Consider the following 72,089-nt stretch of genomic DNA (forward strand, 5'->3'; position numbering starts at 1 on the left):
CGTCCACAAACGCCAAAGTTATTAGACATAGAATTTTCAAAAATCCCATAGGGAAAAAATCCTAACTATATATACCTACTGGCGATAGCCAGTAGGTAATATATACATATATATATATATATATATATATTTATATATTTATATATTTATATATATATATATATATTACCTACTGGCGGTCGCCAGTAGGTAGTTATAGTTAGGATTTTTTCAATGTTAAATCTCAAAGTTCTATTTGGAATAACTTTGGCACCGGTTGACGAATCTGCCTGAAAATTTGCTGAAAATGGCCTCGTCGAGCTCCGGTCCTTCCTTGAAAGTTTGGGGGGGATACGTCAAGCGGGGGCCGAGATAAAAGGGGGGTCCCAAAACGCGTTTTCCCCATGTTAATTTCCATAGGGCGGTCGATTTCACTTTTAGCCCGAACGGCTGAATGGATTTCCACCAAACTTGGCAACATTGTAGGGACTGGTAGCCCGATGTGCCTTTGCTATGTCTCAAGATATGTGCTGCAGTGGATTTTGAGTAATTTAGGTTCAAAAAAATATATATATCTATAGGCGCTCTCCGGTGCGCGCACCGGAGTGCGCTCCCGGCGCGACACGCGACTTGCGCGCAGAAAGCTGATTGGCTCTCAGTTGTCTGTAAACATACTAAACAGTCCGGAGCGGCCACCATCTTGTGTCTCGGTAGGATCGAGACACGAGAGGTGGCCAAAACAAAGGGGGAAATGACCATAAGGGGGCAGGGTAGACCCCCCTTGACCCCCTAGGTTTGATGTGGGGGCTATAAAGGGGCCCCGCGGGGCATTTAAAATATTTTTTTTTTTTCGTTTTGCGCGGGGGAAGCGCCCGGTACGCGCACCAGGTAGCGCACCGGGGAGCGTAAAATGAGGGAAAAAGATGACAGTTTATAAAAAAAAAGAAGCCTTTATTTAGAAATTGGAGGTAGTTCTAAAAAGAACTTTTTTTTTCTTCTTTTTGTTGTTTTATATTTTTTTTGTGTTTTTTGAACTTTTCAACTTTTTTTGGCTTTTCAAAACAGTTTTATATTTTTTTTGTATTTTTTTAGGGGGAGAAACAAAAAAAGGGAATTGAAACTGGCTCAACTGGAGCAAAAAAACAAAAAACCCAAAAAATTACTTCTTTTTGGGGCACTTGTGATTATCACCTGCAAGGACGATGAGCTTAACGCTTTTTTCACCATAGGCGATAAGCTTGCCACATGCAGAACAAGTGATTTTAAAATCAGCAAATCTTGGCTGAATGCAAGGCATCATCTCTGATGTTTCTGGTCCCGATGAAGTGGGTTGGGTTCTTTGGGAGGTGGTCCTTGACGACTGGGGGAGGTTACTGGCCAGTTCCCTGAACTCTGCACGAGAGTAGTTGTTTGGGTGCTTTCGGGTCATATGACGAATCATGGTATGGTTACCAAATGAATATTTTTTGTTTGGGTTGCCCCGTGAAAGTTCTTCATTGCAGATTAGGCAAGTTACCTTGGCCGCATTCACTTTTTTTTGCCCTCTGGGATTGAAAAAAACTCCCATACAATGTGTGGCTTGGGTTTGTATGGGGTATTTTCTTCAGGCAGCCATCTTCTCCTCCCCTCCTCCTCTTCCTCTTCCTCCTCCTCCTGTTCTTGACCACCAATATAATTTGGAGCTGGTCCTCTTGGTGGTTGTGGTGATGGTGGTGGGGCAGATGCACCAGCTGCTGCTGCTACTGAAGCCATTATTAAGATCAAAAAGGTACAGAGATGTACAAACAGGTCTTCCTCAGTCAAAGGACAAAGTCAGAATAAGGAAAAAAGGTGGGGTCTTTCATCATTTTGAAAAAAAACTGTCCTGAACCAATGAGAAGTGTTATTTTCAGGTCACAAGACCAGGGGCTTCATCATTATGAAACTAAAACTGTTATGAACCAATGAAAAGTGTTATTTTCAGGTCACATGACCCGACGCGCTTACGCTACGCGCCCCCGGGCGTGCCCGGGGGCACTCCGGGTCGTGTAGCGTAAGCGCGTCGGATGTTTACGTTGCGCGATCGTACTCGCTCGAGTACTTCCGGGTGCGCTTACGCCGTGCGTATCACGCGGACGCGGCTACGCGATACGTCATGATCATGTTTTCGTTCGCGATATTGGCGCTTACGAGACGCTCCCCGGAGCGCGCCCGGGGGCGCTTTATAAAAGTTCGCTTTTCGGGGCGCTCCCCGGGAGGCGCACCGGAAGCGCTCCAAAGCAAAAAATAAAATAAAAAATTGGGAAAAATTGAAGGGAGTGGTAGCCCTATTCTTAAGTGGTTTTTACGAAAATTAACTTTGATAAAATATATATTGTGCTACATTGGGCTATATATATGCCAAAATGTAGCCCAAATTTAGCCCAATGTAGCCCAATGTAGCCCAAAGAAGGCCACCAGAGACCAAAAAATCCAAATGTAGCCCAAATATCAGCTAGATGTAGCCCAACTGTAGCCCAATGACAGAATGTACCAGAGTGTTCTAAAGAACAACTAGAGTGCTAACAGTCTTACATATAAACTGAGACTTATAGTTAGGAATTAGCATTTAAAAAACGTTTGAAATTCACTGAAAAAAACAGAGGTTTCACACCAGTTATAGTTAGGAATTAGCATTTAAAAAACCTATGAAATTCACTGAAAAAATCATAGGTTTCACACCAGTTATAGTTAGGAATTAGCATTTAAAAAACCTATTAAATTCACTGAAAAAAAATAGGTTTCACACTAGTTATAGTTAGCTTGAAATGTTACTGATATAAAACCATTGAAATTCCCACGTTATAGTTAGTCGGAATCACTATAACTTGCACGTGCAATGCACTGCTGATGACATCACATATTACATCACTCATGACATGGTCAGTGACATCACTCATGACATCACTGATGACACCATCCTTGTAACACAGTGACAGACCTCCTTTCACTGTAAAGTAACCTTTGAAACACATATTCAAAAATAGAAACTTACATTAACAAAAAAGTGGATATACCCATACCAGTTACAACAACCAATTCAGTAATTTCACCATCTATATACAAATTCACACATTCACCAACAGTTTTATGTATTCACTCATACATATACTCACTCATCATATGTAGTGATACCCCTATTCATTCTGTTACACACCGACAGTCATCAAAAACTTACTCATACATATACTCACACATGCAAATAAACTAATAAACATCCATTTATTTGCATATACAACTATACACACATTAGCACATTACTTCTAAAGAAACTTACACATACTTACTCTCTTAAACAATCACTTATAGAAACACATACTTATTTAAACAGGAACTCTTTCAATCTCTCACTCTCACATATACTTACTTATATACATCAATTCTCATATATACAAGATTAAAACATATGTAGTTACTCATAAAGACACTAGTGAGAGAGGCATTCACTCTCTAACACACACATATACACACTCATCCACCCATACAATCCTACATAAATGCTGTCTTCAAAACACATACAAACAGTGAGTCAGTCATTAATGCATCTATGTGCTAAGTAACAGCCCCGCCAAACCATACAGACACTCATACTAAAAAAACATCTAATAACCCATATACACACACATGTAGCTACTCACCAACCCATGCAGCCACTTATACATAAAGTAAAACACTGATACATATATTTAAATATTTAAACATTACTCGCTAATATATGTATTCACTAAGATACACTTAATAAGCCAGTTAACCAATCAATTTTTTAAAAAAAAACAAAGAATTAGACACTTATTTAAACATTTATTCTTCCATCAACCTTAACATATACATATATAAAACATATTTATTTTTCAGAAAGGCACATATTCATTGGATGGTGTCATCAGTGATGTCATGAGTGATGTCACTGACCATGTCATGAGTGATGTAATATGTGATGTCATCAGCAGTGCATTGCACGCGCAAGTTATAGTGAGTCCGACTAACTATAACGTGGGAATTTCAATGGTTTTATATCACTAAAATTTCCAGCTAACTATAACTGGTGTGAAACCTATTTTTTTTCAGTGAATTTAATAGGTTTTTTAAATGCTAATTCCTAACTATAACTGGTGTGAAACCTATGGTTTTTTCAGTGAATATATATATATATATATATATATATATATATATATATATATATATATATATATATATATATATATATATATATATATATATATATATATATATATATATATATATATATATATATATATATATATATATATATATATATATATATATATATATATATATTTATTACCTACTGGCGGTCGCCAGTAGGTATATATAGTTAGGATTTTTTTCCTATGGGATTTTTGAAAATTCTATGTCGAATAACTTTGGCGTTTGTGGATGGAATTGGCTGAAATTTTCAGGAAAATTGCACATTTTGTTTCTGAGCAGCCCTTAAAAATGTGGAGGGGTTTTGTCAAGGGGGAGCCGAGAAAAAAGGGGGTTCCAAAACGCGTTTTTAACATTGAGTTTTCCATAGGGCGGTTGGACTCACTTTTAGCTCGAACGGCTGAATGGATTTACACGAAACTTGGCAAAATTGTAGATATGGTGTGCCTGACGTGCCTTTGCTATGTCTCAATATATGTGCTCCAGTGGATTTTGAGAAATTAACATTTTAAAAAACAGATATATCTGTGACAGCACTCCGGTTAGCGCTCCGGTTAGCGTACCTGACGTGTAACGGAACTTCGCGAAGCGAAGCTGATTGGCTTTCCGGTGTCTATAAACATTCTAAACAGTCAAGAGGGGCCGCCATCTTGTGTCTCGGTAGGATCGAGACACAAGAGGTGGGAAAAACAAAGTGGGAAATGAGCATAAGGGGGCAGAGTACATCCTCCCTGACCCCCTAGGTTTGATGAGGGGGCTTTAAAAGGGCCTCGCGGGGTTAAAAAATAATAATTTTTATATCTTTTTTTGCGGGGGGAGCGCTTGGTACGCGCACCGGTAAGCGGTCCGGTAAGCGTAATATTGGGAAAATAGTATGAAAGAATGTTCAAATATTGTATGTTTATTGATTGTTATTTTTGGTTTTTTTTTTATTTATTTTATTTAAGTACCAACATGTAGGTACCAATGCAGAGTCTAAAAATAAAAATACATTGTTTTCTTTGTAGATATCTTGCAGGTTGTTTCAGAAGTTATTGAGGTATATGGAATTCATAGCGTAGTCTGTCAGGAAAGCAGAAACACCATGGAGGCAGGAGATGATAAAGAGATGTTAAATGCACATTGGAGATGATATAATGGAAGAAAGGAAGTAACTATGAGCAAACTTAAAGTTGCACAGTATATTTAAAGTCTGATTTTACATTAAAATCAATTTGCTACTAGTTTAAAAAATACATAAAAAATGAATAATGTCTCAAACTATTTTTGAATTATTATATATAAATTTATTACTCTGATTTATTTTCAAAATTAAAAAGAACTTCTAATAATTCTTGGTCAGATTTTGACTCATTTTCAATTAAGAAATCCACAGCTTCAACACATTGCAGAAGTTCTATGTCCATTGATTCATCAAAGATTTCTGAATCATTGTCTTTGTCTTGGTTGCATTCTGCAATATCCGTGTTATTTTTCTGCTCTCTTTCCATTTTGTATGCTGTAAAATGAATTTTTAAAAAATATATCAGTACAGATAGGGCACTGTTGAGTTTAAGTACAGACATGTAGTTTGGTTTTTTAAACAGTGACTTTTTTGTTGGGCAGTGTATGGTATCAAACTAAAAGTAGAAATATCAAAAAATTTATGAAATAAACTCAAAGTCAATTCTTAATTATACAAGACAAGTCTAACTCCATCCATAACTAAAACAGAGAAGTCTATTTTATTCTATAAGTATTACAGAGGGATAGTATATAACTATCAGAAAATGTTTTCCTAATTAGCTTACAGTACAGAACATACTTCAGTTTTTAAAATAACATCTTATCTTTCAAATAGAACTTCAAGTTATCAGTTGAAATGTACTTGATATGTACTTCAAGAAGTAGTAGTCAAAATGGCTGTGTTTCTCTCTCTTTCTTTATATATATTCAGGTACATAACCAATCAAATGTCATGAAATAATAGAAGATATTGAAAGTAGCATTTTGATTGGTTGTCAATTCTAACACTTCATAAGTGTTTTGGTTAGGTAATTTACCTCAGGATATTTAATCAGGCTTACAGCATAATTTTCACAATGAAATTCCATCAAATTTGGGGAAATGGTAGGGACTGCTATGTAGTAGGGGCTATTCTATATTTGATGAAAGTGTCTATAGTGGTTTTTCTGTAAATTACTTTCCCACCTTTTTTTATCGAGTGCTTACTGGTGCGCTCCCCGGTACGCGAACCGGCAGCGTTACGGGAGTCCTCCATTTTGTGTATTGGTAGAATTGAGACATTAGAGGGAGGACAAACAATGTACGGAATGGGTAGAAGGGGGCACAGTAGACACTTTGTGACCCTCTAGGTTTTCGGAGGGAGGATTAGGATGCTGATACATGCATAAATTAAGAAAAAAAAATTAAAAATTTTGCGAGGGGAGCGCTCGGTACGTGCACCGGTAAGCTAACCGGGGAGCGTACTTTGGTGAAGAAAAAAAAAATACATTTTACATCTTTTGATATTTGATATCGAAAAACCATTGAAATTCACTGAAAAAACCATAGGGCATAGACCATATATAGTTAGGAATTAGCATTTTCAAAACCTTAAAAATTCACAGAAAAAGCCATAGCTTATAGCCCATATATAGTTAGGGATTAGCATTTACAAAACCTTATTTTACTCGCACAAAACCATTGAAATTCACATATATAGTTAGTTGCACTAACTATATATCGTGCACCCGCAATCCACTGCTGATGATGTCAGATATTACATCATTCATGACATGGTCAGTGACATCACTGATGACATCACTGATGACATCTCAAATGACATCACTGATGACATCACTGATGACATTACTGATCCCATCACTGATGATATCATTCAAGTGATAATACGATAAACTTCTTCAGACTCTAATATAACCTTAGATACACTCAGTGTAAACAGACACTCACACACTGTCACTCATCCATGGAGTTACTCACACACCTAGTCAGTCATGCAAAGAATCAATCACACCTCCATTTCCTCAACTATAGAGTTCTACACACCTTACTTATTCAAACATATACTAACACATATTTACTCTTTTATACAATCCCTGATTCAAGTTCACAATGATCCATACAGCCACTCACACATTCACTGGCTCCTATGCACAGTTATTTATATATGTCAACTCTCACATGTTCTGTGTTTTACATATGTACTTACTTTGACATGTAGCACTGAGATATCCATTCACTCACCAATACACTCATGCACACAGTCAACTGCCCATACAGCTGTTTCCACATGCACTTTTGAACCCATACATCTAGTTAATCAACTGCTCACACATCTATGCACAGAGTCATACAACTCCCAGCCACCCACACACACACTCAGTCTCCCATACAAATACTTGGGCAACCAATCAATAACCCATACAGTTACTCATATAGCTACTGATTAACACATGCAGCAGTTTACACAACAACAGACATAATGATGCACAAATTAAGACAGTTTAGTCACTTACCCATGCACTCAGTGAGACACATTTAATCACTCACTCATAAAGTCAGTCATGCAACTACTAAATCCTTCATCCAGACACTTATACATCCACTCATTCTTCAATATGTAAGACATATTTTAACTTTACAGAAACATACAGTCACTGGATGTTGTTATCAGTGCTGTCATCAGTGATGTCATTTGAGATGTCATCAGTGATGTCATCAGTGATGTCATCAGTGATGTCACTGACCATGTCATGAATGATGTAATAGGTGACATCATCAGCAGTGGATTGCGGGTGCGCAATATATAGTTGGTGCAACTAACTATATATGTGAATTTCAATGGTTTTGTGCGAGTAAAATAAGGTTTTGTAAATTCTAATCCCTAACTATATATGGTCTATAAGCTATGTTTTTTTCTGTCAATTTTTAAGGTTTTGTAAATGCTAATTCCTAACTATATATGGTCTATAACTTATGGTTTTTTCAGTGAATATATATATATATATATATACATACACAGAGCTTCACTTAAGATGCCACTGCTTGAATCTTCGACTTAATTGACAAAAATTATTTTCTTAAAGTTTTTCAGGAGCTGGGATTCCTCCAGCTGAGGGAAACACATCAAAGCCATGGATTCCCCACAACTCTTTTCCTTTCTTCTAACAGTGATCACAGGTTAGTGACCTAATATGACAGAAGTCACACACATGTGCATAAGTACACTATGAATACTCATCAAAGCGATTAAATACCAGCTAAATATTCATATTAAATAGATAAGTCAGATAGACATTCCATTCCTATGCATAATGGACACTTTCAAAGCTCCACTTAATCAGTCATGCTACATAGCTGCTCTCTTGTGTAGCCACTTTAAATTGCATACAAAAATTAAATGATTCATTTACTCAATAAAACAGATTTAGTTGAATATAGGGGGTTGAAAAATGGTCAGTGGGAAATACACTGCTTAAAGTTACCGAAAACTATTGGGCTTATTTTCGAGAGGGTTGTGTCACATTTGCACCCTTCAGTATGGTAAATGTGTGATGTAAACCTTTAAATCTCATTTTTGAAACCACACACATCCACTTTGCATGGCTCTGAGTCGCTTCAGGAATCTGGAGTAATGCATCACAGCGCAAATCGCTGCTTACTTTGCCATGGGCTGGCATTCCATGGGTGTTGTGTGAGTGTTCCCATGCAACTTTTATATATTTCGATGCATCCTGGGATAAACAAGAACTTGTAAACCTGTGAATGCACCAAAATCTTATACCTTCCTAAGGGAGGAATAAGAAGATGAAATATCTCTATTTCTTCTTATTTCTATCTCTTTCTGTGTGTGCTGCATTCTGTACCCTTACACCCCTCTACACCAATGGCATTCTGCAGCACACATAGAAGGAATTTGCCTCCCAGGATTGTTTTGACGTGGCTGGATGATGAAAGTTCTCAACGTTCGTTGCTGCACTTGAAGTGCCTTCTTCAGTAGTGCCACAGATATTTTTCCTATAGGGTAATCAAAAGATACAGATCTTTCAAAACATGAAATAATTCAAATAAAATAACACTGAGTTCCACATTTCTAAGGGTAAAACTAGTTACTCAAAAGTTGTCAAAAAAAGTGTCAAGAGGAATACGAGTGACAAAAAGTTAAAAAGCAACCAGTTTAACCAACCACCAATCTGATTCTAATAAAACATGGTGTGAAAAGAAAGTGAAAATCACCTGTGATGTATTTACAAATAATAAGTGTCAGAAATTAGGGTAGATCAGACCCACACAGACCAAAGGTGAAAGCTTGTTTTGAAAGCAGGAGATGTAGATAAAAGTTATTGGGACTCACAATAAGTTGAAGAGATTTAGAGCAGGCACGTTTCAAAGGGAAAGCTGTGCTGATGTCCAAGGTACAGAGCCTGTATATCAAAACTTATCATTATTACTCTAAATCAAGAGAGCAGGCGATAATACATAAACATGTGCGAAAGAAACTCAGCAGTGGCTCTGCTTTAAATAATTGTAGTGCACTATTCACTGATTGCGAAAATAAAATGTTACCAATCTTTAAGTAAGTTGGGGTTATTGATCTTTGAACAAATACCTCTACAATTTAAAGGTTGCCCTAGCTGTGGCATCATTCTAAAAAGAAGCTGCTTTATAAATCTGCTTCATTAAGGGACTGATGTGTTTTATTTGATGTTAAATGACATCAGTGATAATTTACAATTCCATCACCACGGCCATACGTCATCTTCATTGGCTGCGTGTTAGAAGCCGGATTAAATTTAAAGCGCTCTGTATCGCTTACAAAGCCATCCACAACTCAGGACCTGGGTTCCTAAAGAACGCTATTCTCATGTATACCCCAGTAGACCCCTCCGCTCATCCTTTACCTGCCTTCTACCGGTCCCACGGACAAAAAACACTTCTTGGGGAGACAGACGCTTCCTAGTAGCCACCCCTAGACTTTAGAACACCCTTCCTCTCTCCATCAAAACTTGCCCCACGCTTACAGTCTTCAGGAAACAACTGAAAACTTGGCTTTTTAATCAATGATTCCTCTTAAGCGCTTCTTTGCCCCGAATTATAATTCTATGCGCCGAGACACCTCAATGTAGTTGTGTGCAATACAAATCACCTAAACATAAACATACTTCTGATTCATGCTTAGTGATATGTGGAATGCAGGAAATTTCATATGAACAATGCCAGGCTTCTAAATGGTAAACTCAACTGCCTAGGTATCCTTATTGAGTGGTGAGGCAAAGGGAAAATGCACATTTTTACCTGAAAAGTTTCACTGGAATAAATATCAGTAACTGGTGACAGTACACAAATCGTTCAAGACAGCAGTAGCTCAGCAGCCATGTATGGGTGCAGGGAAAGTGAATCAGCCTCAGGAAAAAGTCACAGGGAAAATCTGCTGTGACTGAACAGATCATTTAAAATTAAGAACGTTTGAACTTGCAAAGGGAGGGGTAAGAGTATTACTCATTGAACGTATTTACCTAGATGTATTCGATGAGAGAAAAATAAGGGGGAACTAATAAGCAGAAGGCCGACAGTCCTGTTGAAAATCGCCGTCCACAAAGTGTTTCTAATGCAGCAACCCAGGAATTACCATTGAGTTGGCTACTTATAGAATTCGTCAAAGGGGAGAAAAAACAAAATTATGTTTATAATAACTCTACCCTGGTGAAGGTTAAACTAGAGAATGATCAAAGATTCAGTGAGTCTAAGACAAATCTAAATAGGCAGAGAGGAAGCACTCCACAGATACGTGCTTACCTCCATATACAGAAATGAAACGCGAAAAAGTTCCCCACAAGGTACTGTTCATTGTGCATTTTTTTATGTGGATGTAGATGTATTTGATGCAGAAGATGCAAACGGACTGTTCCTGAACTCACACTGTAAGAATACCAGGGGAGGAATAAATTCACGTGATGGAACCATAAGCTATTACGGTTCCTATAATGATTGAGCTATGCGACTGTAACCAAACTAACTCAAGGATTTCCAAAATAAACAACCCTTTCAGCGTGCTAATGCTGGGGGGCTCTCTTACCTGTTGTTACACGAGTTGCATCACCTGGATATGCATCACCTGGATAGACGCCGTGACAAAGGGTGGCGTGCCTGCCAGGTTGGGATTTTAAGACCCTCCTACCTGGTCATGTGATAGCTTGCGATACTGCAGTCAATAGAAAGAGAAAGCAGACTATGTCTTTCTGTATATTCACGATAGCTAACTGCAGAGCTCAAGGCGAGGGGTCGCTGTGCTCTCTGTGTAGCTATGTGATCTTAGAGTACATGTGTAGCTAATCTAGAGCTGGCATGTGTGCTATGTATAGAAATATATTAAGACTGCAATCAGTAAGCTACATATTTGTGTTCACTACCTCCTAGTACCTGAATGGAGGTGCTGTATTCAAATTGTCACTCTATCTTCATGAATTAAATGGAATCACATTTTCCTAGGTCAAGTCATTGTTTAATCCCTGTTTATAGGTATTAAGGCAGAAAATCCAGTATACATCAAGTTTTTTCCTTATTTCTTTGTTTTTAGAGTCATTTACATTATGGAATTTCTTTAAAATTTGCCATTTGATTTCATTAGGGGAACGTTTCAAGTCATGGTAGAGTTTTACCATGGGTGCGTTCAATTTGGCATTACGAATTGCTGACCGATGTTCACTAAGTCGGGTGGCAACAGCTCTAGAGGTTTCCCCCACAAGGTTACTTGCTGTACCACAGTGGATCAAAATCTCATATATGAGCCTTCTCATTTAGAGATGTATTCATACGCTTGAACTAGTAGTGCGCATAAAGAGTTGTACCAAAAAAGCATTTTGGGTATCTTACAGTGCAATCCATAGGACATATACCCTGGGCTGGCATTTTGAACACAATTTTGATTTACGCAGTGGAGTAATGCAGCCTGATGCACAAATTCATATTTTTCCTTTTATTTTTGTTTTCGCCCAATCATCCTCCCCATCCTCTTTTTAAAGTGTTGGGGTGATCAGGTCTCCTTCCCACTCTGAATGGGGATGAACGAGTTCTTATATGAGATCCACTCTGCATGAATAAGAGTATGAGGCTGCCCCCCCTTTTACATACACTGGATACAGGGTCCACTGTCAGTGTCCACTGGAGCTGTTATAATACAGGTGACATCAGACACTATTGCAATCTAGATTGGGTACATGTCCATGCTCAGTCTATACATGTGAATGCCCTTCTTTTGCATCTATATTACTCTTTTATCCCTTCCAGCTACATTTTTAATATTAAAGTCTGTAGACTGTTGAGAAGTGAATTGCAAAGTGATTTCTCAGCACTGTGCTCGACATCACAGTTCACTCTTGCTCCTTTTGCTGAGTTCCTAATGCCATTCCTGCAAGGGAAGGCTGCTCTTCTTTAACTCAGGACTGAGCCGTTTGCAGCACAATCCAACTTCCTCTAAATGTAGAGCCAAAAACTCACAATGACAGGAATAGCTATAAAAACCTAAAGGACACTGAGACTGATAGCATTGTAGGGCTCTTGCAGTTCAATTGGGGAACATGGACTGGTCCCCTCTTTCTGATGAATTCACCCCACCTAGGGGGACCATTTCTATATCATTATTCTGTATGTTTATCCACAGACATTATGCTCATATGTCCCTCTTTATATGCTCTTCTATAGCCCATGTAAAGCTCTTTGTTGTTTACAACTATGTGGTGGGCACTATATAAAAGTTCTAAAAAACAAGATAAAGTTCTCAAGATTCCCAGTTTCCAATTATCCAATTATCCATGCAACCTCATGTTAGCAGATGCAAACACTGTTCACAATCTTGCCAACTGAGTAATAAAAAGAACACATTTCCTCAATTTGTTCCTTCCCCTGCTCACTTCAGACCCACCAGTTTTTGGAATTCTTCTGCCCCATTTTCCAACTTGAATGATCACTTAGTCTTGCATTTGACCTCTACCCATACCCACCTTCTTCCGTAGGACCCTGACAAAGTGTGACTCTGGCCGCGATCTGCCTTGCATAGGGGAAGGGCTGTTTATCTGCAACCCATGGGTGCAGTGTAGTGGGGGTTAGTTGAATGGGTGAGGAGGGCTTAGAGCATGTAGTCTGCATTGTACGGTCAACTGAACTGCTGGATATTAGTTGTACCCATTACACTGCTGTGTGCGAGAGTACCCCATAAGGACCTGCTTGATAGCTGTGGCACCGCGCAACAGTACCGATTGAGTGAGTGTTTGGGAGCGGCTGTGTAAGGACTCCCTGTTATGTAATATATCGCTAGGAGGTGTTGCTTTGTCGCAAGCGATCTGCCTCATCAATATTCATGAGGCAGGTCGTAATTTTCCACCCATTGGGAATGGCCTGCAAACTTTTATTTTTCAAATGCAGCCCTTTTTCCTTAAAGGAAAACAGGATGAATTTTTAAAAAAACCTTCCTAATAGCAACTCGCAAACACTATTTTGTAAGTCGCTTATGCGCAAAATAGCATTTGTACATACCACCACCTTTTTTTACGGTAGCAAATGGGTCAATTTATGCAGCAAAATAGTGACCTTGCATATTTGAAGTTGCTCTCTAATGTGATCATAAAGAAAAAGGTGGCACTATGATATAATTATAGGCCTAGGATCACAAAATTTGAAACCAGTTTAGGGGTCAAGTACATTACAGTTAGAAGATTCTGCCTGGCTAGGGTACCACCTCAGCAAACCAGTGCCAGTTCCAACAGTGGCACATCTACAAAGATATGGCTCAGTTCTGCTTACTTATTGCACTGACACACTCTGGAATGCCTATCACATATGCAAGCACTCTTGTGCCATGGCCCAATGGTGCCTGCATTGTGGGAAGAATAGTTGTTTTGTAACTAGCGGTCTCTTTGTGAAAAAACCTAACCTCAGGTCCATCTCACTGTTCTATTTGCAGCCAATGTCATCAAAAAGGCAAAAGCACCCTGCTAGCAAACTTCATTGAAGCCAAAAGGTCCTGGACAGCTCCCAAACTGGATTTTGTAGCAACCACAGCCCAGAGACCGCCCTAGCCACCTCCATCAATGACATCTGCACCCTTCTCGACGAGGGCCAAATGGCAGCCCGTATCATCCTGGACCAATCATCTGCCTTTGACACCATCTCCCACTGCACACTAGCCACCAGACTCGACAACTCTGGCATCTGACCAACAGAAACCAGATGTGGAGTATCCCGTGGGCTGAACATTGTCTCCTTTGCTGACGACATCCAGCTCATCCTCTCCCTCACTACGGATCACAACATCACCAGACACAACTTCCAAGAAGGGATGAAAGCAGTTGCCACCTGGGTGAAGAAGAGTTGCCAAAACTCAAACCAGAGAAAACAGAAGTCCTCATCTTTTGCTCCACCCACTCAGCATGCTATTTCACCTGGTGGCCTCTTGCCTTTGGAATCCGCCTCACTCTTCCCCGACAGACCATACACTATGAACCACCAGATCAAAGATGTATGCTCTGCCTGCTTCAACACCCTCCGCATTCTCCAAAAAACTTAGAGATGGATCCCCTCTGAATCCAGAATAACAGTCATGCACACCCTCACCACTAGCAAACTGGACTATGGTAATGCCCTTGATGTTGGAATCAACAATTTCCTTCACAAGCTCCAGACATGCCAAAAGGCAGCATCCAGACTGACGCTAGACAGCCCTTATCACAACCACATCGCCCAACACCTCTGTGATCTCCACTGGCTCCCTATCAAAAGAAGAATAACCTTCGAGCTCCTCATGCACACATACAAGGTCCTCCACAACATTGGGCTAGCATACTTAAACAACTGCCTCTCCTTCCAAGTCTCCAAGATACTCCTCTGATCAGCCGACCTCTGTCTGGCCACCATTTCACACATCTATAAGAGTAGAACGGGTTGAAAGTCCTTCTCCTACCTCACAGTCCTGACCTGAAACAACCTCCCCTCCACCTCCAGAAAAGCCCTACACTGCTTCAGTTCAGGAAAAACCTTAAGACCTGGCTCTTCAGATGACCAAGCACCTAATGGAGCCGCCCCCCCAGCGCCTTGAGACGCATGAGTAGCTGCACTTTACAAGCCCATGATTGATTGATTGAACAGCTGCCAGTCCCAAGATCCATATGGATCCCCTTCATTCCTTGCACTGTTTTGAATCCCATAAAGTATTAGCTTTGTTAGTTGTAAAATATTGCCAAGCTATAGAGCAGTACCTTTTGTATTCTGACATCCTCCCTATCTAACAATATTCAAAAACATGACTGCCTCCTCCTCAATACATCACTAACCTTTGTTCTTCTCTTCTCCCTTTAAGGTACAGTGTTTCCGGGTCACATTTTGGGATTCATTCCTGTTGAAGAAAATAGTTACAAACAGGCTGTTCTGCCGCCCTTTGTAGATGGCTTGAATTCCTTGATGTCTGTTGCTGAAACCTTGCTGTACAGCACCAGCCTGCCACAAGTCATTCAAAATGTTCGCCAACTCCTAGAGACGTCTCACAAAAGTCTGTCAAAGGCAGAGATTGCATCTGTGGCACAAGTGGACTCATTGAGCAAAAATGTGGAAGAGCGTTTAGACAAGATAAACCGTTTGAATGATGAACAGAAAGTACTACAAGATAAGAAACAAGTACTTACAGTGGAAATATCTGGACATCAAGACCAGCAGTCCCTTGACGAAAAACTAAAAATAGCAAAGAATGATCTCAAGCGTGCAACTTCGGATATAGACAGAGCGACACGCGCATGGTACGATGCACGGGACGCAAAGAAGAGGGGCATTGGCATGGTATTTATTCCTCTTGTTGGACCAATAATAGGTATATATTGCTCTTGGCTCAAACTGAATGTCATAAAAGAAACAACACACCTGTATTCATATCACTTACTCACAGACAAAACCCAGATAAACACCTATGGCCAAAATGTCGAAGATTGTATGCAGTGCAGGGCAGAAAAAGATGTAACATGCAACAAAGTATTGGCACAGTAATGCTCTCTCCATGTGTCGGCACACTTTCCATAGCCACAAATCAAGGCAGCTACCCTTGCATCCTAGCATAAGGGTAAGTGAGCTGTGGGCAGGAAAGTTTTGTGCCGAAAGGATTTCCTTAATGCACAAAAACAATGTTTTAATGCAACTTCTTCTGTTTATGAGTCCTCTAGAATGCAGCACACATGCAGAGAGGAAGATAGGAGGAAACATAAAAACAATGCTCTCATTGTGGTAGCCTCTGGGAGGTGTAAACTCATGTGTACAAATCTTGATAGATATACATTTGATTCAGAATCCATGAGTGGATCCACTGGAGTGACCATGCACCATCCATTGAACACTCATTTGATGCATTACTTTTGGTCATATGTCAACACAACTCGTCATTTGCGTTAGTTTATAAATTACATCCTGGATTTTGATCCAGGCTGTGTTTGAATAGCAACACAAACCAATTCAAACTCTGTGCAAATCTGGCCCTGGTTTCTAACACACACATTCACATAGACACGTACATCACTCTGGAACACATATTTACAAAATGTCACCATGCTCACACATTCCTAAATTTGAAGAGGCTCGGCTGGAAAGACAACTCACAAATGCATACATACACACACACACATAAATCACACACAAAAAGTGGCAAATACCAACTCTCTAAAGGTCGTAGACGATAGAAGACAACACAAGCCTTTAAATGGGATTTGCCAAGCTATGCAAACCCACCTTCTGCATGGCTTAGCCTAAATCACATCCTTTCTTTACTCCAAATTGAGAAGGCATTCCATCGATCCAGCTATGATTTTTTACACTGTCCCAAATTAACTGGGATTGCATCAGAATATTACACTTCCCCTAGTGAGGTGTGACTATGAAAAATGTATTTCCTCATTTCAGTTGTGCTGCATTATGCAGCACACATAGGAAGAGGAAAATACCTCAAAGGATTGTTTTTGTGCAAGAAGGTTACCCTTTCTGAACAAAATCAATCCTGCCTGTAACGCAGCACCCTTGCACTGTGCTTCATGGGTGTCCGCGGTGGCGCTAAGCTGCACACTGTGTACCAGCTCAAGAAGAGAGCATGAATGATCTATATCTTTGTGAATATGAAGCCTTTCTGCTCTATTCAGACCCTCCAGGATTTCGCGATTTCACGGTTTGTCGCGAAATTGGCACTTTTGTAAAAATGCCGCCATTTTTACAAAAGTGCTTGCGAAATTGGAAGGTGAGGTGTGCTGCCTGAGGTCAGACTTAGATTGGTAAAGGTCAGGATATAGGGAGCATCATGTGCAGTGGTGTAGTCTTCCTGGGGCATTTCAATAATGTCAGAGGAAGGTTACATTATATATAAATTGGGTTCAAGCTTTTATCTTCGGGGGTCTAATGCTCTAAGGTATGCAGGAACAAAACAGCTACATTCTTTGGCCTGTGGGAATGTGTATATATGTGTTCATTGAAGAACTCACATGGAAATTGCCTTTAAAGATCGTCTAAAAGCTTTTTGGGTGGAAAATAATTAGGAGTGCATCTAACAAAACAAAATGTGTGTTATATCAAACCTGTAAATGAGCCTTATGACACATTAATTACTCCACTGTTCCGATAAAGACCATGGGGCATATTACCAACAAGTAGCGATATTTATCGCTAAATAGGCTTAGCAACAATTTTTTTATTGCTGAGCATCGCCGGAATTTATCGCTGAGATAACGTGCTGTTAGCAACGTTTATATCCAAAGTCATACATTTTCCGGCGATAGAGGCGAATGCGTGAATATCGCTGAGAATACAGCGATATTCACGCCTTAACAATGAAATGTTTTTATCCATGTTATCCACCTCCCATTGGATTACATGGCTAAGAACTGGTCTGGGCAGGTGTTAGTATTTGGAGATATCCGCGCTTAGCGCGAATATTTCCATCTCTATGCCTGCCTTGCTAATAGGCGATAGCGATGTTAGCGACTGTTTTCAGTCGCTAACAGTTAGCGACACTTTGCATGTCATTCGCCATAAATATTGCTAACATGCAAAGCAGGCAGGCCCTATACCGCTCGCTATCACCTAAAACCTGTTGCTAACTGCTGTAAGCGACAGCTTGCTAATAGGGCGATAGAATTATTGCAGCTTAGCGGCCGAAAACGGCCGCTAAAGCCGCGAAAATTCCCTATCGCCACCCTTGATATTATGCCCTATGTTTCTAAGCCAGGGCCAGGGAGCACCACATTAAGTGTCCAGTTTGACTAAACCATGTGGCAAGAAAAGCCATGGCAATACTGTCTGGGTGAATTTTATACTTTTATCCGTTGAGCTCAACCAAATTATTTTTGTTAAATTCTACAGAGTATGCAGCTGGGGGCGGATTATATGGCAAATGTGGCATATCCATAACTATGTGAAAAAAGCTGCTGCCGTGGAATTGAAAAATTTCAGTGGCCCTGTTCATTCATTCAGAAAAGAAAAACTAAGGTTGCATTTAGGTAAATGTGACCCAGGTTCAGAATGGAACAAAAAATAAGCCAGGCACCAAAATAAAAGTGGTCTACAGTGGTGAAGCATAGAGTAGAAAGGTGTTAATACCAGGCCATAATCAATCAATCAATCAATCAATCAATCACAGATATTTATATAGCGCACTACTTACCCGGAGGGTCTCAAGGCGCTATAAAACCAGCCCAAAACTGCTAAAGCAAACAGCCAACACTCTGATCCATCAGAGCAGTCCAGTCTGTCTCAGATGAGATCCTTTGACCCTTGTAATTGGGAAGGAGCCAGTGTTGTCCAATTCCACAATTAAGCTATCAGTTATCTCATGCTATGTTGAACTATTCAGGTCAGTCTTCATTTCCTGTTTATATTCTGTGCCTGCAGATTTGACCGGTCCTTACACTAAAACAGATCAAGGAATTCATCAAACATTTAGAAAATGTGATTACCTTTTGATTCCTGAAGTAGGTGTAGAGTTTCAACCTTAGAGTTGCACGGTCAAACGCTTGCAGTCTAGGCTGAGCTCAGCCTAGACATTTCCAGTAAAGCAGAGCATTTTTCCTGCAGGACACAAGGTGAAACTTGAGTCGTTCATGTTCACACAGTCTCTCCATCACACACAGGAACAAACTTACCACCACGCAAATAACCGAATGAAGCTAAATGTGGGACAGACAGCATGATCTGAATTGTGACAGTCTGCCTGCAGCTAGAACTGTGGGCAACCTCTAAGCTCCTTCCATCACCGAGCAGGGTCTCATGGGAACTGGGCGCCTTCAGGTTGAAAGTAATGAAATGCCCTGATGTCAGTCCTGCACATTGGCAAAAAATGAATCACAGAATACACCCACCAAGTCACAGAAAAACATGGCAATGACTCCTCACAGACAAACTTGCCACAAAGAAAAGTATACCAACTCCACATCTACAAACCTCTACCCCTAAACAAACTGATCGCCCGACCACCTCTTGAAATACACATTAACAATACACACAAACTGACCCCTGGGCAGAAACTCACAGGCCAAATTATACACACACAGACAAAACACAAACACATTCCTATTACCACAAACAACACACACTACCCCTTACATTCCCTCTAACCTCCACACACAGAAACAAAAAGTGCTCTTACACTAGCACACAATGAAATGCAGACTACCAGACTCCCTCTCCTATACATACAAAGAAACACACAATGATCATTGATGTAAGGCTGAGAATGAATGATTATGAGTAAAGTAAAGCTAAATTTCCATATTTGTGTGGCTAAATTTGCTAATCCATGCCGCTATATCCTGGGGGGGGGTGTATATTCATTATACGCAATGCAGTTCATTGCACCATCTTTGCTTGCTGCCCTGAATTGCATAGGAGTTTTTTGAATTGTAATATTTTGCCTCTCTGTAAAGGGAACTAAAATGAAGTACCCTATATAGAGAGAGCAAGATATCTTCAGAGAAAGTCAGAGCAACAAGCAGGTACTAGCTGTCTTTTTAAGATAGTGTGGGCGAACAGTTAGGCTTATCAGAGAACAATGTTAAGCATTTGCTGTACTCAATTAGACAACCACTCAAGAATAAATACAAAATCAATTTTGTATAAAATCAAATAGGAAATATACTTTATACAGTTTCAATTACTTCAATACATAATTTTAGCCTTTAATTTTGGAGAGAAATGCAGGGCACTTAAAAATATGCAGCGCTTTCAGTACCTAGGCACTTGGCAGTCGATATCATCATATATTTATTATGGTGGTTGTCAGAGAAAGCAATGGAAACGTATAGCTTGAATGCAGTAGACTGCCAAAACAGTTACCAATGTGGTCTCCAGCAGCAGGTCACTGTAGGTCTATGGATGCCAACCACTGCCAACCCGGTGTTCTTGGTGGCTGGACAGCTGGACTAATTTGGATGGCAGAGGACCACTGACTCATATGCCCTGACGGTCACTGGAAAGAGTGCTACACAAAGGAGTTTCAATGCTCACTGTCAGCGGGCAGACCGCAGGTGTGATGCAGAGCAGAACATCAAGGAGTAGGCAGTCAAGCCACCGTTACTGCTGAATGCTGTGGAAGCTTTGGGTCACTTGCCTTAGTGTAAAAAGTCCCCTCCTCTGACCAGGTTTTGTGGAAACCAGTGACATCACCAATTTCCTGTGCAGTGGCTTGCTGTTACAGGCTTTCAAGAGTGGGGCAGGTCCTCTGGTCACGGCAGAGATCTTCCCTAGAGGGTCCCCATGGGCCCAAGAGCTCAGGATGGTAAGGCTCTAACTCCTGTGACATAGTTTGTCCTGGAACTGACTCTTGTTCTCCCTGAGGAGAGACATCTGGTGTCTGTTCAGAAACTGTTTCCCATTCTTCCTGCTTTTCTTCTTGGAGGGCTAGGTCATTCCTCCAGACTCGAGCTCTGCTCTGTGCTCAGGTTTTTGCACATGCCCAGTGTGTGATTCCAATGACTCTGGCATAGAGATATAGTAAGCTCTTCTGGTCAAATAATCCAAGTAGCCAAGGAAATATAGTTCGTAGATTTAAGTTTTAATCATGGTGTAAATAACCCATGACTAGCAATATCAGAGTACAGGCTCGTAATGACATAAAGAACACATCACAGCATTCTTAGAACATAAGAAAGAACATTAATGAAACATTCCTTAAAGTAACCAGGTATAAATAAATACAGTACATGCTACACATCCTTCCCCTAATAGAATAAAAAGAAAACAAAAGAGGAAAACTAATTCAAATCACAAAAAGAAAACTAATGGAAAGGGGCGACCATTCGGTCCCCCCGAACGTATGGTGGAGTACCACGATCCCCCCGGGAAGCCATCTTGGGCGGGAGGCGAGTCTCGGCTGGTATGCCCGAAGCGGCGAAGCCGGGGCACGCCTTTTCCCGCCCTGGAGTGGGTTGTCCTAGACACTGAAGCGGCCGGCCACGCCCTCGGAGGCAGGCGGGGGCGGGTTTACGCCCGCCCGAAGACGGATAAAAGGAGCAACAAGCCACGAAAGCATCCTCTTGTTCCTGCGCTCTGAAGCTGCACCTCCCCGCTGCACGTGAGCTCGAGACGGAACGAAGAGCCAATTTTGAGTGTTGTAATCTTTCTTTTTGTCTTACAGATATCCCGTCTGAGAATGCCCAAGAAAGTCGGAAAGCGGGTCGGTACCGATCAGATGCTCCGCATGCTCATGAAGGAGGTAGCCGATTTGAAGAAGCAGATGGCGGCTAAGAACGGGGAGGGAGGACCGAAACGGCCTTTGCCGGGAGTAGTCCCCGGTGGGAGAGGCAAGAGGTCCAGAAGGGGGGCGCTTGGAGGGGAAACCCCGGTTCCCGATACTCCATTTGAGGAGCCAACCCCGGTGCCGAAGGAGGGGAATCCGATCCCCGTGGTGGTCACCCCCGTGACCGGGGAAGATATGCCTCCCGAGTTAGCGGCACAATTGGCAGCGTGGTTGGGAAAAGATAGCGAGGGCACCACGGCTGACGACGCCCGGGCAGTAATGAAACAACTGCGGGAATCTAGGGAGGCTGCGAAGGCACCATCTTCTGTTACCCCGCCGGTTCCGGCGGCGGAAAATGCAACAGGCCCAGGTTCGGCGGCAAATGCAGCTTCTGGTTCAGGTAAGCGGCCATTGCCGATCGCGGGGGAGGGGTCTGTACCTTCACGAAGGGAGAAGGTGGCTCAACATGTTCCACTGGAAATTAAGGAAAAGATTTGGGCGAATAAGTATGTTAACATTTTTTCTTTGCTTACCGACCATTACGAGATGGAGCATGTTAAGAGCCAAAAGGAGCTCATGCATCCGAGTGTTTGGCGCGCAAAAATGGCCGCCTTTAAGGTTGATATAAACATTGGTACTTGGGGCAGAGCGTGGGGCATTTTTACCTCCATCATGGGCGAGCGCAGGCCCGAGTTGCTGACCGAGTTGCCTATTTATCAATCACGTATCATGGAGTATTCCGTAGCGTATGGGGGCAATCAGTGGTTCTGCTATGACAATATTTTTAGAAAAGCTAAGGAACACGACCCAGTTCTGACTTGGGATTGTTACGACTCCGTGTCATGGCAAAAAATGGAGAGTACAGGAATGTTAAAAGTGCCATTGTCAGGGAGTAACGGGGGTGAATCTTCCCGCCAATACTCCGGGACACCCTTTCGGACGGGTGCAGGTAACGAGTACCACTCGAAGCCGAGTGGCAACGCAGGTAAAAGGGGGATTTGTTGGAATTTTAACAGAGGTAAATGTACGAGGCCTCAGGGGTCATGCAAGTTCAGACATGAATGTGGGGGGTGTGGGCAGCCATCCCATCCTGAGTCCATGTGCAGAGCCAAAACGGGTGATAACGGTGGTAAGGGAAGCGCCAAACAGGTCTGAAATAGTCCGAGGGGCGCCTTTACCTACTCCGATTGATACCATGGCGATGATTCCTTGGCTCAACGAATACCCGGATCACGCTTCCGCTGGGGTGTTGCGAAACGGGTTTTCATATGGTTTCCGCATCCCAGTGGGGGATTTTCAGGGTGTAGCAAACTGTAAGAATCAACTGTCGGTCTTGCAGCATACGGCGGTGGTACAGGTAAAGATTGGGAAGGAGGTGACTCGAGGTCGTGTCGCCGTTCCATTTGATTTGCCACCGGTTGCTAACTTTGTTTGTTCCCCTCTAGGGGTGGTCCCCAAGAAGGACCCGGGTGAGTTTCGGCTGATACATAACTTGTCAGCCCCACGTGGTCTTTCCGTGAATGACGCGATAGACCCGGAAGTGTGTTCGGTGCGGTACGCATCCTTCGATGAGGCCGTTGCCATGTTGAATCGCCTGGGGCCCGGGGCGCTGATGGCAAAATCAGACATCGAGTCAGCGTTCCGGTTGCTCCCGGTGCACCCAGACGATCAGCGCCTCCTTGGTTTTATGTTTCAGGGTCGGTACTACATGGATAGATGTATGCCAATGGGGTGCTCGATATCCTGTGCCTATTTCGAAAAATTCAGTTGTTTTCTGCAATGGGTATTCACAAGGAAGACAGGTTTTCAGCATGTTATGCATTATCTCGATGACTTTCTGTTTTTGGGGGCAGCCGGGGATTCTGAGTGTGGACAGGCTTTACATGAATTTTGTGTCTTAATGAATCAATTCGGTGTGCCATTGGCGCCAGGTAAGACTGTGGGTCCCTCAACTTTGCTCGAGTTTCTGGGGATCGAGCTCGACTCGGAAGAAGGTTGTTTTAGATTACCCAAGGAAAAAGTGTTAAAATTCAGGTTATCCCTTGAAACATGTATTCGTGCAACGAAAGTAAACCTGCATCAATTGCAACAGGTGGTGGGTCAGTTGAATTTTGCCCTGAAAGTGATGCCAATGGCGCGCCCCTTTTCCCGCTCGATTGCACAAGCCATGGTCGGCCTGAAGGAGGGTCATCATCGCACGAGGCTCTCGGCAGAGGTTCGCCAGGACATGCGCATTTGGTTGGCATTTCTGGCGGATTTCAATGGTCGAATCGTCTGGAACAAACCAGCGGTGTCCTCCGAGGATCTGGGGCTTTGGACAGACTCGGCGGGGAGTGTAGGTTTTGGTGCCATATTTGGTACACAATGGTCGGCTCAAAGATGGCCGTCATGGTGGCACGAGTGCTGGCTGACGAGTAACATTGCTTTTCTCGAACTTTTCCCCATTTTGGTGGCCCTGAAAACTTGGCCCGAGGGGTTCCGGGATCACTCTGTGGTGTTCTGGTCTGATAACATGACCGTGGTTGAGTGTATTATTATTATTATTATTGGGACATTTGTAGAGCGCTGCGATTACGCACACCGGCGTGTCCACGCGCTGAAAGTGGGAATAGGCAGATGACAGGGAACACAGGAAACTACGCGGGCCATTATTTAGTGTAGAGATAAGTTTTTAGTTTTGCACGGAATCTAGCCTCCTCTGGTTCCAAACGCAGGTCCGTTGGCAGTTTGTTCCAGTTGGTTGCCGCCAAGTATCTGAAAGACCTGCCTCCCATGCGGGCCTTCTTAATTCTTGGGATCCTCGGTAGGCCGCCCCCTATAGATCTAAGCGCACGTGTTGGTATGTACGCTTTGATCAAATTCGTGAGAGGGGCGGGTGCCCTGCCATTCAAGATGCGATGACAGGTGCAGAGGGCTTTATACTCCACTCTTCTCCTCACCGGGAGCCAGTGTAGCTGCTGGAGGGCCGCCTTAGAAGGCGCCCTTTTAGGCAGTCTGAGAATCAGACGCACTGCCGCATTCTGCAGCACTTGCAGGCGGGCCATGCTTTTTTCTGGAGTCCCCAGGTACAGCAGGTTCCCATAGTCCGACCTAGCTGTCACCAGGGCATGAACCAGGGTTTGACGTGCTTCAAGCGGGAGTAAGTCCAGGACCTTTCTCAGCATCTTCAGAATCCCGAAACAGACTCCCACCACCCGATTAATCTGGGGGCCAAATGTGAGCCCTACGTCAAACCACACCCCCAAATTGCGCGCCTCTAGGCACGGGGTTGGGGTAGGTCCAAGGCAGGAAGGCCACCATGCCGGCGACCAGGCAGACTGGGCTCTCCCCACCACCAGCACCTCTGTCTTGCTGCCGTTCAGCTTCAAGCAATTGTTGGCCATCCATTCGGCTAGATCTTTCATGCACGAACGGAAGCCATCGGCCGCAAGACAGGGCGCCTGCGATAGGGAGATCACCAGCTGCGTGTCGTCGGCGTAGGAGACCAGTTGGAGGCCATGGCTCTCCACAATCGAGGCAACAGGCGCGACATACATATTAAAGAGGGTTGGGCTCAATGACGAGCCCTGCGGCACGCCTTGGCCCAGAGGCACCCCCTTTGAATAGCAGTCTCCCTGCCTGACTCGAAAACTTCTCCCATTGAGAAAGTCTTGGATCCATCTCAGCGCGGTACCAGAGATGCCACCTCTGTTCAGACACTGTAGCAAGATGTTGTGTGCTACAGTGTCGAACGCCGCGCTGAGGTCCAACAGGATCAAAGCCATAGTTTGGCCTGCATCCACGCCCTCTCTCAGATGTTCCGTGGCCATGAGAAGGGCGGACTCGGTGGAGTGTCGTGGCCTAAAGCCAAACTGCGTCGCATGGAGCAGTCCCCTTTCTTCCACGCGCTTCATAATTTGGGTATTGACCACCTTTTCCGCCACTTTTGACAGAAAAGGCAGGAGGGAGATGGGCCTCAGATTTTCTAATACCTCGAAGCCTAAGTGGGGATTCTTCCGGAGCGGGAGCACTACCGCCTGTTTCCACCCGTCCGGCAGCTTTCCTGATCCGAAAGATACGTCGAGGATGTGCCTTATATAAGGCTCCAAGACTTCCAGACTGTCTGCCAAGCGTTTTGGCGACACTGGATCCTACGGGGACCCTGATGTAACAGAGCGGCACACCGCTAATAATTCCTCGAGAGGAGGGGTGCAGTAGTGTGTAATATGCCCTGCCGTCTCTGTGTCCCCCATTGCTACCTCCAGGTCAGACCCTGTCGACCGAATAGGGAAGGTCGAGTAGATCTTCTCTACTTTAGCGGAGAGGTAATCGGCAATCCGGTCACATGACTCCGTAGAGCAGCTCTCCGGCTCTGTAGGTGCATTTACCGAAGTCAGGGATTTATAGATGCCGAAAAGTTCCTTGGCGGAGTTGTCCGCCCCCTGAATTTGTCCAGCAAAGTAGGCTGCCTTAGACTTTTTTATCAGCCTATGGTGAATGCGCCTTTTTTCCAGGAACAAGTCCCTGGCCTTGTTGTCATAGGACACCCTCCAGACTTTTTCTGCCCGCCTACAGTCCGCCTTTGTCAGTCTCAGTTCAGCACTAAACCAAGGAGCTGAGCGATCTTTCCGAGCACCTGTGGTAGTGCGGCAGAGTGGGGCTGTCTGGTCAAGCGCTGCCGTGATGCGCTGATTCAAATTGAAGACCGCTGTTTCTATGTCCTCGCCCCCAGGCAAACCGTCCCTAGTTAAGGCTTGGTTAAAATCCTCCACCGAGAATTTAGCCCACTTCCTCCTAAGATAGTTAGAGGGTACCTGGCTAACTTTGTTGGTGTTTCTACTCTGTATGGAGAATGCCACCAGGAAGTGGTCGGTCCAGGGAAAGGGCTCCACACCTGACACCTCCACACCTTCCCAATTAGCATAGACCGGGTCCAGGAGGTGTCCCAGTCGATGCGTAGGGGCCTCAAGTTTCAGATCCAGTTGAAGGGCAAGCATGTCCCGACCAAAATCCTCAACCCCTGTGGCCTCTGGGCAGTTAAGGTGCAGGTTAAGGTCTCCTAATAGGAGAAATTTGTCCCTGCGCAGGGTCGCCTCCATGAGGCTTTCTAACAGGCTCTCCCTAAACTTAGTGCAGGCCCCTGGGGGCCGATATACCAGGCATCCATTGAGCGTCATGCCCCCATTGATTTTAATCGAGAAGAGACCCGCCTCACTCTCCACGATCGGCGTGCGTTCTAAGCAGCAGCCCAAAGTGTCCCTAAAAATAATCGCAATCCCCCCTCCCACCCCCTCTGGCCTATCCTGCCTGACCCAGGAGTAATTCTCCGGTGTGGCTTCAATAATGTCAGAGTCGGAGAACTGATCTAACCACGTTTCTGTTAGAAACAATAGGTCGAGTTTTTTATCGGTGATCAGCTCGAACACATCGAGCCTATGTTTGCGTAGCGACCTGACATTCAGGAGACCGCAGGACAGTGCCTGCTCCGTGGTAACCCGTGGCACAATAGTCGTACGAAAACTACAGTGAGGGCATGCCCTGTCGCTGCTCAACATACCGTGCATACATGTGGAGGCAGTGCGGGGGTGGAAACTAAGGAGTTGTTCCTTAGTCCAGTAGATCTTACGACCAGGGGTTGTCGCCCTAGCCCGCAGTCGGCCGCGGACGGGCGCAGACGGGCTCGACTTTGGCGACACTTCGGCGCGCCTTCGTCGCGCCCGCTGCGCTCGTCCGCTGCGCTGCCTTGTTAATATCCGCCTTATATGCCCCAGAGCGAGTGCCTCAGGATAACTAGACCGCTAACCGGTCTCCCCCGCTCACCGGAAGTGGCAGTCTCGACCTTCCACGCCCTCCGCGCAACGGTGCTAGTCACCGCGTCGGACCAGGGCGGGAAGGAGGGAAGAGAACAGCCCCGGCGTCCGCTAAGGCAGGTAAGCCTGCAAAGACCCCCAAAGTAAAAGGATTTAGTTGCTAAAAGCAAATACGAGTAAAAAGCGCTAACGCGCTAACAGCTATTTAAAATACTCAGCGCCGAGCACAATGGCTGTGGACACTGCCACTGCCCACTCACCACCAACTCACCATAGTCAGGCAGCACGATGCAAATGGATTCTGAGGCTGCTCAAAGAAATTGTGTTATTGTGTATGCAATTGAATGTGCTATTTCGGGCAAAGCATGTGCCGGGGGTACTGAACCAAGCGGCTGATGCGCTTTCTCGTTTCCGTATGCAGGCCTTCTGGGGTTTTCTGCCCACAGCGGACCCGGTGGTGGCACCCTTTCCCTCTCTGGTCTCTCGGTGCCCCGAATTACAAAACCTCGTGGGAGAGAGTTTAGCACCCAGGACGAGGAAGGCATATGAAGGGGCGTTCCGTTCTTATTGGTCCTTTTTGGGTGCTGGTAGGGGGGAGCTTTGGGGCCAGGAAGAGTTTGTAGTAAAATTCTTGCTGTCTTTACATCAGGCAGGCAAATCAGTAGCTACGGCCGAGAGGCATCGGGCCGCCATTTCCTTTATGGCAAGGGCTCATGGGATCCAGGACCCGACAGCGTCTTTCGTTGTGCAGAAAGCGCTACGTGGGTGGCAACGCCTTGAGGGTCGCAGAGTAGATGAGAGGCACCCGATAGGTCTGGATAGGCTGACCCTGTTATTGTCCGTACTCCCGGCAACGTGTTCATCCCAGTACGAAGCAGTGTTATTCCGAGCTGCATTTGCGCTGGCAAGTCCAAAACCGATCAGGGTGCAATTGGGGACTGCATAATCATTCAGAGGATCCCCGGGTCTTCCATGTGCCCTGTGGTGTGCGTTGAGGAATATTTAGCACAGAGGGTGGCAGTATGGGGGGGGACCTTGTTGAGACACGCTGACGCCACCCCACTGACGAGGTTTCAGTTCCAGCGGGTGCTTGCGATGTCGATTTCGGCCGCGGGCTTGAACCCCGGCGTGTTCGGGACCCATTCCTTTCGGATAGGGGCTGCTACTGAGGCTACAGCCAGGGGTCTGAGTGTAGAAAAAGTAAAACGTTTGGGGCGTTGGTCCTCGAACTGTTATAAAAGGTATGTGGGGTTGCACATGTTGTGAAGCTGTAATAATGTACTCACGCTTCTTGTTTTTGTTTGGTTTTCAGTTGCGCAAGCTTACGAGGCAGGGCGGACTGTGCAGTCGACCCGACACCTGGGGAACAGCGGTCAGACATCACCGGCTGCGAGAAAGGAGGTGTGGGTCGTGGGCCACTCATACGTGAGGCGTGCTGCGGACGTATTCAAAGCAGGTGACATGATTCACGTGGCTGGGGAATACGGGTACAGGGTGTCCTTCTACGGAAGGGGCGGGCTCTGTATTGACCAGTTTCAATCCTTTTTCAAGGGTTTGTTAGGGCGGACAAGGTCACCGCCGTCTATAATCATAGTCCATCTTGGGGGCAACGATTTGGTGGCCACTGGTAGACGACTTCTTCTTGAGGCAATGCTTTCCACAGTAAGTTGGTTGGCAAGAAGAGTTCCAGGGTGCACAATTGCATGGTCCCATATGATCCCACGGAAAGTGTGGCGGGGGGCTATTTCGGTTTCTGCTCTGAATCATTCAGTGAAGAAAATAAATAACAAGTTGAGCAGATTGTTTCGTTCAAATACACTGCATTCTGTTTCGCATGGTTGTATCAAAGGGGACAGTATGTATTTGGGGGACGGGGTTCATTTGTCCCGGGTGGGGAATGAGTTACTCATAGGAGACCTCATAGCTTGGCTAAAGAGTTTAAAACATGACCTTTAGGCAGGAGTTGTTGTGGGGGGTCCGGATAGCCGGTCAACTATCCGGCCTGTGGCGGTAAGGTCATGATCGGTGAGCAGTAATTGGAAGATCCCTATGGGGGGCGTCACCCATTACGGATGGGAGCGCTCGGGGGAGGTGGCCATTGGCCCCTCAACGGGGAGGCGGTCCCTTCTAAGGATAGGCCGCCGGAAGGAAAGGAAAGGTGGTCAAGGCCCCTTCCTGGATAGGAGGGGCTACGGGCCCTCCTGGGGAATTTCCCGGGGCCAGGACATCTGCGACGGCAGATGGGGTAAGTTGTGTGGGGTTCGGGAGGGGGTTTACGCTACCTTTTAGACACCTCACACGAGTCCTCGGACGACCGTTAAATGGCGTTGAGTTCATTGGGGCCCCCGTCAAGTCAAAGGGAAATTGGTAGATGCACTTGAGGTACGCCTCTGTGCGGTCGCTCCCCTCACAAGTGAGGGGGGTATTTCTGGTTTAGGGATCTGACACCGGTTACGACCTTGCCGTTGGCCCTTAACGTTAGGATGTACAATTTCAAGTCAAATGTTTTGTAGGATGATAGTTCGGCTAGGAGAACCTTTGTATTAGAGATCTGTTAAGGTTAGCCAAACATCGTAATGTGGAAATGAAATTGTACATAATATGAAACTGTTATTTTAATGTTTTGATTTTGTTTCATATTTTAATAAATACGGCCGGGAGGGTCACTCCCTCCCGCCTTCCAAAAGTTCAGAACTGTTTCCGGTTTCCCATCCTTGGGGATTGTGTTGAGAGGGGGTGGCGGGTATCTCAGCCATATTCAAAACATAGTCATGACATCTAACAGGAACAGTTCTAATTCTTCGACCAACACCCATACCATCCCCCTTACCATCAGCATTTAAAACAGGTTGAGATATGGAGGGCGATGTAACGTTTGTGGAATCACCACGAGCCAACAAAGAAGAAGAATCAGAGGGAATATTGACGGGAAGATTTCCCCTACACCAAACCAATCAGAATTCAAATTATCAGAGAAACTTGAATTCTGTTTGTTGGAAGAAATGTTTTTGGCTTGTTCGTCAGAAATTTTAATGAGGGCATTTTTGTTCCACCAACTCCTTTCAAGTAAAAGAGCTGCTGTCCGAGAAACTTTTACCACTTTCACAGGGGCAGAAAATTTGGACTGACCTTTAGTAATTTTTACAGGTTTTTTGATGATAACCCAATCTCCAGGAACAAGAGATTTTTCTATAACATGCATACGCTTGTCATAATGATTTTTGTAACACTCTTGATTCATTTTAACACGGTCACGTACTTTAGGTAAATCAATATTGACTTGAGAATTTTTCATTAACCAAGGAGGATTCAACTTAGAAGTTGGAATGCGACCTCGCAGTAGAACAAAAGGAGAAACTCCCGTAGTACTGTGTCTAGTACAATTATAGTTCCAGATTTTCTGACAAAGAAATTCAGAAGTATCCAGTCTATTGGCACAAGCGGTTTGAACAGCCTCTTTCAACAAACAGTTTGCTCTTTCAACCAAACCATTTGATGAAAGACTATATAGAGGAACCAAAGTATGTTTAACATCAGAGTTATTTAAAAACACCTCCAACTTTTTAGAAACAAAGTGTGAACCATTGTCGGTAACAATCTCATTGGGTGTACCATCGATGAAAAATAAACGTTTCAAAAATGAAATCACAGAAATGGAATCAGGATTCCTAACAAAAGAAAAATAAATCCATTTTGAAAAGTAATCAATTGCAACAATTAAATACTTTTTTTCAGAATTAAAAATAGTAAACGGGCCTGAGAAATCCAGAGCAATTTTCTTCCAAGGAGCTTCAGGCCACTCCACAGGTATAAGTGGGGAATTGGATGATTTCCAATGCTTGTCAGAGCATAAACACTGTGGACATTGATTGACAAACAATTTAACTTGATTATCAATACCAGGCCACAAATAAGTTGATTTAATTGTATTAGTAGTGCCAGTGATGCCTGGATGACTTTCATGAGCTAAGGATATGATTGTTTGTCTAATTCCACAAGGTGGAACAAATTTATCTTGTCTAAATAAAATGTCACCAGAAACAGACATTTCAGATGCAACTTGCGCATAATGTTTCTCCTCCATGGACATACTTCTATCCATAGGCCAGCCTTTAATCAAATTTTTTTAACATTTAGCAGACAAGAATCTTTATCCATACCCTGTAACCAATCTTGTTTAGTGATTTTAAAACCTTGAAGACCATCATCAATAGAAAAAACACATTCAATATCAGAACTGACGGACTCATGCATTGGTAAAGGAATGCGTGATAAACAATCAGCACGGATGTTTTTACTGCCAGGTAGATACTTAATTTCAAAATTGAACTCTTGGAGACGTGCCAGTAATCTAACTAAACGAGAGGAAGCTCTATTAGAAGAACTTTCACCAAGCATGTAAATTAAGGATTTATGGTCTGTGTACAATTGAAATCTTGTTCCCCAAATATACATTCTGAACTTTTCTACAGACCACGAACATGCTAATGCTTCTCGCTCGATCGTACTATAGTTGACTTCAGCAGCAGTTAAAGAACGAGAAGCAAAGACAATGGTGCATTCTTCACCTTTAATCATTTGACTAAGAACAGCACCCAATCCCCGGGAACTGGCGTCTACTGTAATGATGCTCTGTACACCATGAGAAAAAGGTTTGATGGCAGGAGCAGAGAGAATCATATCTTTAATAGAATCAAAAGCAACTTGAGATTCAGTAGACCAAATATATTTGGCATGTTTCTTTAAAAGGTCTCTAAGGGGTTGAACGACCAAGGCATAACCCCTGACAAAACGAGCATAATACTTGCTTAATCCCAGAAACGCTCTCAATGAGTCTTTATCCAATGGACAAGGAGCATTCTTAATAGCTTCTAACAGGGAAGACTTAGGTTTAATTCCTTCTTTAGAAAGATTTTGACCTAAATAATCAACTTCATCTGCTAAAAATCTGCACTTCTTTTTGTTGACAGTGAGGCCATGATTTTGTAAAGTTTTCAAGACATATTCCATTAAAATGTAGTGCTGATCTAGAGATTCAGAATGTACCAAAATATCATCTTGGAACGCTTGAATTCCAGGACAATTATTGAAAATAGCATCCATCAACCTTTGAAAAATACTAGCTGCGGAAGCAAGCCCGAAGGGAAGTCTTTTATACATATAGACACCAAAAGCTGTTACAAAAGTTGTCAAAGGTTGGGACTCTTTAGATAGAGGAATCTGATGATATGCTGAGCGCAGATCAATAGTAGAAAAATATTTGCTACTACCAATATTAGCCAACATATCATGAATCTTAGGTAAGGGATGCACATCCAGAACACGAAGGTCTGCACACAAAGGAATATCGCCAGAAGGCTTTCCTGCTACTACAGCAGCAGAAACCCATTCTGATGAATCAACAGGACAAATGATGTCTTGAGCAACTAAAGATTCAATGTGCTTCCTCAAATCTTGTTTAACAGATAGAGGAACAGGGCGCACTTTCTGAATAACAGGATAAACCTTCTCTTTCAATTTTATGGTGTGCTCAAAATTTTTTACCAATCCAATTCTGTCATCAAAAACATCTTTGTACTTTTCTAAAACATTGCACAGAATAGGATCATTGCAATTATCAAGAATGGCAAAAATAGGTATTTCTCCCAAAGCAACAGGTTCAGGGTGGCCAGGCTTTAAACTAATTCCAAGCCTAGCTTGATCCTGCCAACCCAAAATGTCCCTTCCATTAAGTGCAACGTAAATTTTTGTGAAAATTATTCTTCCTTTAAAGTCAATGTTATCAGAGAAATAACCACGCATGGTAATATCAAACCCCCCAAAAGCTTTGGGATTCACATCTGTAGGAAATAATTTTGTGTTATCCCAAGAACATTGAAAGGTATGCTCATCTAAGATGGTAATCGGTGATCCTGAATCTCTCATAACTTGTATAGTTTGGACACCAATTGAAATTTTACAAATAGGACCTTTGATATTCAAGTCACACAAAGCATTAATTTGAATATAAGATAAGGAAGTAACATTCAAAGCATCACAAATTTCTTCTTCGGAATACACCATATTAACCTTTGTTTTATCTTTGGGTAAACGACATAACGCAAAAAAAGGACCAATACGTTTACAATTAGAACACCTTTTACCTTGTGCTGGACACTTTGGGTTGTTTCCAACATGAAATTTTGAACCGCACCTGTAACAAAATACATTGGATTTTTGTTCAAAAACTTTTTTACCACCAGAGCGGTTAGAAACAACATTAACATTAAAGTTATCATTTGTTGCTTGCGACACATTGCAAACAGCTGAGGAAGAGGCATTCTGTTCAGCCAAAATTTTAGATGAAACAACTGAACATTCGATGCTTTTAGCAATAACTATAACTTCATCCAAGGTAGGATTTTTGCAAGTAAAAATTCGCTCTTGAATCTTTTTGTTGAAGCAATTGAAAACCAATGGATCGCGCAGAGCAGTTTCAAGATAAGTGCCAAAGTCGCATTTGGAAGCAAGGACACGCAAAGTTGCCAAATAATCTTCTATGGACGCTTCTTGTGACTGTTTCCTCTTAAAGAAAGCATGACGTTCAACCAGCGACGGCCCGTGGAGGGAGTTACGGTGGGGCAGGAGGGCGGGGAGGGGGAGGGGCAGGGTGGAGGTTGCTAAAAACCGGCATATGGATAATTGCAGGTAAGTAAACAATGTAATTAATAAAACGAATTTCGTAGTGCGCCTTGCATCGCAAAATGCAATGCAGTGCGAGCTACGAAATTCGTTTTATTAATTACATTTTTTACTTACCTGCAATTATCCATATGCCGGTTTTTAGCAACCTCCACCCTGCCCCTCCCCCTCCCCGCCCTCCTGCCCCACCGTAACTCCCTCAACGGGCCGTCGCTGCGTTCAACCATGACAGATGGATCATCTTTAAAGTGTTTACCAAGGCGAGTCAAAGCTTCAGTATATACATTCCAAGTGTCATCATCGGTTGGAGTCTGAACAACAGCTAAATTATCAAATAATTGCTGTCCTGCATCGCCCAAATGATTAAAAAGAATAGCTCTTTTCCTTGAAGGAGGATAATCCAAAGCATCTATTGCCTCCAAGTAATTAGTGAAAACACGCAACCATTTGTGCCATGGAGTAGGAGGCTTGCCAGGAACAACTAAAAACGATGGAGGTGCAACAATTCCGCTGTTATTGTTATTAGAAGAAGCCATGAAGAGAAAATTAAAATATCTTACTTGTATGGATATAAATCGGTATGAAAATCCACTTGAAGCGATCTTTATTGTTTCCGTTTAAAATATTTAACGTGTTGCAAATATCTCCTTATTTCTAAACTGAAAAGTGCAATATCTTTCTTGCACAAAATGGCCGCCAACGTGATTAGCATAATGACGCTAAACGCACAATTCGTCAGTCAAAAAGATGCGCGATGACAATACAAGCTCCTGCGTGTTATCATCAGCAGCGATGACGTACTAAATGTTTGGCATGCTACACGAGAAGGAGAGAAGCTGGATCGCGTCTCGAGCCGAGAACACCGCTCGTGTTCAAATAAAACCAAGTAAGTGAATGACGGTTGAGACAGCAATCTTCAAAAGAGAATATTGAATTAAGATAAAAAAACTCACAGTTCTGGAAACAACACGTTGAGAAATAGAAGCGAAACAATTTCTTGAATTCTCTGTTTTTTTTTTTTTAAATATAGTCTATGAGGATATCGATAACAATAATCCTTACTGTCGGTTAGTCTGAGGTCTTGAAGATGAAGAACTTTTTGAATAAAATCGTCGCCAATAAATATAGTAAGCTCTTCTGGTCAAATAATCCAAGTAGACAAGGAAATATAGTTCGTAGATTTAAGTTTTAATCATGGAGTAAATAACCCATGATTAGCAATATCAGAGTACAGGCTCGTAATGACATAAAGAACACATCACAGCATTCTTTTAACATAAGAAAGAACATTAATGAAACATTCCTTAAAGTAACCAGGTATAAATAAATACAGTACATGCTACAAGAGCCTCAGTGCTCCCAATTCATTACCAAGCAAACTGGGAGTGTTGGAGAGACTGCTTTCTCTTACTTAGCAGCACCCCCCAGTGAAAGGACACCATTGCCATGAGATGATTTGTCATCACATTGGCATTGTTTGTGACTGAATAGGACCTTCCAGACAAGCAATGTCTCTCCACCCTAACACCCTAACCCATTGGTCTTCAAAGTGTGGGGCGCGGAGCATCACCTCAGGGGGGGCACGCACTCCGCTCCACCATTTTACCTTCCATTGTTGCTTCCCACATTGGAAGTATGTTTCCTGCCTGTGTTGCAGACCCCCGTGTCAAGTTAGGGCTCTCTCTGATTGGAGCAATCAGAACAGCCAATCAGCATATGGTTCCAGCAGCCCTGATGACGACACTGACGTTCCTCCATAGAGATGAAAATCAGAACAGATGCCAGGAAGTGCCCTGAATTTTGCATACATAAAGCAACTGTGTTGATAAAGCAGTGCTTCATCACTGCTGCCTTTCACTTCCTGATTGCTGAATTTCATATCGGGTTGCTGACCTTTGCCTCACTTTTGAAGCCTTTCCCCTCGGTGGTTATCATGGATTGTAAACTCGCAGCTACTGACTTTTGCTCCAAGGATTTGACAACGGGTGCATTCTTCCTGAGGATTCCATTCACTAGCAGGTAAGTGTGAGGAGTTTTTTATTTTTTGAAAGTCTTCCTCCTTCGCTTTTCTTCCCAACACTAGTGGGAATGTTGGGTGTTTTGAAGAGAAGAGGATGCGTCATTAATGCCATAGCTGCTGACTTTGGTTTTGAGGAACCAGTTTTGAGTCCTGCCATCAGCTCTACATCATGTGATTGAAGGAAAAAATGGGAAATAAATGTGACCATGATTAAAGTCGCTGGTGCTCATTTAAAGAGATCAAATACTTTAGAGCTGAGTACACATGCCTAAAATAGCAAATATAAAGAAATATGCCATCTGTCTCTCGTAGGGCAAATATAAATGCTTTTGTAGCTGTTTCTGAATCTTTGGAAGGCTATATTCTTTATAAGCCAACTATGTTAACAACTGAATGGCTCTTGATGCTTCTAGAGAAGAAAGGCATATATTCTCTTGAATCACTTATGTTGCATAGGTGTCTGATGTAGATGTCCCACAGGCCTTCTTGAGAAACTGTGGCTGGCCTCCTACTGGTGCCACCGGGCCATACTCCACATAATCACTGATTTTTCAACTGTGTCAGAAAGCATGTTTTGCGGGACACTTTTTCTTGCGATTTTATATAGGGGCAATGATGTGGTGCACTGCCAGAGCTACTGAATTTGGAGCTGGGAAACCAGGTTCAATTCTCAGCATCTGCTCAACATCCTGTGATTCTGGGCAAATCACTTAATCTCTCCGTACTTACAAAAAAAGGATAACGGCGTGTGTGATGTGGAAGATGCTCCTGTAAAGCACTCCAATACCTTTGGGTAATGATTGTGCTATACAAAATTGCAAAAAATATTTAAAACATTTTTGTGAGCACTCCTGTTTCTATATACCACTCAAAATTGGGGTTTTCATTTACAATGAAGTGCTGCAGCGCGGCAACCACAAGCCCTTTGGATGCGTCAAACTGCTGCTCTCGTCATATCTACAAGGATATGGTGGATCCCATTGCTCACCCCTACGTTGGCGCACAATTTACTGCCATGTGCTGATGCAGGCCCCTCTGTACCATGGTGCAACAATGCCTGAGTCATAGGGATGATTGTTTATGTGCAGGAAGGTGACCCTTCCTGCACATATGCAATCTGTAAAGACATCTTCTAACTATTATATGTGATGCATTGGCACACATAGAACTTGAAACTGTAATTTTTTTTAATGCTGAGGTGATTTCCTTATTCAGCATGCATAAAAAGAAGAAAAACAACAGGATACATGAATAAGTTACTCCTTGTTGCGCCTCCCTAATCAGATGCATTTCCAGGTTTACAGTTTGTTGTAAATCTGGAAATGCGTCAGGTTCCAGGAGTTTTGCCTGGGAACACCCAAAGCAACACCCATGGAACTCCCTTTTCATGCAGAGTGCTGCGTTTACAGGGGCTATATTTACAAGGACAGTAAAAGACATGCAGGGTGGCTTTTCGCATCCTTGTAAATATGGAGCAGCAAAATTTGCCACCTGTGCGTCACAAATAGTGACAGAGTGGCAGCGTAGGGGGCTTGTAAATAAGCTCCTGCAGGTGAAGCACAACCTCAGGATTGCAGTAGCAAGAATCCATTCACACATTGACTTTCTGTTTGGATACAAACAGGCACACCTCTGACATTAGTTTTCAAATTATTTTTATTGACTTATGCCAAATGTTATGTTTTATGTCAAAAAGAAAGCAACATTGTCATTTTTTGTGCACAATTTTTCTTGGATACTTTTCATTTGAAGTTTGTAATAAGCATATGTCACCTAGCCTCAAGTAGTATAAAAACTTCAGCTTACTTTAATACTATTTGCCATATACAGCATGGACTCTGTAGGTGGGAATGGCTAGAGATGATGCAGAGGACCAGCTTCCGGAATTTGTTGTCAAGTGGTGATGGGGGTGGGCTTGATGGGGAGGGGGCTGAATGGGGGGCTCAGCCTAAAAAAGTTTGAAGACCTCTGCCCTAACCCCTTTACCAACTGGATACTATATATTTGTGCATATTATTGGGCCAGATGACTAAGGTGACTCAGTCCACATCCCACATGAGAGTTACCTTAGTGAACTCTCTGACATGTTTAAGGCCCTCCTGATGTCCCATCTTGAGAGTGGCCAATGCATTTACTATAGAAGAACTAGAGGAATTATTCTTGATTTTACAGCCAGGGTTTCCAAGTTGACACCAAGCTTCTAAGGAGCCAAATTATTCCCCTGGTACACCCCTTGGCAGTGAAGAGTCTCAGGGCCCACCCATCGAAACAGATGTTTTCGGCCCTGTTGAAGACTGTTTGTTCCTAGGATTACCCCCTCTTTACCTGGGTGGGGGCTTTCTTGCCTCTCTCTTTTGGGCTCCCCCATCAGTGGTAGTTCTGTTCCTTCAAGATTTGATCCAGTGGTTTGATTTCTTCCCCAACTCTGGAGGAGAAAGTAGACCCAGGTCTACAAGATGCTGATGTATCTACACAAAAAATGCTCCTTCATAATTACATTGTAAAACCCTTTGTAGTCTTTATCATTTTTACCTGTAACCAACCATCAAGTGTTTTTACTGAAAAGTTAACAAATTTGCCCCAGAACTGAGTGTTAGATTCTCCCAGAAAGGTATTCTATACTCTACAGTGGTAAGACCAAAGACCTTTGTCAGGGCACACTTCAGGAGTTCATGGGTCTTAACATGTATCTCATTCTATTTCCAGAGTCTATCATGACATTTTCCTGAGAACAGTTCCAATAAGAGTGTTCCAATGTTTCTTTTCTACTTCCGTAGCTACACAAGCTCTCTCAAAAGCAGTGAACCATGTGGTGATATAATCACCCTCTGCAAATGGGGGATATCTCCTTTGGGTGTTTTAGGTTAAACAGTTTCTCTGTCACTATTTACTTGTATGCTGTCACCAGAGATAGGTCATAGGCCCATTTCTTTCCTTTTATCTTTCGATTTCGAGGATCTATTTCTTAACCTCGGGTGTTCATTTATGAGCCTTGCAAAACTTTTGGGCCGCTGGTGTGCACTTTTTGTGATGCACCAGCAGCGTAAAAAAAGCACCAAGTTGCACCCTATTGACAAAGTAACGCTTCTAGGCAGATGTGTCACTTTGTAAACCCCTGCGCTACATTATATCTGCATCAGGTATTATGTATGCAGGGTGGACAATCACCCACATCCATCCACATAGAAGTGGTGCATTGAAATTTATAAGATTACAGTAGTTCACTTCTGCATGAAAATCTTACACCTGCCTCATGGCAGGTGTAAGACTGATCTAGGCCTATTCACATGTTGCTTGCCCCATATGAAAGGAACATTGCTGTAGTTGCGTCACGCTTCTGACACAACTCCATCAATGTAATACTGACTTATCTGTCATTCCTTGCGACATGATGCGTCATACAGTTAGAATGACTCATTCATCATGTTCCAAGGAAGGCGCACTGAGAAGTGCCATATCCCTGTTTTCAATCAGTGATGCGTCACTTCTGATAAATAAGGCCCTCAGTCTCTTGGACAATCATTTTAGCTGGAGATCTTCTTCTGAGGAGATCTCAGCTGTTTCTGAGGGGACTTACTCTTGTCCACTCTCAGTATAGTATTGTTATAAGTGATAATTTCATCATCATTATATTGACCACCACATCTGGGTGATCTTTCTCAAACTGAGCTAACAGTTGTCTGAGATATTCAGTCTTAGGACTTGTGCACCTTCTGATTATGTAGCACTTACAGATGCTTCTGCAATGTGCATTGTTACGGTCCAATTAGGGGGTCATGTCAACCTCCTGATTATTGCTATTGGTTTCAGGCATTATTTCACTAAAGTTCTGACCTTTTCAGAGATTTACAAAAAATAACTAAATTACTTTTTCCTAAATAAAGTACAGATTTAAACAAAATTAATGTTTGTTTCAAACCAAGACCCTAGCATTTTAGTTTTGAAATTCTGAAAAAATAAGCAAATCACAAATTAGTCTATCTAAAGGTAATTTGGTGATTTAATCATGTGTTCCAGCAAATGAAAAGTTGTGTATCCCACCGCTGATCCACCAATGTAAGATACCGTCTCTCTGCACAGTTTAATACAATTAAGTAAACCATGTAGAGTGTGTGCGATATTCCCAGAAGAAGATGGAGGAAACAAGCAGCTAATACTAACTCTCTTTTTGTGGGACTGTGGGTGAGCAGTTATTCTCATCAGAGGACACTGTTAAACATTTTTTGTTGTCCCGGAGGCAATAATGTGACTGATACTGAAGGATAAATAACAAGATTCTTTATATATGTTTTTGAGAACCAAGACATCAAATCAGAAATATATTTTATACAGTTCAAGTAGGAGACTTTTAATTATGCAGAGAAATGCAGTGCAGTTCAAAATATGCAGTACTTTCAGTATCTAGCTACTAAGTGGTTGATACCCTCAGATATGTGCCATTGCAGTTGTCGGAGAAAGCAATGGAAGAGTTTAGCTTGAATGGAGTTCAGTAGATCATTAACACAGTTACCATCAAAGACGCTGACAGCAGATCACTGTGGTTCTATGGATGCCGAACACTGCCAACTCATCGGTTGTGTTTGCTGGACGGCTAGTGTCGATTTGGATGGCAGATGCATAGGGGCATATTTACAAGGACAGAGTTAAAATTATCGCCGCTTTAGCAGCAGAAAACTGCTGCTAAAATCATTGAACGGTGTTTTATAACGCGCAGACTTAGCCCAAGGCGCGATAACAAACAAACAGAAAGTCCAAACTACCAAGTGAAGACCATTATGACCACCGAAAGGCAAGGCCTCTAATAGGCCTGAGAGAAAAGCCAGGTCTTTAGAGACTTCCTAAAGATCGACAGGGAGGCCTGACAGGAGAGTTCAGGAGGAAGAGCATTCCACAGTTTTGGAGCTAAGGTGGAGAAAGCTCTACCACCCCATTTTGCTTTCACAACTCTGAGGACCGAGAGTATATTCTTTGGTGATGAGCAAAGGGTTCTTCTGGGAGCATAAACACACAGAAGGGACCTGATTCCCTCTGAGCCTGAACCGTAGACAGCACCATGAGCCAGACACATAAGTTTGAAAGAAATCCTAGAGGGAATCAGAAGCCAGTGAAGATCCCTTCTGGCCAGAGTTGCTGAGGCTAGCATAGGGAGGTTCAAGACCATCCTGGCCGCAGCGTTCTGCACCATATGAAGGCGGTGAATGGAGCTCTTGTTGATTCCACTATAAAGGGCGTTGCAGTAATCTAGCCTCGATGAGACCAAAGCCACTGTTGCTTGTTTCCGGGCTGCATGGGACAGATAGGGAGCAATCTTCCTCAGCGTTCTTATAATGGCACAGCAAGTGGACACCGTTCTATTTACCTGAGCGTCGAATGACAGAGCGGGATCAATTAGAACTCCAAGGTTCCTGGCGGAGCGGGAAGGAAGAGGACCTTCCCCCAGGGAGAAAGCCACCAGTCCTTTGACCATAGGTCTCGACTACCACCAAAGAACATGATCTCTGTTTTGTCCCCATTTAATTTTAGGAAATTTCGCACCATCCATTTGGAGACTGCCTCCATACAAGCTCTGAACTTGAGAGCTGAGTCATTTGCCGACTAGGTGATAGAGACCAGGATCTGTGTATCGTCGGCGTACGATATTACTTCAACGCTAAAAGATCTCACTACCTTAGCAAGTGAGGTAACATAGATATTAAATAACAAAGGGCTCAATGAAGAGCCCTACAGTACCCCATATTGCACTTCTTGAGAGGCGAGAGGAAATTGCCCCGCTTGACTCTCTGTTTCCTAAGATGTAGAAAGGAGGAGAGTAGATTGAGAGCGGTGCCCTCTACCCCGATATCCGTAAGCCTGGAGATCCGAATTGACAGGGACAGGGTGTCAAAAGCTGCTGTGAGATCTAACAACACAAGCAAAGCGGAATGTCCCTTGTCAACCTCCAGGCGGATATTGTTAATCACGACCGTAAAGGCAGACTCTGTGCTGTGTGCAGTCCGGAAACCGTGTTGAGATATATCCAATAGATTTGAACTCTCGATGAAAGCAGAAAGATAACGATGAATATGGGCCTCAAGAATCTTGGCTGGGAGTAGAGGGATGGGATGACTTTTTTTTAACACTCCCGGGAATAGAGAGGGCTTTTTGAGCAATGGTTTGACGACAGCCGTCTTCCAGGAGGAGGGAAATATCCCCTCACTGATGGCCATGTTAAAAACCTCTAGTAGCGAGGGGAGGACAGCCACTCTCAGGTCTTTAAGATTCTTAAGGGGCAGGGGTCTAAGGGAGAGGATGACTTGGTGGCATCAAGAAGACTCTTAAGATCTTCTAGGGTCAAGAGAGGGAAGCCAGTGAGACCCAGTTTGGAATAAGCTTCGGTGGGCTCAATATGGGGAGGAGAGATCATAGGGAGAGAAAGTACTAGATCAGCATCCAACTCCTGATTGCAAATCTCAAGAGAGTTATGAATATCTGCAATTTTGGAGTGGAAGAAGCGGCAAATATGGGCTTGATAATTCCAGAGAATTCCAACAGAAGTCCATGTTCTGGTGTAAACTTGGGCTTCTATTAGAATTCTCTGGAATTCTCAAGAGCATATTATCAAGCCTATTATCACAGCTAAAGCAGAAGTATTCTGCCGCTAAAGCGGAGATAATTTTAACTCTGTCCTTGTAAATATGCCCCATATTGGTCACTGGAAGGAGGGCTCCGCCGAGGAGTTTCAAAGTTCACCGGCACCAACGGACCACAGGTCTGATACAAAGCAGACCATCATAAAGTAGTCATAAAGTAGTCGGTCATGTCAACATTGCTGCTGAACACCATCAAAGTCATTGGTAAAAGGTTATGGCTCTCACGAGCGAGGCTGTTTTCAGCATTAGTCCTCATGCTGAGAGGATAACTGAGGGTGACAGAGGTTTACAGGGGTCAATTCTACCGGACTGGTAAACCAACAGGCCTGGGAAGCAGCAATGTTACTTTTCCAGTGGTGAGTTGCATCAAAACAGAGTGTGCTGGTCCTCAACCACAGGGGTTTCTTCACTGACAAATGCCAGGTCCAAGAGCCCTAGCCCAAAAGGAGGATCTTGGGTTTCTTGGAGGCCTTGCAGGCTCCAGGAAGAGGAGCAATTTCCTGTTGTCAAGTCTGCTTGCAGTTCACATGGATTTGCACTTTATTTTATGTATTTATTTATTTATTTATAGAGTTTTGTATAGCGCGGACAAGACCCGTGGGTATCAGAGCGCTTAACAGGGAAAAGAGTTCCAGGTATACATTATAGTAACAGTAATAACAACAACAACAAATAGATATGAGGTAGAGGGTAATATACCGTAAGGACATGATTAGATATATAGTTGCTAGTGTCTGTGCAATTAGCATTAGGTGACGCACGAGGTTTAGCTTGTGTCCTAGAACCAATAACAAGCTCGATGAGGTAGGGTTATATGGCCATCAAGTGCATATCAAGGATAAGATGGATTAGTAAATAGGGTGAGAAAGCCATAACATATATTATATCTGTGAGATATAGTTATAAGTTCACAAACAAGTGAGGTAGTTATAGGTTCACAAAATACTAAGTAGCAATAACGTGTCTAGCCTCGGCTTGACCATGGAAATACAGTTCGATATCAGTTATTGATCCTCCAATTTTCATGCAGTAGGGCTCAGTTCCTGGTTCTACATCAGTCTTCTTTCATTGTCTTTTATAGGTCAGTCAAATATTAAGTCAGGTTCTTGGGAAACCACCTAAATACTGATTTTAGGGCCGTTTTTAGGGGAGTTCAGCTAGTAGCTAATGGGCTGCCTAACTGTAGGGTGCCTAGACTCTCTTTATGCGTACCCCAATAGTGGGTTGGCATACCCCAACTATACTAAATAAGCTGCTATCCACAATCTTAAAATGACAGATATTGAAAAGAAGGGTCTATCTTGCCTGCCTGACCTTAGGGGTTGTACAGGGTGAAGGTAGGCCCACCTCCTACTTTACCTAGTTTTCACACCTTTGAAGTTCCCTCTTCTGCAGATGCAGAGGCAGATCCTGCATGGGGAGGGTGTGAGCACCTCTGCTCAAAGCAGCATTTGTCTTTGGATCTGGAGAGCTCTAGCCCTCTTCCCAGGGGTCTATAAATATGTCTGGTGCTGGCAGGCTGGCTAAAACTAGACCAGGACAACACCAGTGTTTGGTAAGCTTTCCAGGAATGTATGTGTTTTCCCTATATTAACAAGAAGTGGGCAGAATTGGCAGGGTTTGATTCCACAGAATTCTCTGAGATTCTGTGGAATTTGGACAGGGCAGAGTGTTAGTATTTTGTTAATGCAAAATATACCCTTACATCCAAACAGGGCTGGAAGAGGGAGCAGTCCCTCCTTGTTTAAAATACATTGCAGAAGAAACTTTGTCCTTAAACATTCAGAGACTGCTCCTTCTTTCTTCCCAGTTTATAAAACAACCATTGCAGATTATTTCAGCCAGCAGAGCGGCAGAAGTTATCAGTAGTTCTGCATAATAGGAGTAACTCAGAATTACCCATATATCCAGCCAGAGCTAATATTAATAGTTAGCATGTTATCCTAGTAGCAAAACATAAAATCCTTTTAAAAAGGTACCTAATAGCCACATTTTAAACAATTGAAATTATATATTTTGCCCACTGGTAAGTGCATGGTATGAATAATCTCTTAATGTATATGTATTGAAGCACTTCAGTGTTACAGTGTACTGATAAACATGTAGTCTTGTTTCCCATTCTCTTAGGTCATAACGCAATCAAAAAAGCGAATGAAGCTATGGAAAAAGCAGAATCAGCACTAAAACTAGCTAGATCGATGAGAAGAACACTCGAGAAAGTTGTGAAGGAATTTGAGTCTCAGTATCTAACATCTGTGACAGCAATCCATTCCACGGAACAGACCATTGAGGCTAACATCGTAGAAATTCAAGTCCTCCAACAAGCTCTAAACTCGGAAAGGGCACTGCATAAAAATGTGAATAATTTCCTCATCACATTGAAGAAATGCACCAATTTACTGAGCACTGCTGCTGGCACGACCAGTGCGGCCAACGTGCACCTGGAGCTCAGTGAAGTGCTTGATGGTCTGCTGGGAGTCTTGAATGAAATCATAGTGACTTTACGTCCCCTGGTTGAAAGTAGTACAGAGAACTCACTCCTGATCACTGTTAAGTTACCAACCCTCATACATAAGCTGGAAGAGGCTAACCGTGGGTTGAAAAAAGCTGCAGCATCCTAAATCAGTGCATTCCTATAGCACTGCAGTTTTTGTGCAATCCCTGTAATCTGTCTCTTTTCATGCATTTTGCTCTGCAATATCTTTGTGTGGACCTCTCACATCTCCTTAGTTTCTCTCCTTAATGTGGAATGGTCTGCTAGCTCACCAGGTCCTCTAGCCTAAAGAAGGCATGAAATCAAGCACAGCATAAACTTCCTGCCAGACTCAGCTTTTCCTTATTACACAGAAAAGTGCAATCTCATTAACCCTTTTCTTCAGTCAATTAATACAGAACATCCAATAGCACATCGACAGCACCAACCCTGCTTCACCTCTTGCAACTGCACCTTGCCCTAAAATCCAGCACACTAAATCTTCAAATTCCTATCTAACTATCATATTCCCTCAAAGGCACTTCTTAGAAAGGGATGCATTTACAATATTTTGATGAAGGGCAGTACTGCAAGTCTTCCTGCTGCATTGCATTACAGCAAAAGAAAAGGGCAGGAATGTGCCTTGTTGATCAAATATGGCTAATTCCTGTCCTCTTTCCCTTCACTAGCGCTAAAGTGACTGCCATGCGCCATGGTGCAAGGGGTGTCTGTTGTGTGGGAATTATTGTTTTTGTGCAGGAAAGGACACCATCCTGCACAAATGAAATCTATGGAGGCAATTTCCTCCTCTATGTGATATGCTTATTGCAGAAGAAAGAAGAAAGAAGTTATTTCTCCTTGTTGTACCTCCCCTACTCCTCACCATGCGCAGAATTCCGACGCATTTAAAAGTTTACAGAAATTGTAAATCTAGTAATATGTCAAGTGCCATGGTAGTACATGGGAGCACCCACAGTAACACCATGGCAGGCCACCTTATCCCAGTGCCAGGCAACACAGCGACTTGCGCTGCGTTGCCTAAACACCATAGCTACAATGCCATGAAAAGCCGTAAAGGGTGGATATACATGACCTTGTAGCTATGGCACTGCAATGTGTGCCACTGAAGCATCATTAAAAGTGCCGTTCTGGCAGTGCAGTGCAGGGACCTTGTAAATGAAGCCTATAATGTCTTACCCTCACCCTTCATAATAGCTTACCCATGGAGTTCCCTCCTACCCGTACTCTCCATTGCCAATGCCTTCCTCACTCATGGTATCTTTTCAGAAGCTCTCAATACACCCCAGATACTTCCTTTCCTAAAGAATTCTACACCGATGACCTCACCAACTTTCAGCCCATCACTCACACACCATTCATCTGTATTCATCTGCAAGTTCATGGGATCTGGCTGATATTACAGCGATTACATTATGCGATCAATCTAAAAAACAGTCTTTAAGGAGCAATAACAGGTGAGAGAGTCTGGAGTACATATTTTGATTAGTCAAAAGATATGTGCTTCTACAAAAAAGCTGCTTGCCCTTCAAATAGCTGTGATAATATTGTTTAGGGAGCCAGTTGCCCGAGCTTTAACGTTCATGGACACACACATGACATTTTCTTAAATAATTTGGCGTGTTTGTTTTTCCAAGGCAGCCGCACAGATGAGGAATGCGGTTATCACCTTTGCGCTTCAGACAACTAAGATACAACTTGTATTCCAAAGGGTACACTCACTACAACTGTCTATGCATAAATGTTATGATAAAGGCACAAGGCCTGACACATTTATTGTGAAATGCATGTGCTTAGGTCAATAGTTATTTAAGGTTGGCATGTTATCAGTCTCTTTTAAAGCATACAATTAGGGATATAAAATAGAATCTGACATAAGGGCCATAATAGGCAATGTTTTTTGAATTGGTCACTCAGTGTTACAAAATGTTGATATAGGAGGCTTGCTGTGTCATGATCAATATTAGCGGGTATTTGGACTGAGTATTTTGCAAACATTTCCAGTATTATGACTATGTGTCCGATGGTTGTATTTTGGGAAAGCTTACTTTCAATGCTGTAAGCTTTAGATGGTTAGGTGACAAACTATACATCTGTTTGCTGCACTTGAAATGATACATCGAATAACTTGGGTCTGGTCTACTTATTATGAAACATTAGGACTAAGGAAGTTGATCTAGTTTATTAAATGTGAAAAGCCAGGAATCTCTCAGTGGTTGGATATCACATAATGTTACAGAATATAGGCTCACTTTTAGTTCCATATATTCTCACAGCTTACCATAGTGGGTAGGGGTTATTGTATTGGCCACGCACTCTGGAAAATGTTGAGGTGATGTAACCTTGATAGACCTTTTTTTTTTGTTGAAATCCTTTAGTGTCATTTCAAATTAACATTTCAAAATCCTTTCTTAAACAAAAAATACAAACGACACACTCTAAACCACATCACAAGATTACAATATACTTAAATCCTCAAAATCTCTCAGAAATGTAATCAAAAAATGTCCCCCAGGTCTTATCGAAGCTTCTAATCCCCCCTACCCGCAGTGCATAAATGTGCTCACTAATTTTAACTCGTCTCATCTTTTGTAACCATTCATACATAGATGGAATATGTTCTGTACGCCATTGCTGTAGCAACAGAGATCTAGCTACTGCCATAGCGATGTATAGTAATTTAGCTATCTGATCGGAGACCCTAAGATCAGTCAAAACCATGGAGAATTAATTTCTCATATACCTTGATCGTGATATTATAGTCGGTCTGGAAAAAAAAAAACATTTCTTCCCAAAACTTCACAGTCTTGAAACAATGGACTATTACATGTGACCAGTTGGCTGGAGAATGGTGTATACATCTAAAACAGTGTGCTGAATAATTAGAGTACATTTTAGAGATGGAGGCAGGTGTACCATACAACAACCATTTACTGAAGAATAGCATTCTGCGCCAATTAGCGCCCCGTAAAGTACTGAAATTAAATTTGTTAATATTTGTCCAAGTACTCAAAGACATTACATGGTTTTCCTGCTCCTGGCATTTTCTAATTGCCTTCTGACTTAAGTCAGACCTCCTACTCTGCGCTAAACAACGCTTCCAGTCCCCAGGTTTTCTATCAATTTCAATAACTAAAAGATCATTAATTGATTGACTTGGTTGACCTAGGTGCATAGTGTCAAGTTGTACCAGAAACTCATATACAAGATTATAGGACCCTAACAGCATAAAATTCCTAGGGATTAGTTGCAACATTTCCATCACAGTAATCCAAACTCCATTTTTCAAGAAGTCAGAGACTTTAAGGAATCCTGCCCGGCCCAGTTATCAGCTAAATCTGAGCCTTGTTCTACCCCATCAAAGGGAGAATACTAGACAGTAAAGTTGTTGAATTAATAGGGGGAAGCGAGTATCTTTTAATTAGAGCCTGACGTTTAAAAAAAAACAAAGTAGCGACTTGTAGCGCACTAAGTATATATCATTTTTTACTATAGATTTGACTTTTGAATCTTGATAAGTACTGTGCAAAGTATGCATTATAATAGTCCCTAAGATTTGGCAGGGCAAGTCCTCCCTGATCCAAATCCGCATATAAAGTACCTAATGCAATACGGGATGTCTTCTTCGCCATAATGCCGAAAACATAGATTCTACCCTAGTAAAGTAAGACCCCGGTAAAAAACATGAAATAGTTGGGAAAAAAATAAATAAAGGGAGAACGGACATTTTTATCAAGGCCACTCGACCTAGGATTGTCAATGGCAAGGCATTCCAGCGAGAAAACAATGCCTGAACTTTCCGGTGAAGGGGATCAAAATTCAGACTATACAAATCTTTAACTGATGCTGAAAAAGGAATCCAATATATCTCTTAGGCTTGGTATTAATGCAACTGCGTATATTAGGATGCAATTCTGGAGTTTTACCCCCACAGACTAATATTTCCATTTTCTTTTTATTCATAGGTATCCCCCCAGGGCTTCAAAATCCTCAAAGATCTGAAATACTTTGGCTTGGGTTCGTAATGCGGGTTTGATAATAAGCATGATGTCATACATTATTTTCTAAAAGAAACTCAATGACTAACATAGCGTGATCAGAGACTCCATTATTAAGAATTCTCTGCTGATAAAAGTTTAAGTTGTCTGGAAACCAAAAATAAATCTATCCGTGATGAGGACTTGAATCTTCCTGACCAACATGTAAATTCTGCTTTAGACAAATGGTGAGAGTGCCACGGGTCGTGAAGATCGAGAGTTGTTTTATAATTTTAGATAATTTTCAGAGATTTTGGTTTGAGGTGTTTTCTTGACTGGGTAGTAGAATCCAAAATTGAGTCGATAAGAATATTAAAATCTTCTCCTATAATCATGTGTCCTATTGCCGTCAATAGAGATTAAAACAACTGGTGCATAGAAACTTACAAAAGTAATAGGTCTCTGTCTATGTTTCATTTTGCATGTGGCCCAACACCAATGCCCTGAATCATTACTCTCAGAATTTATAATCTCTGCATGGATGCTTTTGTTTAAAAAAATAGCAACCCCTCTCTGGGATTCCGAGATCGAGGAAAAACCTTGATATGACACCCAGGCTCTAAACATTGAAAAATCAGCCAATTTTATGGATGGAATATGTGTTTCCTGTAACAGTATTACCAAAGGATTCTCAGTTTTAATCCACATTTCTATGGCCCGCATTTTCATTATATTATTTAAACCATTAAAATTGAATGATACTTTTTTCAGTTGCTCTTTACTAGACATCTGGAGTATTTACCATATTTTTTGGCCGATTAATTCTCTTAGTATGGTAATCCAAACCTTGATCTACCAAAAAAAGAAAAAAAAAAGAAAACAAAGGACTTCATTTTTTCCTTACTTTTATCCCCTACTCATCCCCCTACAATCCCTCCCTCCTCCGTAGTCCTCCTATACCTACCCCTGTCCCCTTTCCCCCCGCATGTGGCCTTTCCTTCCTCCCCCACGCCAGCCACAGAACCCTTCCCCCTAACACTTGGGTGTCATGTTATTACACCCCTGGGGCCCTGGGACCCCTCCTCCTCACCTCCAACCCGTGATGCGTCATACTTGGCTCAGAAAAAAATTCCTTTAACCTTCTTATCATCTAGAACATCTAGAACATTACTCAAACCATTTAAATAATCATTACCTATTCCCAATTAAGACAGTTCATTGAGCTTTCAATCCAGGATACCTACTGAAACCGTCTAACCAAACAATATAGATAGCAAAAATTCATCTCCTAGGTAACCATTTCTATATTCGCAACCCCTGGGTTTTAGCTCTGTTCTATATTTATCCTTTCCGTACACCTTCCCATTCACCACCTACACCCCTGTGAAATTTCCTTCAGTAACACCTGTGCCTCATCTAAATCAGACATCATGTAGAATTTGCCCTTCACCAGCACTTTCAATTTAGATTGCTGAGCAATCGTGGCCTGGGCACGTTTGCCTTAAATAGATGGAGAATTTTCACGAATTCCTTCCGCCTACACGCTACTGCGGACATATCTGAAAAAATTCGGCACTTAGTTGTCTCATTAACTGCGAATTGTTTTTGCTGAATTGCTTTAGATAAGATAGTTTCTTTTATGCAAGAGTCCGAAAAGTTTAAATTCTTGATGGACCCTATATATAGAGGGATTGTTTCTTGTTTTGCAGTTGTATTTCATTACATATTGGTAATTTATTGTCTGTATGCATGATGGTTGCAATTTTACAAGCATTTGAATAAGCATGTCATGGTAAAGCAATCACAAAGGGTAAAGATGATTGATTTCATGGTTTCATCTGTTTATCATGAAACAATATGACAAAGTCAGTAGGCCCAACCTACGTATTGTGAAAATTAAAACAATAGACATATAAGGATGGATTGTTGTTATACTGTGAGCAGCCTATTATCAGGTATATTGTTAGATGGAAGTTTCACAGATGTAGTAGTAGGAAAAGGTTTTGGTGATCCACCCAAGCAAAGTCTGTGAATTCAATGATCCTTGTTAAGCTTTCTTAGGAGTGATTGTCTTTTGTTTTTTCAACTGAATTTCTTTGCACTTTTAAACTTAAGAAACCTTGAGGTATATTTCAGCAAGCAAAGTTGCTACTCTTTGTTATGTTAATGGGAGAGAGATGAATATCTTATAAGACATGGTGCTCTTCACCTCTCACCTAGCACATTTGAACTTGAGGCTGCCTAGTGCACAAGAAGGAAGGGTTCCTGTGTTATAGGAGTATATATATAATATATATATTACCCACTGGCGAAAGCCAGTAGGTATATATAGTTAGGACCTAGCTACCATAGGAAATCCGCAACATTCTATTGGGAATAACTTTGGCGCCGTTTGAGGAATTTGCGTGTAATTTTCCAAAATTTTGGCCAGCTCCAATGCGCTCCTTCCCTGAAAGTTTTGGGGGGATTCACGATGTTGAGGCTGAGAAAAAAGGGGGGTCCCAAAATGTGTTTTCCGCTTGTTAATTTCCATAGGACGTTCTGACAAGTCTACAGCCCGAACCGCTGAACGGAATTACACCAAACTTGGCAAAATTGTAGGGACTGGTCCGCACAAGTGCCTTTGCTATATTTGTTGAAAATTGCTCCAGGAGTTTTTATGAAAATTAACTTAAAAAACACATATATATATCTGGGCGGAGTCTAACCACACATCTCATCGTGAGATCTGATTGGCTGTCAGCACTTCATCCAAGAAGTGTTGGCAGCCATCTTGGGACCAATAAACATGATAGCACTTCATTAAAAAGCATTGTAGTTAATAGAGGGTTTTAGGACTTTAGTTACATTATAAATCATTTGTTGATGGTACCATACTCATTTTAGGAATTGTGGTGTGTTCTAAGGTGATTTTACCATGTGAAAAAGCCTTCTGCTGGGATATCATGAATCATGTTTGAAAGAAAACTATTATCTCGTGCTTTTCCCACAGTGGTTTGGAAGGGGATCTATAAGCTGCTAAACTGAAAGCATATTTTCTGTAAATTCACATTATCTTTCTCAGTCATGTGAGAATGAAGTCTGACATTCTCAGTAAAACATGTACATCCAACAAGGACAGAGACTTTCAGTCGATTCCTTTGTGTTCTACTGCAGCCTCCTAGAGTGTTCTAAAGAACAACTAGAGTGCTAACACTCCTACTTATTACAAAGGTATGGCACACCTGAAGCCATCTTGATTGGAATAAACTGGTAACTCTTAAAACATTTAATTTAAAAAGGAACAAAATGAGGGGGTATATTTTGCCATAGAAAGTATGATTAGTGCTGCAGAAAGAAAAATAGGGCACATTTTGAGTGACTTCTCAAATCCTCTTCTATTTCATTAAAAAATTCTGACATGCAGTCTCCCAAGATGGCCACCAGAGACAAAAGAGCCCAAATGCAGCCCAAATATCACCCAGATGTAGCCCAAGTATAGTGAGTGACTTCTCAAATCCTCTTCTATTTCATTAAAACATTTCTGACATGCAGACTGAAACATGCACTTTGAATACCAGCAGCAGAGTTCCCTGTTGAGCAGTAGCTTTACTACAGTGATCTAATGAGCAACTAGAGTGCTAACATTCAGAATTTATGGCAAATGTGTGACACATCTGAATGCCTTCTTGATGGAACCAAAGTAAACAAGCATTGAAAATGCAATAGATCTTGCCCTTGTTATAGTTAAATGCATTCTGTTTGTAATGAGGTGGCTTTTTAGCTTTGCTTTTATTAGTGTTTTTAAAATTTTCGTGTAAATAACATGCATATGTATGCATATATGTATATGTATGCATGCATTTATATAGATATGCAGAATATATATGTTTATATATGTATGTATATATATATTCACTGAAAAAACCATTGGTTATAGACCATATATAGTTAGGGATTAGCATTTACAAAACCTTAATTTACTCGCACAAAACCATAGAAATTCGCATATATAGTTAGTTGCAATAACTATATATTGCGCACCCGCAATCCACTGCTGATGATGTCACATATTACATCATTCATGACATGGTCAGTGACATCACTGATGACATCACTGATAACATCTCAAATGACATCACTGATGACATCTCAAATGACATCACTGAGGACATCACTGATGACATCACTGATGACATCTCAAATGACATCACTGATGACATCACTGATGACAACATCCAGTGACTGTATGTTTCTGTAAAGTTAAAATATGTCTTACATATTGAAGAATGAGTGGATGTATAAGTGTTTGGATGAAGGATTTAGTAGGTGCATGACTGACTGTATGAGAGAATGATTAAATGTGTCGCACTGAGTCCATGGGTTAGTGACTAAACTGTCTTGATTTGTGCATCATTATTTCTGTAGTTCTGTAAACTGCTGCATGTGTTGATCAGTAGCTATATGAATAACTATATGGGTTATTGATTGGTTGCCCAAATATTTGTATGAGAGAGTGAGTGTGTGTGTGACTCTGTGCATAGATAATAATAATAATAATAATAATACTGGATTTTATACAGCGCAAACAGCTACCTCGTTAGGAGGTGTCCCGGCGCTAGTAGAACACAGAAGACCTGGGGCTAAAGATAGGAAAGCTAGCGTGGCTGATTGAAAAGCCAAGTTTCTTGAAGCAGGGTTCAGAAGGGGCCTGTTGGATTTCTTGTGGAAGGGAGTTCCATAGAGCGGAGACGTTTGCCGAAAAAGTCCGACCGCCTAGTCGGGCCTTTTTCGTGCGCGGGACGGCCAATTGAACACGGCAGTTGGACCGTAGTGCGCGGGTTTGGGAGTACCTTGGGAGGCGGCTTTTCAGGTATGGTGGACAGGAGCCATGCAGAGATCGGAAGGCGAGCGTCAGAGCTTTAAATTTTATTCTGCTGGCAACTGGCAGCCAGTGCAGGGAACGAAGATGCGGAGAGACTGACTGCTTGAAAGGGATTCGCAGTAACAGTCTCGCAACCGCATTTTGAACTACCTGAAGCTTGTGAGTCAGGTATTTTGGGAGGCCTAGGTAGAGACCGTTGGCATAATCCAGCCGTGAGGTGACAGTCGCGCATATGGGGTGTAAAGGACATGCTATCATCCCATCTCACTCCAAGATTTTTTGCCGTGTGACTGGGTGAAGGGGCCGGGCCCATCTCCGTCGGCCACCAGAGTTCTGAGGTGAGGGAGGGGCCCTTGCCAAAGAAGATGACTTCGGTTTTATTGGCATTTAGTTTTAATTTATTTGTGTTCATCCAGTGTGCTATATCTTGGAGACAGCCTTTAAAATTTGAAAAGGACTCCCGAGTCATCTCAGAGTACGGAAATACCAACTGGGTGTCGTCGGCATACGAGATTGCCTTGACACCCCAGTTGGCAATTAACGTATAGAGAGGAGCCAGGTAGATGTTGAACAAAAGGGGGCTGAGGGCCGACCCCTGTGGAACTCCACAGCTGAGGGTCTTGGGTGTAGAAGAGATCGTCCCAAGTGCCACCTTCTGAGTTCTCTGGGATAGGTAGGATTGTATCCAACCCAGCGCCTTATCCTGAATCCCTATCTCAGCCACCTGGCTGAGTAGTCTGGCGTGGTCCACCGTATCGAAGGCGGCCGACAGATCCAGGAGTACCAGCATTGCTGAGTTACCTGCATCCATCGACCACCTTACTGACTTGGCCACCTCAATAAGCGCTGTTTCTGTGCTAAAGCCTCTGTAGCCAGACTGTGTTTCATGTAGGATATTGTTTATTTCTACAAATTTGCTCAGTTGGCGCTGTATGACTTTTCCCAACATTTTTCCCGGGGCAGCTAATAGAGATATTGGGCGGAGGTTAGTTAGGTCTTCTGGATCCCCATTTGGTTTTTTCTTTAGGGGTAGGAGCGTGGCATGCTTCCAGACGTCCGGGAATAAGCCCGAAGCGATGGAAGAGATCCAGATATGTTGAAGTGTGGGAGCTACAGAGTCCGCTATAGAGCTCCATAATTTAGCTGGGCAAGGGTCATCAGGGGAACCAGATTTGCATCGGATAAGTTCTTGCCTTACCTCACTCAGGGGGATGTCCATGAACTGGGTAAAGGTCACACCTGGCTCGCCATTGCTCGCGAGGTCCTGCTTAACTGTTTTTATTACTGGACCAAAAGAGTCGTACACCTTTTTAATTTTTTGGTCAAAGAACTCGGAAATTTGCTCGCATAGCGTAACTGTGGGTACAACCTCTCTTTCAATGCATTTTGGTTTAAAAAACGACTGTACCACTTTGAAGATCTGTTTGCTAGACTGTTCTGCCTGTAGAATCGAATCCGCATAGAAACGTTTCTTACTTCTTCTGATAGCTTTCCGTAGTTTTTTGGAAGCTTCCTTGTACCTGGTTTTTTCTTCCAGGCCGTAGTTAGCTCTCCAGAGTCTCTCCAGCTTTTTACAGGCCGCTTTCTCATTCCTTAGTTCCTGCGAGAACCAGGGAGCTGAGGGAGAGTCTCTTTTTGATAGAGCCCGGGAGGCTGGAGCAATGGAGGAGACCATCTTTCCGACCCACTCATTGAGGAGTTGAGCATCTATATTGGCATTGTTTGTCAAGGATGGGGTGGTTTGCGCCAGGACAGGGCACATAGTATCGGGGGTCAGTTTTTTCCGTTGCATCTTCAGGAAGTAGCATTTGCTAGAAGCAGGGATGTCATGCACCATGTTCAGTGTAAATGGGACAAGTGAGTGGTCTGACCATGTCAGAGGGAGAGGTGTCTCAGGCAGCACATTCTTGATGTTAGAGAAGATAAGATCAATAGTATGGCCCCCTGTGTGTGTAGGGCCCTCATTGATCAGTCTAAGATTGGCCGTATTTAATGTGGCACTGAGCAGCTCTGCCATGGCACAGTCGGGTTTACCCATGTGGATGTTGAAGTCACCTACCACCATAAAATGGGGGTGGAGGAGCGAGCTCTGGATAATCATATCTAGTAGGGTGATTAGGTTGGGGTCTACGCTGAACGGGGGGCGATATATCACTAGTCCTGCTAGTGATAGCTGAGGGCTCACTTGAAAGCAAGTGGAGCCCTTCGATTCCTTGAATAGTAGTGGGTGCTGAAGATGTTAATACTAAATGCTCTTTAAAAATAATGGCTACACCACTGCCTCTTTTTGTCCCAGGGCGGTTGGTGAGGCATATTTTAAATCCCAGGGGGACTGCGAGTGCAATGGAGGTCAGGTTGTCCTCCTTGATCCACGTTTCAGTTAAAAACAGGATATCCCATTCATGCTCTTCTAGTAAGAGCCAGACATCATCTGCATATTTGGCTAGGGATCTGCAGTTCAGTAAGCCAGCTCTAAGGCATATTTGAGGTGGGGATTTGGGATTAGGGGGTTTCACAGAATCTTCACTGCCAAAAGCAATCCCGCAGTTGCTACAGATCTGAGGGAGGTCGAAGGTCAGAGGGTCTGTAGAGTGAGGGCAGCATTTAGATGGGGGATCGAGAGCCTTTAAGTCCTCACCTGACCACACTATCCTTCCACCTTGTGTTCCACTGCCGGCAGCATGTCTGGCCCCGGCCGCAGTCTGGTCGCGGAGGGGCGGAGACGGGCTTGCCTTAGGTGCGCCTTCAGCGCGCAAACGGCGCTCCCGCTGCGCTTCCGGTGGCAACACATGATAAGTAGAGGTGGAGGAAGGGGTGTGGCCTGACAGGTGGTGGGCGTGGCCTGCGTGTCCCCGGGGAGGGCATCCACCCCAGGAGTATCACGTGGCACAGGGGATCGAGGTAGGATTGTATTATGTCACAAAAATACACTCAACAAAGGTAAAATCAGTTTTAAAATCACATCAATTACACCAAAAGTTTTAAAAATCGCTAGGGCGACTCTCCCGGCTTCCGCCTCAAGAGGTCAGTAGGTTCTGCCTCGCGCTCAGATTGGCGTGCTATTTAAGTGCTCGGCGAAAGGGGCGTGGCCTGACAGGTGGTGGGCGTGGCCTGCGTGTCCCAGGGGAGGGCGTCTACCCCAGGAGTATCACGTGGCACAGGGGATCGAGGTAGGATTGTATTATGTCACAAAAATACACTCAACAAAGGTAAAATCAGTTTTAAAATCACATCAATTACACCAAAAGTTTTAAAAATCGCTAGGGCGACTCTCCCGGCTTCCACCTCAAGAGGTCAGTAGGTTCTGCCTCGCGCTCAGATTGGCGCGCTATTTAAGTGCTTGGTGAAAGGGGCGTGGCCTGACAGGTGGTGGGCGTGGCCTGCGTGGCCCAGGGGAGGGCGTCCACCCCAGGAGTATCACGTGGCACAGGGGATCGAGGTAGGATTGTATTATGTCACAAAAATACACTCAACAAAGGTAAAATCAGTTTTAAAATCACATCAATTACACCAAAAGTTTTAAAAATCGCTAGGGCGACTCTCCTGGCTTCTGCCTCAAGAGGTCAGTAGATGTGTGAGCAGTTGATTCAGTAGATGTATGGGTTCAAAAGAGCATGTGGAAACAGCTGTATGGGCGGTTGACTATCTGCATGAGTGTATTGATGAGTGATTGGATTTCTCAGTGCTTCATGTCAAAGTAAGTACATATGTAAAACACAGTACATGTAAGAGTTGACATATATAAATAACTGTGCATAAGAGCCAGTGAATGTGTGAGTGGCTGTATGGATCATTGTGAACTTGTATCAGTGATTGTATAAGAGAGTAAATATGTGTTAGTATATGTTTGATTAAGTAAGGTGTGTATAACTGTATAGTTGAGGAAATGGAGGTGTGATTGATTCTTTGCATGACTGACTAGGTGTGTGAGTAACTCCATGGATGAGTGACAGTCTGTGAGTGTCTGTTTACACTGATTGTATCTAAGGTTATATTAGAGTCTGAAGAGGTTCATCTTATTATCACATGAATGATATCATCAATGATGTGATCAGTAATGTCAAATGAGATGTTATCAGTGATTTCATCAGTGATGTCATTTGAGATGTCATCAGTGATGTCATCAGTGATGTCATTTGAGATGTCATCAGTGATGTCATTTGAGATGTTATCAGTGATGTCATCAGTGATGTCACTGACCATGTCATGAATGATGTAATATGTGACATCATCAGCAGTGGATTGCGGGTGCGCAATATATAGTTATTGCAACTAACTATATATGCGAATTTCTATGGTTTTGTGCGAGTAAATTAAGGTTTTGTAAATGCTAATCCCTAACTATATATGGTCTATAACCAATGGTTTTTTCAGTGAATTTTCATGGTTTTGTAAATGCAAATTCCTAACTATATATGGTCTATAACCTATGGTTTTTTCAGTGAATTTCATTGGTTTTTTAAAAGCTAATATCTATAGCTGTAAAATATATTCTTTATTACGTGACGTATCACGTAGCCACGTGAGACGCCTCATGACGCGTCGCATAAACGTGACGTATCGTCTCTGCAGCGCAAACAAAACCCGTAACGTAAGCGCCCCAAAGCACGCTTACAGATATATATATATTTTTTTTAACCTTAATTAGACAAAATCCACACTTGCACATATCTTGAGGCCTTGCAAAGGCACAACAAACAAACAGTCCCTACAATTTTGCCAAGTTTGGTGGAAATCTATTCCTTTAAATTTTATTTTACTGTTTCTCTTGGTTTTCCCCTTGTTACGCTTACCGGAACGCTACCCGGTACGCAAACCGGACGCTCCAAAAACACAAGATGTCGGACTCCCGTTACGCTGCCGGTTAGCTGCCCGGTTGGCGTACCGGGAAGCGCCTCTACCGCGAAAAATCGCAATTTTCTTTTTTTTTTCTTTTGCCCCGCGGGGCACTTTAATAACCCCATCATCAATCCTAGGGAGTCAGGAGGGATCTACCTTGCCCCCTTTCCTTCATTTCCCCCTTCATTTTTCACCACCTCTTGTCACTCGATCCTACCGAGAGACAAGATGGCGGCCGCTCCAGACTGTTTACAATGTTGACAGCCAATCAGCTTCTCCTCAGACTCCCGTTACGCTGCCGGTTAGCTGCCCAGTTAGCTGCCTGGTTCGCGTACCGGGACGCGCCTCTACGGCGAAAAATCGCAATTTTTTTTTTCTTTTTTTTTTGTTGCCCCGCGGGCCACTTTAATATCCCCCTCATCAATCCTAGGGGGTCAGGAGGTGTCTACCTTGCCCCCTTTCCTTCATTTCCCCCTTTGTTTTTCACCACCTCCTGTCTCTCGATCCTACCGAGAGACAAGATGGCGGCCGCTCCGGACTGTTTAGAATGTTGACAGACACCGGAGAGCCAATCAGCTTCGCTTCGCAAAGCTCCGATACGCAAAAGTACGCGAACTAGTCACAGATATATCTGTTTTTTAAAACGTTCATTTCTCAAAATCCACTGGAGCACATATATTGAGACCCATTAAAGGCACATCGGGCTAACAGTCCCTACAATTTTGCCAAGTTTCGTGTAAATCCATTCAGCCGTTCGAGCTAAAAGTGAGGCCAAACGCCCTATGGAAAAATGAATGGGAAAAACGCATTTTGGGACCCCCCTTTTTTCTCGTCCCACCCTTGACGAACTCCCCCCCCAAATTTTCAGGGGCTGCTCAGATACAAAATGTGCCATTTTCCTGAAAATTTCAGCCGATTCCGTCCACAAACGCCAAAGTTATTAGACATAGAATTTTCAAAAGTTCCATAGAGAAAAAATCCTAACTATATATACCTACTGGCTATCGCCAGTAGGTAATATATATATATATAGATATATATTACCTACTAACGGTCGCCAGTAGGTAGTTATAGTTAGGATTTTTTTCAATGCAAAATCTCAAAATTCTATTGTGAATAACTGTGGCGCCGGAAGACGTATCTGCCTGAAAATTTCCTCAAAATTGCCTCGCGGAGCCCCGGTCCTTCCTTGAAAGATTGGGGGGGGATTTGTCAAGAGGGGCCCGAGATAAAAGGGGGGTCCCAAAACGTGTTTTCCCCATGTTAATTTCCATAGGGCGGTCGACCTCACTTTTAGCCCGAATGGCTGAATGGATTTCCACCAAACTTGGCAAAAATTGTAGGGACTGGTAGCCCGATGTGCCTTTGCTATGTCTCAAGATATGTGCTCCAGTGGTTTTTGAGTAATTTAGGTTCCAAAAAATATATATATCTATAAGCGTGCCCCGGTACGCCGGGGAGCGTACCAGCTCACAACGCGAGTTCGCGCACGGAAAGCTGATTGGCTCTCGGGTGTCTGTAAACATTCGAAACAGTCCGGAGCGGCCGCCATCTTGTGTCTCGGTAAAATCGAGACACAAGAGGTGGCAAAAACAAAGGGGGAAATGATCATAAGGGGGCAGAGTAGACCCCCCTGACCCTTAGGTTTGATGTTGGGGGTTTTTGATTTTCGCGGGGGAGCGCCCGGTACGCGCACCAGGGAGCGCACCGGGGAGCGTACTAGGGGAAAACCCAGTGAAATAGTAAAATAATTATTGAAAGTGCTTAGAGGTAGGGTAGCTCTGCATAGAGTTGTTGTGTTGTGTGGGTGATATAAAGTACCAGCATGTAGGTACCAATGCAGAGTCTAAAATTCAATGTAGACTGTGTCCTCTGTAGATAATTTGCATGTTCTTACAGAGGTTATTGTGGTATATGGAATCTATAGTATAGTCTGTCAGGAAAGCAGAAACAACATGGAGGCAGGAGATGATAAAGAGATGTTAAATACACATTGGAGATAATATAGTGGGAGAAAGGAAGTAACTATGAGCAAAATTACCATGTAACACAAAAAAGTTGCACAGTATACTATAAGTCTCACTTTATATTATATTCATTTTGGTACTATTTCATAATTTACATATAAAAAAGAATAATGTCTCGAACAATTTTTAATTTTTAAATAAAAATGTATTGCTGTGAGTTTTCAAAATCTAAAAGAATTTCCAACATTATGGGGTATGTCCTCATTTGGATTCGATGATTCCATTTCTTCCACATAATTAAGTAAGTCTTGGTTCAGAGACTGATCCCAAAAGTCTAATTCATCAATCTCTTCCTTAGGATTTCGAATGAAATATTAAATTTGTTTTGTTCTCCTTCCATTTTCTTGCTGTAAATTGCATAAAAAATAAATGTATCAGTAGAGATAGGGCACTGTTGGGTTTAAGTTCAGGCAGGTACTTGTAAGTTTTTAACAGTGAAGTTATCTTTGGGCAGTGTATGGTATGAGGTAGGAAGTAGAAATATAAAAAAGTGTATGTGAAGAAGCCTAAGAAAATTCATAATGATACCAAAGAAGCCCAATTCAATCTATAACTATAACAGAGAAGCCTATCTCAATCTGTAATTATAACAGAGGGACAGTAAATAACTGTCAGAAAACGTTTTTACAAATGAACTTAAAGTGCCCCTTACAAATGTATTACTTACCTTATAGAAAGGTGATGAAGATAAATGAGAAAATCATTTAAAGATGTATCTCAGGTAGTTGTAGTCGAAATGGCCGTGTTTCCCTTTCATTTTTCATTTATATTCATGTACATAACCAATCATATGTCAGGAAAAAAAGTAGAAAATGAAAGTAACATTTTATTTGGTTGTAAATTGTAACACTTCATATGTGTTTTTGTCATGTAATTTACCTCAGGATATTTAGACAGGGCTACAGCCCAAATGGCTCAATGGAATACCATCAAATGTGGGATAATGGTAGGGACTGGTATGTAATAGGGTCTATTCTATTTTTGGTGAAAGTCTGTCCAGTGGTTATAATGTAATTTCTTTTCCCACATTTTTTTTGGGAGCGCTTACCAGTGCGCACCCCAGTACGTGTACCGGGAGCGCTACGGGAGTCCGCCATTTTGTGTTTCGGTCAAATTGAGACACAAGATGTACGACAAACAACGTTGGGAATGGGTAAAAAGGGGCACAGTAGACACCCCCTGACCCTCTAGGTTTTCTGAGGGGAGTTTAGGAGGGGCATATATGCCCAAAAAAAAATGAAAATTTCGCGGGGGAGCGTACCGGGGAGCGTACTCTGGTGAAAAATAGTGAAAAAAGTTAGATAAGATAATCATTTTGAGTGATCAGAGGTAGGGTAGCTCTGAAATGAGCTTTTGGGTTCTGTGGCTGATTTAGGTACCTACAAGTAGGTTCAAATGCACAGTCTTAAATTCAGGAGGAATATTCTATTCCCCTCATCTGAGAAGTGCACACCATCTCCTCTGTAGATATCTTGCATGTTGAAACACAAGTTATTGTTGTATATTGAACCCATTCCATAGTCTCTCGTGTAAGCAGAAACAGATGTATTCATGTGTTTCCTTGCTTTCTCAAATTGTGGACAAAATTGGTTGGCCCAGTTCGATTCCTGTCTTTGACATATATTGGAATACACCAAGGCAGTTTGTGGAAAAAGTGTCATCAATTGATGAAAGGTGTCCTTTAAAAGCATTTCCGGACCTACCCCAGTCAAAGTGCCCAAGTAATTTCCTCCACAGTGCACTATTAAGAGGTCAGGGTTTGGCAGATGCAAAAAGGTTTTCACCAATGGTATCAATTGGTGACATCTCAATCGTCTCTGGCCAATCCATTTGATGTCCACATTTGGTAAATCAAGGTTGTGAAAATTTCTGCTAGCTGCATACCTTTGAGCCCAGTGGATGTAGCTATGTACAATAATCTAGACTGAATACATGGTGGGAGAAGGTTCTGGTGCAGTCAGATGAAATGTGGGAATGAAATGTCAGTTGGAACAGTAGGAGTTTAGAAAAAAAATTGAATATAGGATTCATTTAGAGTGAGTAGTAGAGAGCAGTAGAGAGTGAGTAGTAGAGAGTAGTAAAGAGTGAGTAGTAGAGAGTAGTAGAGAGTGAGTAGTAGAGAGTGAGTAATAGAGAGTAGTAGAGAGTGAGTAGCAGAGAGAAATAATAGTAGAGAGTAGTAGAGAGTGAGTAGTAGAGAGTAGTAGAGAGTGAGTAATAGAGTGAGTAGTAGAGAGTGAGGAGTAGAGAGGAAGTAGTAGAGAGTGAGTAGTAGAGAGTAGTAGAGAGTGAGAAGTAGAGAGTGAATAGTAGAGAGTAGTAGAGAGTGAGTAGTAAAGAGTGAGTAGTAGAGAGAGAGTAGTAAAGAGTGAGTAGTAGAGAGTAGAGAGTAGTAGAGAGTGAGTAGTAGAGAGTAGTAGATAGTGAGTAGTAGGGAGTGAGTAGTAGAGAGAGAGTAGTAGAGAGTAGTAGAGTAGTAGAGAATCAGTAGTAGAGAGTGAGTATTAGAGAGTACTGGAGTAGTAGAGAGTAAGTAGTAGAGAGTAGTGAAGAATATTCCAAAGTTTGGCACAGCACCACATGCACAATAAGTCCAATCAAATCACATCACTTAGAGTCCTTATTGAAGCGCTGAATCTTGATGTATATTCAAATGCTTTTATTTTTCTTAAGTTTATGTACCACAGCCAGCCGACGCGTTTAGTTCTGTACAACAGAACTTCTTCAGGGTGTTCTTATTTTCTTCAAGTTATGTCGGTATCCTGTTGTCAAATAACTAGATATTTCTTCAAAATGTTAAACGAGACGTAAGTACATTCTTATTCAAAGTGACTAGGTCTCAATTTTACCCACACAATTCGGGCAGACTTGAGTAATTTATAACATCCTCAAAGTCAGTCTTGCAAAAATTCCAAAGTATAGGACATGATAATCCAAATCCAAATGTTTCTCAAGAAAAGTCATTTTCAATCGTTCGGAATATCGGCGTTTGGGCAGATATGACCCAGGGACCCCTAGTATGCAAGGGGAATTAGTTCCCCCTCTTCAAACATGCACAGGGGTTGCGTTGCAGAGAGGTGTAAAAAAGGGTGTGGCCTCATTACACCTCTCTGCATTGCAGCCCCCTGGCGCATAATGGAGGCTCCTGGTGGGCTAGTTGGCCCCCAGGGACCCCCAGTATGCAAGGGGAATTAGTTCCCCCTCTGCAAACGCGCCAGGGGGCTGCTTTGCAGAGAGGTGTAACAAGGGGCATAGCCTCATTACACCTCTGCAATGTAGACCCCTGGCGCATAATTGAGGTTCCAGGTGGGCTAGTTGGCCCCCAGGGGCCCGCAGTGCGCAAGGGGAATTAGTTCCCCCTCTTCAAATATGCACGGCAGAGTGGTCGCTCCCCCTGTGACTGTGGTATCGTACTCGCAGCGCTTTGCCTTTACCGACTGCCAGCTGTGTGCTCTGACCGCCGCTTTGCCCAATTACATGTTCAATTGCCAGCGTTAGTTGCATTGTTGTTTATTTGCCAACTTTATTCCATTACTTGCAGCGCTTTGCCTTTACCGACTGCCAGCTGTGTGCTCTGACCGCCGCTTTGCCCAATTACAGGTTTAATTGCCAGCGTTAGTTGCATTGTTGTTTATTTGCCAACTTTATTCCTGTTTTTGCGTTCTCCCCCAAGCGCTCTCGGCGTTCAGACCCCTCCGCCTCCATTTTGTTGATTGTTGTCCTCCGTAGCCCGCCCCGCCTCCCAGCTGAGACGCCCTCCCACAGACAACAAACAGCACTCCAGTACCTGGAAGCGCCGTGACTCGATCTCCGCTTCCCAGCAGAGTGGTCGCTCCCCCTGTGACTGTGGTATCGTACTCGCAGCGCTTTGCCTTTACCGACTGCCAGCTGTGTGCTCTGACCGCCGCTTTGCCCAATTACATGTTCAATTGCCAGCGTTAGTTGCATTGTTGTTTATTTGCCAACTTTATTCCATTACTTGCAGCGCTTTGCCTTTACCGACTGCCAGCTGTGTGCTCTGACCGCCGCTTTGCCCAATTACAGGTTTAATTGCCAGCGTTAGTTGCATTGCTGTTTATTTGCCAACTTTATTCCTGTTTTTGCGTTCTCCCCCAAGCGCTCTCGGCGTTCAGACCCCTCCGCCTCCATTTTGTTGATTGTTTTCCTCCGTAGCCCGCCCCGCCTCCCAGCTGAGACGCCCTCGCCCCTCCCCCCCACTATCCATATATGACAGGAGTTCCCGCGCGCAGCGTTTACGCGCAGCGATCGCGCCCAATTCGCGCCAAAGGTAAGCCCGTCTACGCCCGTCCGCGCCAAGCCCGCGCCCAGCGCCAGACCCCCTGGCCCTCGCTCTGCCCAGCCCTCCCGCATTACCTACGATGCCACCACCCTCCTAGCCCTCAACCCCGGCCGCTCCACCAACTGCGTCCAAGCCGCTCCTGGACAAACCCATGGACCTTTCTCCTGCTACTCCTGCAAATTCAGCGGCACCGACAACATCTCCGCTACGACCACACCACTGACTCCCGACCCCAACCACCTACAATGCATCCTTCTCAACACCCGCTCGGTCCACAGACACGCCATTGACCTATGGAATCTACTAGACACCATTTCTCCAGACATCGCCTTCCTAACGGAAACATGGATGAACGCTTTCTCCGCACCAGACATCACCATTGCCATCCCTGAAGACTATAAGATCACTCGCAAAGACCGTACCAGCCACACTGGAGGAGGAATCGCTATCGTCCATAAGAAATCAATCCGCATATCAACCAGCTCTGACGCCAACCTCGCCAACTCCGAACACTTCACTTCCAGATCCACATCGACCCCAAAACCACACTCAGAGGCACCCTCCTCTACAGACCACCAGGACCCCGCGCAAAATTCAGTGAAGACATCACGGACTTCATCACCCCACACGCGCTCCCCTCCAAAGACTACATCCTTCTGGGAGACCTCAACTTTCACCTCGAAAAGATCAACGACCGCAACACCGCCACCCTCGTGGACAACCTCGCCAACCTTGGACTTAAACAACTAGTAACTTCCCCCACCCACATCGCAGGTCACACACTCGACCCCATCTTCACATCCAGCAACCATGTCTCCTTCAGCCACACTACGGACCTCCTCTGGACTGACCACAGCTGCGTTCACTTCACCTACAACAAACCAAAACCCAGCATCCACCTCCAACCTACCCTGCAAAGGAACTGGAACAAAATCACCACGGACCAAATCTCTGCATCGCTCCTTCAAAACACCCCAGCCCTCTCTTCTAACGCTAACGAAGCCGCCGCCAACCTCACCCTATGGTTATCCAACACCGCTGACACCTTAGCACCACTGAAAAAACGTCAAAACAAACCTGGCAGCAAGAAGGCCTCATGGTTCAACGATGATCTCAAGAAGTCCAAGAAACTCTGCCGCTCCCTTGAAAAGGCCTGGAAAAAAGACCCAACCACCAGCACCAAGGACGCCTTCAAAAACGCCACCCGCACTCACCACCAACTAATCCGAAAAGCCAAGAAAACAGCATTCAAGGATCGACTTGACAACAACGCTCACAACAGCAAGGAACTTTTCAACATCGTCAAGGAATTTTCCAATCCCTCGGCCAACTCCAACGACATCACCCCCTCTCAAACCCTCTGCGACTCCCTAGCCTAATTTTTCCACAACAAGATTGCAGACATCCACAACAGCTTTGACAACCAACCTGGAAACCAACCCACCCTACCATTTGCTGATCATCTTCCCCCCATGAACACCCTTAACGACTGGAACCCAATCTCCACTGAGGACACCATCCGCCTGATGAATTCCATCCACTCAGGATCCCCCACAGACCCATGTCCTCACCACATCTTCAACAAAGCAGACTCCGTCATAGCACCGCACCTCCGAGACGTCATCAACTGCTCCTTCAACTCCGCCACCTTCCCGGAAGACTGGAAACACGCTGAACTCACCGCCCTTCTGAAAAAACCCACAGCGGACCCCACCGAACTCAAAAATTACCGCCCCATCTCGCTTCTTCCATTTCTGCCCAAAGTCATCGAGAAAGCTGTCAACAACCAGCTCGCCGCCTTCCTTGAAGCCAACAAATCCCTCGACCCCTCACAATCTGGCTTCCGAGCAAAACACAGCACTGAGACCGCCCTCATCGCAGCAACAGACGACATTCGAACTCTACTGGACAATGGAGACACAGTCGCCCTCATCCTCCTCGACCTCTCTGCAGCATTCGACACAGTCTGCCACAGCACCCTTTTACAACGCCTCAATAACATCGGAATCCAAGGAAAAGCACTTGAATGGATCACCTCGTTCCTCACCGGAAGAACCCAGAGAGTCCGCCTTCCACCATTCAATTCCGAGGCCTCTGAAGTCATCTGCGGCGTACCACAAGGATCCTCACTCAGTCCCACCCTCTTCAACGTATACATGAGCCCCCTCGCAGCCATCGCTCGCCAACACAACCTCAACATCATCTCGTACGCGGATGACACTCAACTGATCCTTTCCCTCACCAATGACCCCAGCACCGCCAAAACCAACCTACACGAAGGAATGAAAGAAGTTGCCGAATGGATGAAACAAAGCCGTCTGAAACTGAACTCAGACAAAACAGAAGTCCTCATCTTAGGCATATCCCCCTCTGCATGGGACGACTCCTGGTGGCCAGAAGCCCTCGGAAAAGCACCCATCCCGACAGACCACGCACGGAACCTAGGCGTCATCCTGGATTCTTCACTCTCAATGAACAGACAAGTCAGCGCCGTATCCTCTTCCTGCTTCAACATTCTTCGCATGCTCAGAAAAACATTTCGCTGGATCCCCTCCGAAACAAGGAAAACAGTCACCCACGCTCTGGTCACGAGCCGACTGGACTACGGAAACACCCTCTACGCAGGTACTACCGCAAAACTCCAGAAGAAACTCCAACGAATCCAAAACGCCTCAGCCAGACTCATATTAGACATCCCACGCAACGAACACATCTCTGGTCACCTTAAAGACCTTCACTGGCTTCCCGTCAATAAAAGGATCACTTTCCGACTGCTTACCCACGCACACAAATCACTCTACGACATCGGTCCAGAATGCCTCAACTCACGACTGTCCTTCTACACCCCCTCCCCCCAACTACGTTCTTCCAGCCAAGCCCTCGCCACTGTACCCCGCATCAACAAGACCACCATGGGAGGCAGATCCTTTTCATACCTGGCTGCTAAAACATGGAACTCACTCCCCGCTTACCTTCGCCTTACCAAGAACCACCTAGCATTCAGAAAGCAACTTAAAACGTGGATATTTGACAAGTAGTCCTCCTCCCCTTCCTAAGCGCCTTGAAACCCTCCGGGTATGTAGTGCGCTATATAAATACTATGACTTGACTTGACTTGACTTGACAGGTGTAAAAAGGGGCGTGGCTTCATTACACCTCTCTGCAATGCAGTCCCCTGACGCATACTGGAGATTCCTGGTAGGCTTTCAGGTCTTATATAGTTAGGAATTAGCATTAAAAAAACCTTTGAAATTCACGAAAAAAAACATAGGTTTCAAGCCTTATATAGTTAGGAATTAGCATTTAAAAAAGATGGCAAATTCACTGAAAAAACCATAGGTTTCAGGCTTTATATAGTTAGGAATTAGCATTTAAAAAACCTTTGAAATTCACTGAAAAAACCATAGGTTTCAGGCCTTATATAGTGAGGTCATCAGTGATGTCATTTGAGATGTCATCAGTCATCAGTGATGTCACTGACCATGTCATGAATGATGTAATATGTGACATCATCAGCTGTGGATTGCGGGTGCGCAAAATATAGTTAGTACAACTAACTATATAGGAGCAATTTCAATGGTTTTGTATGAGTGAAATGTCCAGCTAACTCTAACACCCCTAAAACTTATAGTTTTTTGAGTGAATTTTAAAAGTTTTTTAAATGCTAATTCCTATCTATATATAAACAGCCTGAAACTTATGGTTTGTTCAGTGAATATATATATATATATATATATATATATATATATATATATATATATATATATATATATATATATATATATATTACCTACTGGCGGTCGCCAGTAGGTATATATAGTTAGGATTTTTTCTCTATGGGACTTTTGAAAATTCTATGCCTAATAACTTTGGCGTTTGTGGACGGAATTGGCTGAAATTTTCAGGAAAATGGCACATTTTGTTTCTGAGCAGCTCCCGGAAATTTGGGGGGGGTTCGTCAAGGGGGGGCCGAGAAAAAAGGGGGGTCCCAAAACGCGTTTTTCCCATGTTATTTTCCATAGGGCGGTTGGACTCACTTTTAGCCCGAACGGCTGAATGGATTTTCACGAAACTTGGCAAAATTGTAGGGACTGTTAGCCCGATGTGCCTTTGCTAGGTCTCAATATATGTGCTTCAGTGGATTTTGAGAAATTAACGTTTAAATCAAGATATATATCTGTAACAGCGCTCCGGGCAGCTATCCGGTTAGCGAACCTTTCGCGTAACGGAACTTTGCGATGAGAAGCTGATTGGCCCTCCGGTGTCTGTCAACATTCTAAACAGTCCGGAGCGGCCGCCATCTTGTCTCTCGGTAGGATCGAGAGACAAGAGGAGGCCAAAACAAAGGGGGAAATTACCATAAGGGGGCATAGTAGATCCTCGTTGACCCCCTAGGTTTTATGTGGAGGTTTTAAAAGGGCCTAGGAGGGTCCAAAAAAAAAATTTTTTTTTTGCGTGGTAAGCGCCAAGTTCGCGAACCGGATAGCTTTCTGGGCAGCGAACTTTATGGATAAAAGAATGAAAGACTTTTCTAATACTGTATGTTAATTGTTTGTTGTTTTTCTTGTTTTTTTTTGTTTTCTTTGTTTATTTATTTTTTTTATTATGATTGTGTTTCATACTTTATTAAATTTTCTAACATTTCATTGTCAGAAATGTCATAATTTATTATAGGGTGTAATTGTTTTTCATTTTGAAGCAAGTTGTCTACTGCTTCAACACATTGTAGAAGTTCGTGGTCTCTACTGTCATCCATAAAGTCATCAAGTTTGTCTTGGCTGCTCTCCTTCAGTTCAATCGAAAATGAAACTTGTTGTTCGCCTTCCATTTTGCCTGAAATTTTGAATAAGAAAATATATATTAGTAGAGATAGGGCACTGTTGGGATTAATTTTAGATAGGCAGTTTTTATCAGTGAATTTATCTTTTGGTAGTGTATAGTATGAGAGTGGAAATAGGACTATAAAAAAGTGTATGTGATTTAACCAAGACAAGCCTTACTCCATTGATAACTATAACAGAGAAGTCTATCTAAATACATTACTACTACAGAGGGATAGTGTATATCTAGCAGAAAAAGTCTACTATATTAAGTCATAGTGCACAATATATTAAATTATAACTTACCTTCACAAAGAAGTTGAAGTTTTTTGAAGCTTTTGAAATAGGAGGTACAACAAGAAGTAGTAGTCAAAATGGCTGTGTTTCCTTCTCTCCCTTTATATATATACAGGTATATAACCAATCAAATGTCAGGTAATAAAAGTAGAAAATGAAAGTAACATTTTCATTGGTTGTCAATTCCAACAATTCAGATGTGTTTTGTGAAGTAATTTACCTCACGGTACTTGGAGAGGTCTACAGGCTAAATGGCTAAATGGAATTTCAATGAAATTTGTGAGAATGGAAGGGATTGTTATGTAGTATGAGCTAATCTATATTTGGTGAGAGTGTCTCTAGTCGTTTTTCTGTAAATTACTTTCCCGCCTTTTTTTAGGACCGCTTTCCGGGAAGCTGCCCGGTTAGCGAACCTTAAGCGTCACGGGAGTCCACCATTTTGTGTTTCGTTCGCATTAAGATACAAGATGGAGGGCAAATAATGTTTAGAATGGGTAGAAGGGGTCATGGTAGACTTATCTTGACCCCCTAGGTTTTCTGAGCGTGGCTGAGGAGGCTTATATGTGCGGAAAAAAAATTCCGCGAGGTTAGCTTTCGGTTAGCGAACCGGGTAGCGCTCCGGGGAGCGAATTTTGTGGAAAATTAGTGAAAAAAGTTAGAGAAAAATAATAATTGTGAGTGATCAGATGTAGGGTAGCTCTGAGAAGAGCTTTTGGGTTTATGGTACATTTAGGTACTTATAAGTAGGTACCAATGCACAGTCTTAAATTCAGAATGAAAATTCTGTTGCCCTCATCTGAGAAGTGAACTCCATCTCCTCTGTAGATATCTTGCATGTAGTAACGCAAGTTATTGTTGTACAGAGAGCCCATTCCATGGTCTCTCATGTAAGCTGAAACAGATTTGTTTACATGCTTCCTCGCTTTCTCAATTTGTGGACAAAATTGGTTGGACCACCTCCATTTCTGTCTTTGGCATATATTGGAATATACCAAGGCAGTTTGAGGAAAAAGTGCCATTAATTGCTCCAAGGTGTCCTTTAAAAGCATTTCCAGACCTACCCCTGTCAAAGTGCCCAAATCATTACCTCCACAGTGCACTATTAACAGGTCAGGTTTTGGCAAATGCATAAAGGTTTTCACCAATGGAATCAATTGGTGACATTTTAATCCTCTTTGGCCCAACCAGTTAATTTCCACATCTTGTAAATTGAGGTTGTGTAAATTTCTGCTCTCAGCATACCTTTGAGCCCAGTGGATGTAACTATGTCCAACAATCCAGACGTTAAACATGGTGGAAGAAGGTTGTTCTGCAGTCAGATGAAGTGTGGTAATGAAAGGGCAGTTGAAACAGTAGGAGTTTCTAAAGAAAAAAAACTGTGGTTTTACTATGCTAATGATTCATTAGCAGTGATTGGTGCATTTCCATTTCTGAAAACAGAA

General features: G+C 43.0%; 1 protein-coding gene across 1 annotated transcript; it reads left to right on the plus strand.

Moving 5' to 3' along the window:
• Positions 1 to 8,300: 8,300 nt before the first annotated feature.
• Positions 8,301 to 45,653, plus strand: LOC147726094 (uncharacterized). Its single transcript, XM_086962877.1, has 3 exons — positions 8,301 to 8,346; positions 15,518 to 16,021; positions 45,160 to 45,653. The coding sequence occupies exons 1-3, from the start codon at positions 8,301 to 8,303 to the stop codon at positions 45,651 to 45,653; spliced, it is 1,044 nt and encodes a 347-aa protein (XP_086819003.1).
• Positions 45,654 to 72,089: the final 26,436 nt, after the last annotated feature.

Source organism: Lissotriton vulgaris, chromosome 3_1, assembly GCF_964263255.1.
Source record: "Lissotriton vulgaris chromosome 3_1, aLisVul1.2, whole genome shotgun sequence".
Lineage (NCBI taxonomy): Eukaryota > Metazoa > Chordata > Amphibia > Caudata > Salamandridae > Lissotriton > Lissotriton vulgaris.

Bases quoted from the DNA above. Each gene is read 5' to 3' on its own strand.
- LOC147726094 (XM_086962877.1), top strand. From the start codon at position 8,301: ATGGATTCCCCACAACTCTTTTCCTTTCTTCTAACAGTGATCACAG. The intron at 8,347-15,517 runs GTTAGTGACCTA...TCTCCCTTTAAG, and splicing joins TCTTCTAACAGTGATCACAG to GTACAGTGTTTCCGGGTCAC. The intron at 16,022-45,159 runs GTATATATTGCT...CCATTCTCTTAG, and splicing joins TCTTGTTGGACCAATAATAG to GTCATAACGCAATCAAAAAA.